We start from the raw sequence: 72,089 nt of genomic DNA, 5'->3' as shown, positions 1-72,089 counted from the left end.
GAAAAACTAATTTATATTCTTATACTCCTGTGTGACCCAAAGGATGTGTTTGTGTCACGAGGCAAAGAAAGCAATGCTTCAAATATATGTTTTCCCCTTTGGTTCAAACACCATCTGGAGCAACTTTTGCATCTGACTTCAGCCATGTCCAGTTCCCAGTCTGGACTGTAGCTGAGTTACCAGCAGATTGTATAGTGGTTTTTAAAATGGTAGCATAAGGATTGATTCAAGGCCTACTGTAGTTACTTAGACCTAGAAAAACAAGGCCCAAAGTTGTGGGCAACAAAACCACATTAATGTGAGGGCTTCTATCTGGCAAAATTGAACCACTTAGTAGTCAATTTCCCTAATTACTGTACACCAGCACAACAATTCAACTATTTCACCCTAATATCCATTGCTTACAAACAAAAAATCAAAAAAATGCTTTAACATCTGGCTTAAATAACAACAGAAAGATAAATCAACACCCAGATAAGCTGAAGCATCAGAATAATTAGTTAAAAGCAGGAGCAGTTGAAACTATGACTCCTTCTATCGCCTTCATTACCAAAGACATCTGCTCTGTGACTCCCTGCATGGTTCTGATTATCAAAGATAACTGCTCCTTTGAAATTCCCTGAAAAAGGTTTCTTGCTGGGCTTCCCTGTGAAATTCCCTCAAAGGGATTTCTTGCTGGGGTCCCATTCACCCTCGCACCTTTTTTGTGTATTCCTGCCTGCTTTTTACGACAGTGTCTGGCCTGATGACCAAACTTATGGCAGTAGTGACATTCAGATAACTTATCCTTCTTGTTGGAAGTAAAGTTCTGCCTGGAGCTTGGGTTAGAGCTACCCTCTGTGAGTACATGTATAGATGCAGGGACACTGCAGAAATCCAAATCACAGTCTAGGCGATCAAGCTCATCTTTAAGGTCCCCCCATTTAGTTTTACGCCAGTTTGGAACAGCAGTCACTAGTGCTTGACCATCAGTTGTAGAATCAATGTTATCACTACTGTATTCATCAATACCAGAGTGACGCAGGAAGACTCTTTCAAAACGCTCACAGAAATCTGTAGCTGACTCTCCTTTTTTCTGTCTGCATTTGGTTATTTGCCCCCAATCAGTAGTTTTGCGACATTTACAGCTGATCCAGTCATTGAAAGCTTTCCAACCCCTTTCAATGTCAACGTCCCGGCCTTTGTCACCCAACGCATCCAATACCTTATTAGCAAGCTGTCTACTATCTGTTATGTTAAGTAGTTGGCTTGCTATGGCAACAGCATCATTGGGGTGCAATAAGTAGAGGTTCCTTTTCTTTTGCATGAGATCTATGAAGTCAAGCCCCATTTCCCTAGGAGGTTTAAATTCCTTGGACAGCTTGTCCAAGGTGGCTGCATCTAAAGGAACATGACCAACTTCTACTCTGGTTCCCCTAACGTCACCTCGCTTATTATGGACCTCAGAATATCTAATAGTGATTGGTCTCATCTGAACTGCCTTATCACTAGTAGGTTCAGAATCCTCATCAGAGGAGGAGGTTTCTGATTCATCAGAGTGGATCACATCCAATTCTGGATACAGCCTAGCCAACAGTGGAGGATCTTCATCCTCTGTGTAGCATGGCTGACCCAGAGGAGGGCCTACAGGTAGAGATTGGAATTGACACTTTGACTTAGATTTACAATTGGCCTGTTGCTGTTCAACCTTGGTCAGTGATTGCTTAGGCTTTTTACGTGTTCTCTGGGCATTCATGGCAGCTATTTTATGCTTTTTACATTCGCTGGTTAGCTCTAGGATCTTTCCCTCAGCTTCCTCTAGCTTACCCTCCATGTATCTAAGCTTATACTTCCAGTACTGCTTTATTACAAAAAGACATTCCTTAATGGAATCATGCTTGATACCATAACCCAAAGCTGTTTTACATTCCTCAAGAGTCCATTCTCTATCAGCAGAAAAACCTTTGGATAAAAAGTACTGAGCTGTCTTTTGCTCATGAATGTGTTTCCCTATTATGTCATCCATTACCTTTTCAAATGCAAATTCAGTCCATTCAGGCATTTCAGTTCCTCCCTTAACTAGTGTACTCTTTCTGAAGTTAAGAGGTTTCTGTAGTTTTTGCCCTGTACTAGTCATGGTGAGGTAACAAGATAAAAAAGCTGAGGCAAAAACACAACCAGTCTTCCCTCACTAGCTGAGTGGATAAGTTACAAGTTACAGTGACAAAAAACAGACACAAAAAGAAAAAACACTAGGCTTTTACCAGTGACAAAAAGTAAACTCCACCAGTGACAAAAAGTAAACTTCCCTCAGAACAGAGGGGATAACAGCCACAAAAAACACTAGGTTTCTTTATCAGTGACAACAAGTAAACTTCTCTTGTTTCATAGAGGCTAACCTTTACTGACTCATCTATCTTATAAAGCCAGAATTTCTCTTCAGTTCGAAAATGGCGTTTTACTCACCAAGTAGGTTTCAGTAAGCCATCCGGGTCACGGCACCAAGTTGTTAGAAATTCGGCAAGAAGAGTCAGGAGACTGGAGCTTCAGTGTTGACTGGAGTTTATTTCCACATACAGAGTATGGGTACAGCATGGTCGATTAGCAGTCAATCAGCAGGATCAGGAGTCTAGTCTTATTCACGTGCAGACAAACCTCAGGGGGAACAATACAGATAAAACACCAAAAGGCACACAACTGTAAGACAAATACAGCTGACACAACAAAAAGACAACATGGTTTAGAGCATAGAAGAAAGCAAATGTCAAAAGACCTATACTTTCTCTCAATATACAGTGGATAAAGTTGCACATTGTAATTATAGGGAACAAAGTGTATATACAGAGGATGTTTTGTTATATACAGTGGTATATACAGATGAATAGAGTGGTATGTACAGTGGATGCAGTGGCATATACAGTGGATGCAGTGGTGTAAACAGTATGCTTTTTAAAATCTCTGTTGGGTTATTTGTCATGAAAAGGGCTGAAAAGAAAACCAATAATAATAATAATAATAATAATGTTACATGGTTTTCTTATGCCGGAGATAATACACTAATATATGATTAAACGTGCAAGAGGGGAATTTTATGTGACAACTTGTATAAAAAGAAAAACAAATGGACAGAGAGGGAGCTGATAAATGCTTCTAGGATGATGAAAAATACTTCCATATATGCTGGTAACACATAGAGTATTTTAAATGAATAATATTGGGAAGAGGAAGGCAGTTTTCATGGAACGTGCTTTGGGGAAGCTTCTGATGTTGATTAACAGAAGAGTCCCCCTCGCTTCACTTTCTGACAGGAAGGTAACAAATGGAAGCCAAATACTATGTTGTTCTTCAGTGTAGCTGTAAGTTTTTCCTTGTTTGAGTGGTCAGTTAAGGGTAGAGGCATCGCTAGGCCAGTTTCAGGACAGCTTTAGCTCCACCATAATATTATTTAGCCTCCCAAATTAAAGTTATTAGTTCAATTAATCAACAGTATTTTGCATTCATCATTTAATTTTGCCATTATGTCTCCAAATTCAGAGTATACTGGCATAGGAGGGTGTGAACTGAGGGAGGCGCTACTGCTCTAATGCACAACTGCCTCAGCAGTACAACCAGAGATTTACTAACATTAAAACAGCATAATATCAGACCGTGTAAGTTGTAAGCCAATCATATCAGAGCTGGGGGAGGGAGCTCTGGTGATGCTTACTCTGCAAAGTGACGTCAGCTGAAGTTGTTGACAAGATTTTAGGTAAAAGAAAATAAAAGTTAGTCTTATTCAAAATATATAACGTACAGTCTGAATCAGTACATAGTTACAGAGTAAAGAGATCTACCTACATGATGGATTTCTGCAAACTGTGGTCAGTGTAGCTGGCTAACAAGTTTTTAGCTGGTCGCTTGTTAGCAAGCTTACTTTCTTAGCTATATATTGTTTTTTTATTATATATAGCTAACAATAGTGTTGTGTGGATCATAATGAAGTTCCATGTCCCAGAATTCCTCAATCTGTAGATGGTCATAGGTGGCAGCTCTCTAGAAGGTGAGTCGGGCCATTTGTCAAGTCGTGATATTATATTAATAAGTTATATTATTCTGGTCACTGCTCAAAGGTCATAAAGTGGCTCCCTTTAAACACTTGACAAATGCTTAATAGTTTGTTGTTTTCACAGTGATTTAAACACTGGAGGATCAGAAAGTAAGGAAGAAAAGTCTACCAAAGCCACCATGTTAGCAAAGCCACCATGCTATAAGAGTTTTGATTTGTAGACACTATACTAAGAGTCTTGATTTATAACTACCATGCTAGAGTCCTGATTTATAGCCACCATGCTATAAGAGTCTTGATTTGTAGCCACCATGCTAAGTCTTAATTTATAGCTACCATGCTATAGTCCTGATTTATAGCTACAATGGTAGAGTCTTGATTTATAGCCACCATGCTATAGTCTTAATTTATAGCTACCATGCTATAGTCCTGATTTATAGCTACAATGGTAGAGTCTTGATTTATAGCCACCATGCTATAGTCTTGATTTATAGCTACAATGGTAGAGTCTTGATTTATAGCCACCATGCTATAGTCTTAATTTATAGCTACCATGCTATAGTCTTGATTTATAGCTACAATGGTAGAGTCTTGATTTATAACCTCCATGTTATAAGAGTCTTGATTTATAGCTACCATGCTATAAGAATTGTGATTTATATCCTCCTTGCTATAAGAGTCTTCATTTATAGCCACCATGCTGGAGTCCTGACACATTTCTACCATAGAGTCCTCCAAATTCCCAAGTCTTACAAAAATAGCAGCTTTAAGTGTATCAAACTGAACAGTCTAAACAGTGTCTCCCTTTAATGATGTCTATTTGATAAGAATTAATCAGTGTATAACCGTTTCACCTCAGCATGAAAAACTCACTTAAGAGTTTAAGGTCTATACTGATTAGGGAAGCAGGTCTATTGTTAGAACAATGTGCTGAAATGTTAAAAGAACTTTACTTTTACTCTTGTTTCCAAGGTGGAATGACCTTTTATTGCTTATGCGAACTGCTCCAGTAGCACTCATGAGTAGAGTTTCCCTCGTCCTATATGTACAATCATCATATCAACACATTGAGTGAGACCCTCATTTACAATGTAGCTGAGCCAAATACAGAAAACAGGGATCAGAAAATTAAAATGTTAAAACATTTCAAATGCCAAGAGCAGTGATAATGGTCATAATAGTAAAGTTAATAGTAAAAAAAATAAATATCTATAAACCATTAAAATTGCGGTAGTATAGTAACTTAAATAACAGATCAAATAAGGATAAAATAAATAAAAACAATTAATGAAATAAATAAAGGAATAGAAGATGTAAAATAGTAACTTGGCAATAATAAAATAAATAAAAAGAATAATTAAAGTGAAACAATAGCTAAAACAGTCTAGCTAAAACAGCTCCACAGTCACAGTTTAATTACTCCAAAAAGTGTTTCTGGAAACAGAACTATGCCATGTTTAGTTTGGGTGAAAAAGCTACAGTTTAGCTGAGGTGTCACATGTAGGAAACATTACATCTGGCTAGTTTTCATAAGGCTCTGACTGTTCATCAGACCCCAAAGGGGTTAACATGCCGTGCGTGCAAAACGGCCCAAACTAGACATGTTCTGTGAGGAAGAGTGGGTGAAGATAAAACAAGAATAGAATAACTCCTAGTTGGCTACAAAAGGCGTTTGCAAGCTGTGATATCTGCCAAACAGGGTGTAGGCACTGTAATATGTCATGCATGATGAAACGTTTGCATACAGCAGTGTCAAAAACCCACTGTACATATTCAATGATCGCTGCTCAAATGTGCTATTGACATTTTATAAAGACTGGGGTATCATTTTGCAGCTTTTACATGTTGTCGCAGTCCAAAGAAAAACATGTAAATATGTTCAAAACAAAAGTATCCTTTAGTTCATTAATAAACTGTTGAATTAAGCGAATGACCCCATTCATAACAACTATGTGTCCCACTTACACAGTTTTCGCAAAGATTCTGAGATTCACCGATGTTTTCTTATTTGAGATTTGTTCTTCGGTAAGAACAGAATCTACACACACTCAAGAGCACAAAGGTGTGAAGAGTTCTGTGGTTTAAGAACACGTCATGAATCTGATGTACACTTTTTGTTAGGAACTTTCTCAAGAACACATTTAAGAACAAACATACGAAAATATTGGTGAATGAGACCCAATGGTTCTAAATAGAAGCATGATCACTTAAAGAACCATTTGCATGCTAAAATAGTTCTTTGCATGGTGAAATCGTTCCTCAGATGCACGAAGAATGTGTTGTATATGGTTCTTGATAGAATATTTTTTAAAATGTTTTTTTCATAGCACCCAAAAGAGTCTTGCTATTATTACGAGGTCAAGCTTGTGACGATAGAAGAACCCTTTTAGAGCTATATAGAACCATATACAACACATTCTCCATCAATCTCCATCAATTCTCCATCAAGCGTGCAAATAGAGCTTGGAGTGTTCAGGGTTCTATATAAAAACACTGTCTTTACCAAAGAACCCTTGAAGAACCACCTTTTTTAAGAGTGCAGTGAAGCAGCTAAGCCAGTGTTAATCCCACTACACATAGAGTGACTCAGAATTATGAGTGACTGTTAATTTAATACAACGTTTAATACATGTCTGCAAAAGCTTTGGCGCCCCTGCTCAAATTCCATGTTGTTAACATGTTCTCTGACACACTTATGAGAACACATCTCTACACACTCAAACGCACAATTACTGTTTTTTTGCTGTATTTAAATAAATAAATGTATAATAAATAAATAAATAAATAAATGTGGCCTGTGCAAAAGTTATGGCACGTTCTATTTTATGTATACTTTCACCAGTATGGTAAACTACATACATAGAAAATTAGGAGAACTTAAAAAAGTAGAATACATATAACTGAAATATCTAAAATAAATAGGAAATGTGTAGAACATGTTAAAAAATGAACAAAGCATGTCAGTTAACTGGAGGTGTTCAAACTTTTACATTCAACTGTATGTCTGCAGCATCAACACTGTCTTGAAGTACAGTACAGTGCACTGTACAGTAAATGACACTTCTTCTTTTTTTTTTTTTTTATACAAAGCGCAAACAAGAGACGGACCCCCCCCCATGAGCAGAGGGGCAGTAGGGGGGAGTGACCAGAGGGCTTTTCCCTCTCTTATCATTGGTCATCCTCAGACCTGTGGCCAACTTAAAACCACACCTCATCCTCTGTCCCGGTCACAGCAGGCAGAGTGCAGACAGTGAGGAGAGTGTCAGAGCAGCTCAGTGTCCAAACATGCCAGCGTACTCCACCAGCATGAGGCTGAAGTTGCCCATCTTGGCCTTGATCCTGGAACTTGTCACCATTCTCCTGTACGCGCTTTTCGTGGTGTACGATGACGGCAAAACTGCAAGTCACCACGATGGTGGCCATGGCAAAGACAACAGCACTGACCCTCATAATGAATCAAACCCTGTGGCCCTCTACCCCAGTAAGTACCCACTGTTACAATGCTGCATTCAGAGCACTGCGTTTCAGCTTTGATGTTGTGGTGTTATTGCTGTAACGACTGAGATCGAAAGGACATTTTTTGCACATTTATGTACTTTGATATGCATTTTTTTCCACTTGTCTATCATGTGGCCACATAATGACCCCATTCATAAATCTACAGAACATGTCTTGTCACATGAAATGTCTTGTGATATACTTGGTGATGCTTATACAACTGAATATTTACCATCCAGTCAAATATTAGATATGTATGGGATTATTAACCCCTTAAATGTTCAGGTCTTACTGAACTTACTGTTAAAACAGTGGTTATATGCTCAATGTAACTTTAATGAGACGTAATATAGAACATGTATGTTCCCTAAGTGAAGGTACTGAAGATGTTTCACCATGCTGACAGTGTTTGCACCCAGAACTTTTTTTCTTCTGAGAGTGTGGGATATGATGAGCCTTGTAGTTTCCAGAGCAGCTTTTCTATCCTGCTTTAATTCTTTGTGTTTTTGTGAGGCACGTCAAGTTTATTGGGCTGCTTTAGTGCTGTAAAGTTGCGCTTATCTCTGTGCGGCCCCCGCAGACGCGCTAAGTCACTCAGTTACAGTTCAGCTGCCATCAGACGCACTGAAGGGAGTTGACAGTGCAGTTTATATCATACCTTCTTAAAAAGAAGGAGCCCAAAGGGATCTTTGAGAAGAACCACTTTTCATTCCCTAAATAAAGATCTGTGATTGTGAAGCACCTCTTAAAGGTTTAAAGATCCCTCACATAATGTAAAGGTTCTATGCTAATGTAAGTGTTCTTCCTAGAAACCTTTACATTATGTGGAGGCTCTTTAAACTCACATCTTGTGCAAAAGTGGTTGTCTACCATTAAATAACGGGGTGTAAAAAAAGAGAGAGAAGAGAAGAGAGAAGAAAGAGTGAGAGGAGGAGAGAGAGTAAAAAAGAGAGAAAAGGATATATATATAGAGAGAGAGGGAAAGAGAGAGAGAAGAGAGAGGAGGAGAGAGAGAGAGTAAAAAAGAGAGAAAAGGATAGAGAGAGAGAGAGAGAGAGACAGAGAGAGAGACAGAGAGAGAGAAGGAGAGACAGTGAAGGAGAGACAGAGAGAGAGAAGGAGAGACAGAGAGAGAAAAAAGAAAAAAGAGGGACAAAAGAGAGAGAGCTCTCAACAAATCCACCATAACAGTGTATTTATCTCTATTTTGGGAAACTTTGCCTTCTTTACTCACTGTTACTTTTACAAATGGCAATAAAAAAGACCTATAAAGTTTTAATTGGTCATAAAGTAGCTGTGCTGATCATTTGGGCGTATTTAGCTTCATGTTCACCAGAGTGTCTTCCCTGGTTTGTAGAGCAGGTTAATAAATAATGATATCACAGTTGTCTTTTCCAAACTACTGTTAAAAGCTCATATTGAAGCTCTTCTGGTCCACAGTTGGTTTAAACAGCTGAAAGGTTTGAGTGCTGACATCACAATGAGGGGAGAAACTGCGTGGCTTTCCAGACGTTCTTTAAGAAAAATTAAGAAACATCTAAACAGCTTTCTGTTAAATATACTTATTGCTGGCCAATATACAGAAATGGGAAGGACTGGGCTCAATTATTAGAAACTTTCTAAATAGCTGGGTGTCCCCAAACTTTTGGTGCACTGTTTTATATCCAGTTGTTGATGCTACAGTTAATTTTTATCTTCGTCCTGCACTGATGACGGCTGGTCTGAAAGGCAGCCTGTAGCAGGGCGGGGAGGGTGTGAGCACGCAAGATTAGCTTTCACGTTAGACACGAGGTCAGAACTTTGGTGGAACAGGACTTTCTTCATGAACAACAAAAACTCCAGCAGCACTGCTGGGTCTGATCCACTCACACCAGCACAACACACACTAACACACCACCACCACGTCAGTGTTACTGCAGTGCTGAGAATGATCCACCACCCAAATAGTACTTGAAATGCGAATCTCGTTGAGGATGTTGGCCTCTGAATGACCCTGCTGACCTGTCTGCATAAACTTTTTCCTAAAAAGGGAAAAAAAGATGATAAGCAGAAATTAAAGAAAATGCCAGGGTGGGGAGGGGGTCCCAGATGTTGGAGCATGGTGGGAAAATTGTAGGGGTCCTCTGGTCTCTCTGAGTCGGGGTCGTACACAGCTCTCCAGACTTTTATGTTTAGGGCTTCAAAGAAATAAAAACGGGGGAGGAATGCAGTTCTGAAAAAATCACACATGGATAAGCTCTGTCATCAAGCGCCAAATTACAGCTGATATAATGTAATTGAGTCACTCTGTAGATCCAGGAGGGAAAAAAGGCAACAAATGAAGCATTTGAGATGTTTATCACGAGCTGTGTTATGCATGAAGGGGAGCTAAAAAACAAGTTCCTTTTACAGTTCAAAGAGGGCTTGTTTGTTTGTGATAAGTGAAAGAAGACTGCAGGGATAAGAGACGGTCTGAAAGAAGCACACCTTTATTGAAAATCTGATTTATTTGGGGGGTTATTAGACGAAGAACACTCCTAAATTGCGCTACTCCAGTACGTTCAAACTCTTACAGGCTGTTTTTCCTGGCTTTTCATGTCCATTCTGTACTGATGCACTCCAAATTATGAAATATAGGATCAATGGATCAATGAAAAGATCAGAGGGAAGAACCAGGGTGAGCAAACTGGAGCTGATAACCTCTAACCTCAACCAGCTCAGAAGTGAACATTTGTTCATTGGATTAAGTTGTGAAACTGCATTTTAACCAGAGGGTAACAGGTCAATCTTTTTCCTGGTCAGAGGTTAGCAGATCAGCGAAACCTCAAACTCTAAAAGAGCTCTTAGATCAATGAACAGAGGTAGAAAATACTTAAGTAGTTGTACTTTGTTACTATACCTAAGTATCAATTAGGAAGATTTGTATGTGTGTGCAAGAAATTTACATGCATGTGTATATATACTTTTTTTTTAATTTATATGATGCTCAAAACTGGCAATACATGCACAACACCAAGTTTGTTGAAAAGGGTTAACCAAACCAAATCCTCTTATTAGAGTAACATAAAACAGTGTTAAAATTACTTTAATGTAAACAACAACAACAACAACAATAATACTAACAGTACTACTACTACCACTACTACTACTACTACTACTACTAATAATAATAATAATAATAATAATAATAATAATAATAATCATAATAAAAATAATTAGAATGATACTAAGCATGCACTGACTCTGTTTGCATACTTGAGTATGTTTTAGTCTTGATACGTTTGACGTTCCCTCCATATTTGCACTTTTTGACTGAGACATTTTTCACACAGCCCCCACACCTTCACAGATGTTCACCTCTGATCATGAACCAGCCTTTCAGAGGAGCAATACAGGACAGGATATTACAGAGAAACTCTATCCATATAGTCACCAGGAGTCAGAACACTATGTAAACAAATCCGAGGTCCATAAACCCCTGCAGTGCTGAGATACACTCTGTAGATCTGCAGTGGAACTTCTTAGCACACCCAGCAATACCAGCATACTGAAGTTTGTTCATTCTTCTCTTTTTGGATATTTTTGATCTAAAATAAAATGCTAAAGCTCCAGAGCGAGAGAAGTGATCAACAGTGAGACAGAACAGGAGCTGAACCAGCACAACAGAATAAATTTAAACCCAACAAAATTAGGTTGAATCAATAACTGGCTCTAAGTGTAGGTATTGTGATATAAACTGAGTCTGTTCTACAGTTTCTCATTAGGTTGAATTGTTTTTTACCTATATTTTGTAAAGCTTGTTCAACCTCACAACAATTTCTGATTATTAATGCATTTGTGGGCAGAGCCTGGTTAGGAAATAAGCATAGTTGCATTAGCATTACTAATAAACAACATACTGCTAGTGCAAATCTATGAATGTTTTATGTAAGTGCATGTTCTTGAGTAAACGTCATTAGTTACAGCTCACTTCTCTTCCTGTTAGATCTACACTGGTTAAAATGACATGAAATTATTATATATATCTTCACTTCAAATCATAATATAATGCCTTGCTCTCCATCTGAAAACCAGAAACCTCTAGATTCTTCACATGGTGCATTTGTCTTGTGGTCTCAGCATCAGTATCAGTAGTTGAAGAAGTAGTAAAAGCATCAAAAGCTCCTAATACTTTTCTGTACTGTCCACTCAGTGCCCCATACTGACCAGTTATCAATGCTTGGAAGGTTCTTCAGGGCGGCGCAGCTCTAAAATGATATTTCTACTCACATGGCATGTATTTATGATAAGAACGGAATTTCGGCATTTTTAATCTTGGGTGCATTTTGTTTTTCCTGTTTAGTCTGAGCCTCTATCTCAGTTTAATTGTTCCTAAGCAGTTAGTGTGGAGATGCTGTTCCAGACAAAGGCTGTGAAAGAGTACAGTAAGACTGGAAACAGAGGACATTTAACAATGCTGATGTTTTGGCCAGTACCCTCAGGCTTTATGTGTTGGTTATAAAGCTGTTTTTCTAGGATAAAAATTTCTCTTTCTTGGTTTTATCAAGGACAATGAGTGCAGCAGCATCTAAAATGAGCATGTTTTTTGTAATAGAGAAGCACAAATAATCTGTGAACAGCAGACGCCCCATAATTCAATAACTTTAGTTTTCGTTTTCTTAACTTTTACATTCAACCTCTTGGCCTCAGACGCATCTGGCATCTGTACTAAGCTGGTCACAGTTATTAGGATTTTGTGAGTTGCATTCTGATTGGCTATCTGCACGTCTGTATCATTGCACTTCAAGATCAAGGTTGTTGTACATGAGTCTATCAAGGCCCCGCCCCCTCCAACAAGCGTGCATTCAATTCAATTCCATTCAAATTTATTTGTACAGCACTTTTTGCAGCAGATGTTTACAGAAATTCAGGGGTATACATTACTGCTAACGTTAAAAGCTAAAAGAGTCAAACAGACAGGATATTCTGCAGCAGTTTTATTGATATGGTCAGCAGAAGTTGGACTTGATGGCACTTGATTATATTATGATGATAATATTAACAATGGTATGATAGTGTAGAGCGGGAGAAATAATGCGGAGCAACAAAAATGAGCAAGCTTAAACAAAAAGCTAATATTAGTCATAATTATTAGTCATTATTAGTGGGACTTCAGCGCAACCTATTAACCTATTATTTGGTTATAGAATTGTGTAATAATGCTTTAGGTCTTCCGGTGGATCCAAAGGGGTTAAAAATCAACTGCAGCCTCAGCTGAATCTAGAATAAAAGCAGTGAGGAGCCAAAATCAGACTGTGCAGAAATTAAATCTAGAAGGTATGGATGGGCATTTTAATTATTTCTGTTTTTTACATACCTCAACAAGACCATATTTTATATGGCTATGAAAGGTGCACAGCATCTCACATAAAGCAAGACTAGGCAAGCCCACTTTTTCCAGACCACCAGGCCGCCCACTCTCTGCTCTGCATCTTTATGTAAAAATAAAGTAAAAAATGCCATTTTAAAAGCGAGGTGGACACAGTTGTCAGTTGTCAAACCCAACAGCCCACACTTGTAGGCTCAGTATTACTATTATAAAGCTTATAGCAGTGTGTGCATTTTTACAGTCAAGCCAATCTGAGAGCAGTAATATACAAACACACCCCACAGGGAAGTTTAACAGCTCACATATGGTCCAAAATTAGCCTTTCAAAGTTTTTAGCTAGACATGCAATCTGCTCCAAGAACACAAAACTGTGGTTATGCTCCAGAATAAGAATCTGACCCATCACTGCCCAGTAGTGAAAAAGTTACTAGGCTGATGAAATATTCAAGGAACGTGTTGGCAGTAATTGCACTCATTCCTAGCCTTTTGAGCGCTGGACCTCAAAAGGATGTGGACACAATTGTTCTGAGCTGTTGTACCTTAATAGGTTTAGCAAATGTGGAGTCTGGAGCAGAAATGCTGCTGTCTGGCTTCCTCCAGTAGAGAGATATATCTTTTTTCACTAATAAATTCAACGGTCGTGAAGGCTTTCTGAGGAAGCTGGGAGCACGTCCTTTACCTCCAACAGACACACCACACCTCACACACCTCCTACTGTATTGTTTAAAGTCTCCGGCCAAGTGGAAATGGGGCCCTCAGTAAGCACTTGGCAAACAGTCCTGATTATTATCAGCTCCTTGATGGAGTTTATATCCTGTGATCCAAAGAGAGAACTTCAGTGAAGAGATGGATCCTCTACTAACCCCCCACCAGACTGCAGAGAAGAGGGAAGAAAGCTTTCCTCAGAAAGCCTTCACGACCGTTGAATTTATTAGTGAAAAAAGATATATATTCTTTATGTCTCTCATCACTCTCTAGCAAATCTCAATGACCTCGTTTTTTTAAGTTCTGTTATATAAAATCAGAGACTACTCTTCATTTATTTAATCTCTAGTTACTCTAGTCTCTTTAAGTAGAAGTTATAAATTTCCAGCAATGTTCTTGAGGAGATTATATATAAGATAATCCACTTTCATAATGAAGGAGAAAGTCAAACTTCCAAAACTAGAGATCAAAAAGTGTTAAAAGCTACAAAGAAAATATGACTCCTAACAACCACCTGGAAGACCTGGTAGACACCAAAACTGCCCCCATCAGATAAACAGCACTTAAATCTTTCATCTTTGAAAGAGAGGAGAAAATCAAGCTGCTTCAGATCTGAAAACATCCACAGGTGTTTCTATCCATCCATCCACTGTGAGAAGACGACTCAGCACTAGGGGCTGTCAAGAAGCCTCACTGAAAAAAGGAGACGGACACAAAGGAAGAATATTTGTGTCAAAACTGGAAATATGAGATGTGGAGTTGGATGGTGAAAAGCAGAAAATGTTAGACCAACTTCTAAGACTGAACTGTGGAGGTGTGTCTTCAGATTTCTTTGAGAAACTAAAAGTGAGTCTCCTGAGAAGAATAAAAGCTGGAATAAAGTGAAAGAGTGACACACTGAACCCTCAAACATCTTAGATTATATTTGGTCTTATATGTATTCTATGTTTCCTTTTTTGAATGCTGAAAAATTAATAAAATGTACTTGTTGGCCATTTTGACCAAAAAATAAATAAATAATAAGTATCTATATTAGGTTTAGAGGAAATTTATGATAAATGTGATATATATTTATTTCAGTTAAAGCCAAGGTGAACATCTGTGAAGCATCTACAGTGGACCGTTATAATTGTGTTACCACCACAGAAAACACAATGATGTTGATGTGGTTCAGTTCTGTTTGGAAGGTCTGTATAATTGTAGTCCTGAACTGTGCCTGAAGTAGTGGACTGGCCACTAAGGCTAAAGGTCATTAACCATGACTGATCACAAACAAGGTGCTCTTTCAGCATTATTAGGGTCATGTGGAGTGAATAAGACAGTGATCTGGAGCAGACATATCATGCAGGTTAACCTGGGGTGTTTTTCACGCGTCACATTCACAAACTAATTGAATAACTTCCTTCTGTAATAGGTCTAAACGAGTAAATATCGATTCTTCACTTAGCAAGAGCAGAAGTCTGACGAAAGCCCTCTAATCTTCTCTCTGTCTGTGCTTTAAGTGTTTCAGGATGTCCATGTGATGATCTTCATTGGCTTCGGTTTCCTCATGACCTTCTTGAAAAGATACGGGTTCAGCAGTGTGGGCATCAACCTGCTGTTGGCTGCCTTCGGCCTGCAGTGGGGTTTATTACTGCAGAACATCTGGCACCTGGAGGGTGGGAAGATCAAGATTTCCGTTGAAAAGTAAATGGATGTCTATATCTAGCTATCTATGGATCTATGGATCTATCTATCTATCTATCTATCTATCTATCTATCTATCTATCTATCTGAAACCTCTCCTCCTTCCAATCTAATACCCTATAAATTCTAATTCTTAACTTCTGTTTTCCATAACAAAGTTTTCATAGTCCCCACTGCCACCCCATCTCCTGCTGCGTCAGTCCTACCACAGTTGAAAGGGGGTGTCCAGCCTTCTATCTCCAAGCAGAACCACCCAGAACTCCAGCTCATGTTCTCAGAGTTCTCTCCCCTCCATCGTTCAATCTCCCCTCATACTACCACTATATGTTGAAGGCATGTCTGAACACTCAAATAGTTAGATATAGTATAATATTACCCCCTGGAGGACATCTACCAGAAACTAAGAGGAGTTTCTGACCAGAATCAGAATCAGGCTTTATTAGCCAAATGTATTTGCACATGCAATGAAATCTTTACACAGTAGCGCACAGTGCACTGTAGCTGAAATCTAAAGTACAAAGTACAGCAACCAAGTGAGAGCAAAGCTGAATAAAACAGAAAAAAGTATAAAAGAGAATGAAAAAAAAGGCTGAGCACTGAAACAGCCTGAAGTTGTACAGAAATAGTAATAATATGGACACAGAGACAGTATAGGACCATTAATGTTACTGGAGTCATTCAGACCAGTGACATTATAATGTTACTACCTGGAGAGATGCAGGCATAAGAGCTGATCTTCAAACTGAAATGGCTCGGATGTTGTTTTCTCTCTTTACAGAATGATTAACGCAGACTTCAGCACAGCCACGGTGCTGATCTCGTTTGGCGCTGTGTTAGGCAAGACCAGTCCAGTGCAGCTGCTCATCATGACCCTGCTGGAGATCACCACCTTCTGCATCAACGAGCACGTGGCTGTCGGTATTCTGGAAGTGCGTTAGTGTGACTAATTCATTCATTCATTCATTCATTCAGTCCCCACCAAATCTCCTAAAGACAAATGCCAACAATACGTTTAAAAAAAATCTAGAATTAGTCATATTTCAAAAGTTGAGATGCCACCTCAAAGCAGATAACTTGAAAGTATGGTTAATGTGAACAACTAATCAAAGCATACTTTTCTAATTTTATTTGCAAGAATTCTTGTAATATTGAATAAAACATCAAACAAAATATCCTTTGGTTAAACATGATTTTTAAATTCAAGTTTATATTGTATAGAAACTAACACAAACTGTTAATGTGACAAGCAATTCCAAACTTGCTCAGTAGTGGCAGTGAAGTAGATCTCAATGCAAATCTCAAAGCTCTTGGCCAATGAAACATTTAATAATATAAATAATTGCATATACACTATGAGTTTTTCATAAAAATAAGTAACGTTTCTAGGTCACTGTACTGGTACCACCACCATTCTTCATTCTTCTGTTGAAGCGTTCATTTCTGGTTCTGGTTCTGGTTATACATCATTTTTAGGCTTCAAATTACCCAGCAATACAGTGATGTAATATACTGCTAGAAAACTTGAAATCTCAGGATTCACAACTGCAGATCATTTTATGATATGTTATTCTTGGCAGTTACAATCAGAGGTGGGTAGAGCGGCCTAAATCAATACTCAAGTAAAAGTACTGATACCCGGGTAAAATAAGGGCATGAGTAAAAGTAAATGTATTTTCAAATAAAACAACTTGAGTAAAAGTACAAAAATATCAAGTCAAAAAACTACTTAAGTGCTGTGTAACTTATAGAGCGGCAGGGGAACTTCTTAGTCCATCCAGCATTTACCAGCATCACATTGTGTGTTTGATACATTGAGGTTTATCAATGACAATAATACAGGAATATTCTTTTGTATTCAGGCCTCTGATGTTGGGGCTTCCATGACCATCCATGCGTTCGGAGCGTACTTTGGGCTCGCCGTGGCTCGTGTTCTTTATCGCCCTGGCCTCCGGAACGGCCACGACAATGAAGGCTCCGTCTACCACTCCGATCTGTTTGCAATGATTGGTATGTCCACCACCTCCACATTATATCATATGGTTATGTAATGACAACTAAAGGTAAAGAAAGTTATGTCACAAAAGAAAATGCGAATGAATGTTATTTCCATCAACTATGGGTTGTAATGTACAAGAGTCTCAGGAGTCTCACTGTGTGTGGCAAATATGGTGGAGGGATTTGAACTATTTTTCAGTAAAGCAGTTTTGACGGTCCTCTGTAAACTATGCATGGATGAAGTCCTAAGAGTTCAGAAACGCTGAACAGAGTGCCATTTAATGAGGGCGGAAGTCAATGGAAACTACCCTGTCCAAAAACGATGGATGAAAAACTCCAAGTTCTTGCAGTGTTTTTGTGTGCTTGTTAGAAGAATTCTGCTCAGTGCAGTCACAACATGGTTTTGTTCAATTCCTCTAGCAGCACACTAGATTTACCTTAAAGAAGAATGGATTAAACCAAGTTAACTAAATGAAGCGTTGATTATACTGATTTAAATTAATGAAGCATTGATTAAACTGAATTTACTTAATGGAGGATTGATTAAACTGGTTTAACTTAATGAAGAATTGATTAAATTTATTTAACTTAATGAAGGTTTGATTAAACTCATTTAAGTTAATGAAGAATTGATTAAACTAATTAATGCTAATAAAGAATTAATTAAACTGAGTTAACAAAATGAAGGATTGATTAAACTGATTTAAATAAATGAAAAGTTGATTAAACTGACTTAACTTAAGAATTGAGTCATTTAACTTTATTAAGAGTTGATTAAACTGATACAAATTAATTAAGGATCGATTAAACTGATTTAACTTAATAAACTTAAATAAGCTTCATCAGAACATCTTTATTATCTTCGGTAATCCAACTTGAACCAGATTATATAATCGTGCGTGTGTAGTGAACATGAAAATATGTTTCTAGCTTTCATCATTGAGATCCAGAGAGAGCGGCAGTGGATGGATCTGATGAAGTGTGAAGTGTCAATCTGACGTTGTACACTGTAAAAGAGAAATGGGCCAGAAGTTGATTTGAAATGTTTTAAAGGTTTGAGGAGATGCAAGATATTTATTACAAGCCTCCACCTGGGTTCCTGAGTGACATAACTGTCTGAGCGTTGACTCTACTGTCAGGAGACTTTCTTAGCTGATGTAACAGCATAAACAGTTAGTTTTCTCCTCCAAGCCTGTTGAGCTGTCCACTGACGCTGCGTTAGCGCCAGCCTGGAGCTTCACGTGTCTTGGAGGAAGCTCGTGCTGGTCTTCACTCACCGGGCTTAGCATCATCGAGTGATAGAGGGAGACCCTGCTAGCAGGTGGATCCTCCATCTGACTGTGTTTTCTATGTACCTGTAGGTACTGTGTACCTGTGGATGTTTTGGCCCAGCTTTAACTCCGCTATTGCTAAGCCTGGAACTCCACAGCTCATGGCTATCACCAACACCTACTTCTCTCTGGCTGCGTGTGCACTGGCAGCCTATGCAACCTCTAGCCTGGTGGAACATAAGGGCAAACTGGACATGGTGAGAGAAAAGAGACTGAATGAACTTATATTCCAGACTGACAGATAATCACATATCGTGAACTGTAATGCAAAAAGGAAACATAAAAAATGGCATGCAATAAATACTGCATTAAAATTGAGACCGTTTCTTATTTTTCTGTAGAAGTTGGGAAAATTACATCTAATTGTATGTCTAAAATATATCAGACATCTCCAGTCTATCTACATGGGTTGCCGTGGCAACGACATAGGTGTCCGTAGCTATGCTGGTGACATGGATTTTAAACACAGATGCATGAGAGATGGATGGGCATCAGAGAACTGGTAGAGAGGAGAATTACCACTCTGTAATGTCTTCCGGGTTTCTTAGACTTACTCCCACTTACTCCCAAGTGAGTCCAAAATGGAGAGGTTAAGATGGAGCATTTAAGCAAAATCATAGTTTATAAATGCTTAAACATTTTTAAGATAAAAGAATACATTAATTTCCTGAACACTGAATAGCATAAAACATTTGAACATCGCTGTTATATTTTTAAGAACTTTTAAACTAAAGTTATAGGAGTTTAAAACGAGGCCCCATGTACGTCCATGACGTCAGTGAGCACGAACAGCCAATGAGCTGCCAACCAATCAGCACTCAGTAGCACTAATGTTAGAAATACATTCTTCTACTTTCTAAAATTAAGGAAAGTTCTGAGTGAATGATTAGAAACTATTTTAACCTTTCGTTTTTTGCCGTTTAGCTCCATTCACCCCCATTCATTGAGGACTCGCTCGCGGGCGCCCTCTGGCGTTTAGCGGCCCTGTTTTTGATATAACGGGTGAAATAGGAAGCGGGGCTCCTCATAAACCGACTCTGGGTGTATCATCTCTCCTTCAAACTCTTCAAAATTCTCTTTTCCGTCATGCTGGATTTGACATCTGTGCTGTTTGTCATGTTGTGAGTGACGCAAAAGACACTTTAAATATGATTTGAGCGGCTACATTTCAAACCACCTCCAAATGTGGTTTGGATCCAATTTGCAAAAGTTTCATGTGTATTTTTTTGCTGTCCATATTATCAAGAAGCAATCTGGATACAATCTGGATGTGCCAAAAATCAGATTTGGGCTGGCAGCCTGAACATAACCGTTTTATAAAAAGGATAGTTCTCGTTCTAAAATCTGGTCCAATTTATATTTGGCCATTATGTTGTTAAACAACGTTCAACAAACAAGCCTACATTGCTCGATATAAGATTTGTTTAGTGTGATTATTATTAATACACTGATTTATTTTAGCATCTTTTATAGAGCATGTATTATAGCAATGCATGGACAGTTTTACGGCTTTATTATTGAAAATTACCCATTGTATTGCAGGTGCACATTCAGAATGCTACGCTGGCCGGTGGAGTTGCTGTTGGAACATGCGCTGATATGAACATTGGCCCTTTCGGTGCCATGGTGATCGGAGTCACCGCCGGAGTCATCTCCACTCTTGGCTTCAAATTCCTTTCCGTACGCACATCTACACTACACAAACACACGCACTGTACTGTATAAAGGTCTTAGAGCAAGAAAGGCTAAGAAAACTGTTTTAAACTTTTTTCATATGTTTTAAATTTATCTAGCTGTATGTTTTTTTTTATGTTTGTGAAATTGAACTTTAGAACAGGTATTAATAATATTAATACAGTCAAAACAAAATACAAATAAAAGATACAGTCAGTAAAGTTCTTGTTGTGTTGTGAGCTGCACAGGTTTGGTTCTTCATCTATCCTCTATGCAGCTCCAGCTACTACATGAATTTGTTCAATTCCTCGAGCAGTACACATGATTTAACTCAATGAAGGGTTGATTAAACTCATTCAGTGTGCTGAAGGACTGATTTAACTGATTTAGCTTACTGAAGACTTGATTAATCTGAATTAGCTTTCTGAAGGATTGATTAAATCAATTTAGCTTAATGAAGCAGTGATTAAATTGATTTAGCTTATTCAAGGATTGATTTAACTGATTTAGCTTAATGAAAGATCAATTCAACTGATGTAGCCTACTGAGGGATTGATTAAACCGATTTAGCTTACCTAAAAGATTGATGGAACTAATTTAGCTTTCTGGAGGATTAATTAAACTGTTTAGCTTAATGAAGGATTCATTAAACTGATTTAGTTTAATGAAGGATTGATTAAATTGATTTAGCTTAACAAAGGATTGATTAAACTGATTTAGCTTAATGAAGGATTGATTAAACTGATTTAGCTTAATGAAGGATTCATTAAACTTATTTAGCTTAATGAAGGATTCATTAAACTTATTTCACTTATTGAGGGCTTGATCATATTGATTTAGCTTAATAATTTTTTTTACTGCTCATGGGTTCTTGTTATAGTGGAGGCTCTCGAGGGGAACTGGAGCTCCACCAAGCTGCTTTTGTTAGTTTGCTGCTGGTTGATTTGTCCCCAGTTCTCCCACGAGCACTGTCCAGTGTAGTCTGCTGAAGACACCTTCCAGTGCAAACAACACTGGTATTACTGATATTGCTGCATCAGTGGAACCATTGCCCATGGTGCACTGTGGCAAAACCAGGTTAATTAATCAGACAGCATATTCATCTATATCTACCTTCTTCTTTCCCTGTGTTCTCTGTAGCCCATTCTTGCATCCAACCTGGGCATTCAGGACACCTGCGGAGTTCATAACCTGCACGGCATGCCTGGCATTCTGGGCGGTTTGGCTGGCATTTTGGCTGCACTACTGGGGAGGAAAGAAGGGTAAGACCAGAACAGCAGCACATAAAGGGAAATTGATCAGTGCTGGAAAGAAGGTTGAACTGAAATAAACACACTTGTAGAGGGATCCGGGATATGAACATCTCACCTCGGGGTTAATTATTACAGTTACATCTTGATACACTTTAAGGTCAGACACAGCAGGTGATTTTTTTTAAAACAATAAAAATCACAAAGAATCTTCACCCACTGATTACTGACATTCTTGCCAAAAATAAAAACACTGAGGGGAAACAGTTTTAAGAATGAGTCTCAGAACTGCATTGTGTAGTGCGGTCTCAGGAAACATGCATTATTTCTGTCATAAAATAAAAGGAAATAGACATATATGGATATAACATAACTCGGTTGTGAGCAAGGCTAAGCTTCATTATAGTTGTCAAATTTTGAAAATACAGTTAGACACAAGTGGACATGAATTGACTAAAGTTTTTTACAGTTTAAGAGAAGACTCTTGCAAAAATCATTTCTGCCTGTAGTGTTTTAATTTTTGACTCAAATTTGAGCAAAAAGAAAATCCATATTATACATAATCCTGTATTGTTTACAGCTGCAAAGCACAGTTTAAATAATTTTTATATAAAAATATAGCATACTTAATGTGTAATAAGCTCAGTGAAGCAGGTGCATTGCTCAGATACACTCCTTCACTCATTTGTGATCGTGCGTTAACTGTTAAAAGTCTAAAACTTGTAGCTTAAAAACTAAGACAGCTGTGCAAGCTGTTTCCTTCCCTCTGTCGGCTGTAATGTGGACGAGGGACCCGCGGACCACATTTATCTGCAGCTAATCAGCTGCCTAAAACACACATTGATCTAAAACATATGACTGCATGTTACTGATTCTGGCCAAATCAGATTATTTTAAACAACATTAAAAAAGCATTTGATGCAAATGTATCCAAAATTAAGGCAATTGCAACACTTAGCATGTATGCTTGGATCCAAACAGCTGTATGGTTCAAGTTGGTGCCAAGTGTGTAATAAAACTTTGGGCCCTGGCCATTATGGGGTTAAGACATCTCTCTGCACAATGCTAGCCACTTTTATCATGATATATGTTTGTAAATATATGTAAATAAACAGTTTATGAAGGCTTCCCTGCTGAAAAAACAGCACAGACCAAAAAGCATTTCATGATTCTGATATATGCTGGTGTATTGCTGGTCTGGTTCTGGTTTAGCTGGTCACACCAGCATGGTCATGCTGGTTGACCAGCATACCAGCATCCAAAAACAACATATGTTGGTTTTGGTGGTGATCAGCGTATTACCTTCCTTTGTTGTTGAATAGCACACCAGCATCCAAAATACAACATATGCTGGCTTTTCTAGCAGGGCTACCAAGTGTTAGTCACAAGATTCACAACAACCATTACTCCATCACTTTCATCACCATTAGATGATGATGAAAACACAGTGACGTGGGATACTACTGTGGGATACAGGGTAGTTTCAAATATGACACACTTCATCACAGAATCTGATTATCAGAAGAAGAAAACAAGAAACATATCTTGCTTTAGCATCTTAAGCATGCTGGCCTAACACCAAAACAAATATAGACTACTTGTATAATTCTATATTTAAGTCTATAATCTATAATTATCTCTTACAAAGACTACTGGAGTAGACTTAGTCCAGCATTTTTTTTATCTAATCTATTTACACCTGATAAAGAGTGATTATTTTAACAGGATGTAAATGTAATATAATAGTGTGAAAAACCTTTAAAAGTTTAAATAACCTCTTTAACACAAATGAACTTTGCACATAATTTGCGCCAGTAAAAGTGTTTTGCCAGAATTGCACATTTCTCTCTGAGATTATTTCTTGTGTCTGTATGGTATAAGTCTGTATGATATTTCATTGTATGTTGATATTTTATTTTCCTTTTAGAGCGACTCCTGGTATTCAGGCTGCAGCTTTGGCCTCATCTCTTGGTTTTGCCCTGGTTGGGGGAGCAATCACAGGTAAGTGATTTATATAAATATATATTTATACATTGTACTTCCACTCATTGGTCACTTTATTAGAAACACCTACCTTGTTCTTCCACTCACTGGCTACTTTATTAGAAACACCTACCGCGCACTTCCACTCACTGTCCACTTTATTAGAAACACCTACCTTTTACTTCCACTAACTGTCCACTTTATTAGAAACGCCTACCTTATAGCTGCACAATTCATCAGCCCTCTCTACCCCATTCATCACTGGTCAGTTTCTGACCACAGGGTCGATGTCGTCCAGATGTTATGTGGGTGGTGATCCATTCTCAGTACAGCAGTGACACTGACATGGTAGTTACAAGCAGCAGTTTGTGTGTTTTGTCTCTGAATAATCAGAGTGCTTTGATGTTTTATCAGGTCTCATAATGAAGCTTCCAATCTGGGGGCAGCCACCAGACCAGAAATGCTTTGACGACTCCATCTACTGGGAGGTGAGCTGGATTGCAGCCAGAACACTTGATTTTTTTTTTTGTTGATATCATGGACTGTAGAATTTCTGAATGGTAGGGTCAGGCATCAGCAGCTGTAGCCTACTCTGATAACAAGACCAGGCACACTGTGTTCATTTTGCTCCTGGTGGAGTTTGCTATTCACTGCTTGCAGTCAGTGTTCTGACTGGTTCAGTTAAAATTGTGAAATGCTCCATTCTAGGAAAACACACCAACTCAGACTTCTTTACAGTGTTATTGATAGGAACCAGACGGCTGAAGCAGTAAATGCCTCTAAAGGCTCCCTCACAGAAAGTTATTACATGAAATGGCTATGAATACACCGCCTGATGTCTGAGACATTGCTTTACAGTAGTTTTGAGATAAGACTCTGGCATAAACTGTATTTTTTAAAATCTGTTCATGGTAGAGAGTTACATGCAGGGAGTTGTTAGGCAAAATAGTCCCCAGAGAAAAAATATTACTTCAGATTTTCAGATTTTATCTCTCTAGTCTCTATCATTTTAGTCAAACCACTCTGATGTTAAATAGGTGATGTTTCACATTCATACCAATTCATAACAATAATATACATGTGAGACAATTTGGATTTTACCGTGATAGATGAGTGAAAGTTCTTTGGGCCATTTTAACTCAAAAAGGGTTTAGACCAGGACTGGAAAAAAAACAGTTCACTTGAATTGGAAAGGATGCAGGAATTTGCTTCTTATAGAGGTTACTTTCACTCCGCGCTGAATATTCACGGTCCCCAGAAAACTGAGCCAGCAGAAAACCAGAGGGTGAGCTGTGGTGTCTTCATTCTGAAAAAAATGGAGGAACAGCTTCTCAGGCAACATAATGTCACAGTTGCAGAAACAAAAACACAAACTAGTTAACTAGCTAATGTGAAACTATAACAATAGACTATACGTTCACTCCAAAACAACATAAAATCAGGATGGACTTTTACTCCACTCTGCCGAGGAAAACAGAGCGGCAACGGTCTGGCTTAAACAGTGTTGCCAGATTGGGTGGGTTCCCACCAAATTGGGCTGATTTTAGATTGGATTTGGCGGGAGAAAAAGTGAAAAATTGTGCTGGTTTGTCATTATTTTGGCAGGTTTTTAAACTGCATTACTTAGTAATATAGCTGCAATTAGAATAGACCTAACTTCTCCCCACATCCAATCAGATTGACATACAGCTTAGTCACTCCTGTTGAGAGGAGGCTGCTGCTCCGCCCACCTGTATCGCCCACAATCCACATCAGTGGTTAACGTACCCAGTTTCACTCTGCATTACTGACTGTGCAAAGTTCTGCAATGGCAGAAAACTGGAGTGGCCTCTGATCTGTTCAGCAGAGCCTTTAAAGGTGAACAAATATTAAAATGTGCATGAGGAATAGTGATGCTTGCAATATTATTGCTATTCATTTGTCTTTCTGATTGTATGGGATAATGAGTCCTAGCATAACAAAATTTAAAAAATGTTAATGCTCTGAAAACAATAAGTTTGTACAAAATCTGCAAGTTATGAAAAGAAGATGCACATATGAATAAAATAATGTAATTATTTAATTGAAATTATTTATAGTTAGGGTAAAGTATAGTTATTATTTACAGAGGGTATACAGCCCTCTGGTCACAGCGTAAATACTTGTCTGCAAACCTTTGAAAGCGAGACGTCAGCAAATAACGTACTCTGAAGCTGTTTCGTTAAATGATGCATTAATTCCTATATTGGTTAAAATGACCTTAGGCTGTTTCGGTTGTGTAATTTTTGGGTGGTTTTTAATGCATTTCTGCAGGTTTTGAACATTGCTTTCTGGCAACCCGGGGCTGAACAAAAGTGAATGAACTCTATGGTGAATGTTCATCTTGGTTTCTGCATTTGTTCTGCAGGTTCCTGAGGAGGAAGAGGAGGCCGGGGAGAGTCTGGCTCAGGCTGATCATTCAAATAACAAAGCAGAGGCCTAAAGCTCTTTACAGCTTACTCACAGCAACAAAACCACAACCCATAACCGACTCAGGGTACTCAACCACCAGAACATCACTTCAGGAGCAGCTCCAGCCAATCATGCCCACCCCATTATTTCACTGCTTACTTTGCTAAAAGCCTTTTTTATTGTCCACTTGCTTTAGTTTGTGGATGCTTTTAATTATTTTTCAGCTGGGAATGTAAAAAACTAGCGTGTAGCTGGCTAAACCTATAGCTAAATACTAGCTAAACACATGTAGCTCAACCAAACTAGCCAAGTCCAATAAGCTAAAATGTACTAGCTTAATCCAACTAGCTAAATTTAGCTAACTACTAGCTAAACCATGTGGCTTAACCAAACTAGCCAAGTCCAATAAGCTAAAATGTACTACCTTAATCCAACTAACTAAACTTAGCTAACTACTAGCTTAACCATGTAACTAGCTAAGTCCAACAAGCTAAAACTTACTAGCTTAAGCCAACTAGCTAAACTTGGCTAACTACTAGCTAAGCCCAACCACATTAGCAAACTATTAACCCAACCATTTGCTGTTTCATTTGGAACAGACTTTAGATCGGCTTCCGAGCCAGAGGAAAAAAAGACTGTGTCAAAGAAAAGCAGATCTCTAACCCCCCAGGGGAAAAGAGGAGGTGTAAAGAGAAGGTGATGAATGAGAAAAGTGAGATTTCTTTCTACACTGATAGACTGCTGAAAGAGTTCTGAGACATAGAATAAAGCTAAATGAGAAAACAAGGAGATCTTACACTCTTCTTATTGAGATATTATTCAGCTCGGACTGGACTGAGATGAGTCGGACACTAAAAAGAAAAAGGTATTAACCACGTCTAGGAGAAGTACATGAGATTAAGAGGAGATCTCATTTAGAATATTTCTTCCTCTGGGAAATAATCCTGTTGAAAAAGGCTAAGCTGGTTTTAAATGTTTTCATTTGGTCTTTGATAGTCAAAGTGGTTGCCCTGCTGGTCAAACTGGTCATGCTGGTAGACTAGCTAACGAGCTTGAGCTAGCCAGGCTGTTTTTGTCAGCTGGGTGTTCAGTCTATTCCATATTACAGATGAGGATAAAGTCAAAATCCAAAATTTAAAATCCAAAAGATATGTAGAAAAAAAATCTACATCATTACCTTTGTATAAGGAAAGGTAAATGATTTAGCAACACTAAAATTGCCCACTCTGGGTCCAGTCTGAGAGGCCTATAGCTGACTGTCTCAGACCGGTTGAGCTGTTTGTTTTAGAAATGTAGCTACCAATTTATTCAAACCAATAAAATGCAATTCCTCAGTGGATAACTGTAGACTATGACAGTTGGTCACTAATTCTTGCTGAGGTTCTGAGCCGTAGCCTGAGGATTAGGGTGGTCACCCATTTTCCTCAGTTGTGCTTTGCAGTTTCCACTTTGGCTTTGCATTATATTGTAAGACCAAATAATCGAAAATAAAAAAGAAAGATGAAAATGAGATTCCTCGCTGTTACAGTTGATGTGCAGATAGTACTTATAATTGTGGCTGACCACAATATTCAAACATGTAATGTATTACATTAAAATATATTCTAAGTAGCTCACAATTTTATTTCCATGTTGATATTTCAAACAATCTCCCTACTAATCCACATTGCAGTCTGGTTCACATGTTGCTGGACAAGAAACTGGCTCCTTAAGTCCAACTGCAAGTTTTAATCTTCCTTTATTCTTAATTCCCTTAAGCTCTTGTATAGTTAAAATGAAAGTTTGGCAGAAAAAAAACAAATATACAGTTTCTCCTGTACCTCAAATGTAGTTAATTAGCCAAGACATGATTGGAAATGATTGGTCTAAAGTTTTTTTTAGCTTTGCACTGGAGCTACGAGGCTAAAGTAGCTAACAACATAACGGACGTTTATTCACCTGTTATCATTGTGTGTGTCTAAATAATCACAGACTTGCCTCTAACCATGTTGAGTTGTTAGGTAACCTTAAAAAACACATAAGAAAGTCTATTAGAGATTACTTAACAGCTCAACACGATTTGAGGCAAGCGTGTGATGATTTAGACATCCAGTTAGCATGATGCTAATGCTAAAGTGCACTGTAAGCTTCCACGAGAAGAGATGGGAACACATAAATAATGAGCCTTTCATTACAGAACCCCCTTCAGGCTAAAAGACAGAACTGAAGCGCTACACGCAGTAAATGTGGTGTTTAAAGGGATAATCTACAGACCAACAAGTTATTCTGGCATTTTCCTTTAAACATCATAATTACTACATGTAACACTCCATTTTTGTGCTTCAGACTGTTTTTTTCTATAATAAAAGTCCCCTTGCTTAAAGCCATATTGAACCTGACAGGTTTTTGGAGTTTACTTTTGCTTAATGTGAAAAATAAACTTCATGCCTGTAGCTATGTATAATAAATTTGCTACTACAGACTTATGTATGTCTCTGCTTCTTAGCTACATTAGCCTTTAGCTCCAGTGCTAAAACTAAAGCAAACTTCAGACCCCCAATACGTCTAGGCTGATCGACTGAAGTTGGTGTAAAGGGAGAAACTGTGTATACATATTTAATTTTACTATTTTTTTATTTTTTTCAAAACTATCTCTGACACAGTCAGTCCCTCTTTTTCTTGCTGCTGTTCAGATGTGAGGAGATTTAGAGGATTTTAAAAGGAAAATCAAATGAAGAACAGCACAGTCTGGTGAGAAAGAGAGAAACGACTGATTCAGTATGATGCATATGTTAGAATGAATGTACGTTTGTATGTTTGAGTGTTTTTGTATCACATGCTTCAGCCACCAGTGTAGTTAGGAAGATGTAGACCGCTTAGCAGAACCACGAGTATTACAAAAATGATAAAAATGTAATGAATATACATACTGTCATAAATAAATATGTTTTTATACAATATTTTCTTTTCTGGATTACTGAGGGAATCTTTTTGCTGTTTTCATTACTCTGAGCGGCCTCGTATGGCCGAAGCTCTATACACAACACATTCTCCATCAATGTAAAGAACCATTTCACCATTTAACCATGCAAATGGGTCTTTGAGTGTTCATAGTTCTACATAGAACCATTAGTTTTACTACCCTTGAAGAACCATCTTTTTAAGAGTGTAGGGGTGGTGAAACATGAAATTACTGGTTAATGTTATTTTGCTCTGCCCAGTGGTGCACTGCAATTCCACTTTTCTGCCACCAGGTGCCACTATTTAGCAGCAGCGAGCTCATCGCTCCCTCCCTGTTTACAGCATGCAGTTATAACTGGATTTTTACACATTTGATTTATCTGATATATCTGACATATCAAACAAAACTGCGAATTGTTCTCCAGGGGAAGACGACAACACAACTTTAACACAGTTTAATACAACTACTAAGTAAACTTTAACTGAAAAATAGTAAAAGACAGGATCTTTTGGCATTATTGTAATCTCACAGGCAAAGTAAATACATTTAAATATTTGTTTCACATGTCAGGTTTGTAATATATATTGATATATATATGTAAATATTTACAATTTGACATTTGTATATATTTCATCTATGTGTGCAATTTGATATTTCGACAGGTGCATTTGTTGGCATATATTTAAATATTTAAAAACGGCTCATTTAAATACATTTAGCACATATATTTGAAAACATCAGTTACATTGCACTCTGCTGAAAAAACCTCAGAAGCCATTAAGTGTTTCTGTTGGTTCCTGATAGTTTTGTAATGTGTTTGGCTTTTATAATGGGTTATCAGAAGCACCACAGAGCAGGTATTATTTGGGTGGTGGATCATTCTCAGCACTGTAGTCATGGAAAAAATGGCTCCTAATTCAAAAATAAAACATCACCTAATACAAAACAGAAAACAAACACCAAGAATGGCAGAGAAAGTGTACAATTATTATATATTTTATTAAAGATCAAGGCTTCACAAATGAAAGCGTTAACCTGAGTTGCCCAAGGCTGCATCTAAAAAAGAATATAGGAAAAATCAAGCCTTTTTTATACTGCTCTGGAGGGGGTCTCCACCCCCACTACCTCATCTCACCTGATCTGTCTTACAGTCACAACCAGCTCTGAAACACTTCACTGAGCTCTATTATAACTGTAACAATTTTGTACCTTTTACATACACATTGTTTCTTCAGTCAGTCTCGGCCTTCTGCGACAAACACTTCTGTTTTTCTTCTAAAACTGCCACGTCATCCTTCATCAGCCATTTCAGTTCCATTTATTCATATACCATTACATAAAGTTATAATCATCATTACTTTTGATTACTATTATCGATAAGTTAAAACACACCTGGCTATGCTCTCGATTACATTATAACACATCAATTAACATCCCTCTTTTCTATTGTTCATTGATCAAGAGGTTACAAAATAAGTTAGAACCTATTGATTATCCTTTAATTGTGACTAAACAGGTTATTACTAATTGTGACTGAATAAGGAAGTATTAAAAATATATATTTTATGTTTTGTACATGAAATAGTTTGGACCATAAATTTATTTTTTACTTATGTCTGTGTGTGTGTGTGTGTGTGTGTGTGTGTGTGTGTGTGTGTCCATTAATGTGGTTACAATTGATGTGTTTCTCCTCCTAAAGACATTCTTAATAGTATGTAGTACAAACAGGATCTCCTTGTGCGTGTGTCTCTCCAGGTCCCAGTCGTTGACACAATCAGGCCTGCTTGGTACACACCACAAAGTCAGGGTCACCCAAACACACACACACACACACACACACACACACATATACACACACACACACGCACACAGGGAGAGCTATTCAGAGTGAGCCATATAGCACAATATGATTAGTTATGATTAAAATTATTACAATTGTTGCTTGAAAAATCTTTCACTTAAAAATCTTTCACATTATCAAAAAATCTCCCTCAGTGTTGTGTTGGTGTATGACTGGATCAGACACAGCAGAGCTGCTGGCGTTTTTAAACAGCGTCTTGTGACCACTGATGAAGGACTAGAGGATGACCAACACAAACTGTGCAGCAGCAGATGACCTATCTTCTCTGACTTCACATCTACAAGGTGGACCAACAGGGTAGGAGTGTCTAATGGAGTGGACAGTGAGTGGACACTGATTAAAAACTCCAGCAGCACTGCTGTGTCTCATCCACTCACACCAGCACAGCACACACTAACACACCACCACCACGTCAGTGTCACTGCAGTGCTGAGAATGACCCGCCACCCAAATATTGGAGTTGATAAAACAGACAATGAGTGTAGATACAAGGAGGTGGTTTTAATGTTATGGTTGGTGTGTAAAGTTTTTATATGAGCAAAAATATACATATATTACAACCAACAACCATTTACCAGCGTTTTAGACACTTTTGTTGTGTATTTGTACACTTTAGTTGTTATTTATTTTTGCTGTTTACTGAAAAACAACCAAGCAATTTATTTACAATGCGGCCTGTAACAACGGTTGCTAAAGTAGGCTTGGTGAGTAACGTTTTAGGGGCGGGGCTTCAGATCCGCTCCAGCCGGCAGGGGGCGCTGAGAGCGTCAGCAGGAGGAGAACAGTCAGAGCGTAGAGGAGCGCGATGGAGCGGTTCTATGTGTTTCTGTTGAGTTGAAGTTCGTCAAACTACGTGTTTATATAAAATAATACGAGTTTTATCAGAAATTACAGCAATAATGGAGACAGCAGCAGCTTTATAGAGAAGTTTACAGCCTGCAGTGTTTGATCCAGAGCGCCTCTTCACTATGGTAAAGTAGAAACGATGATCTTCAGCGAACGACGGTGCAGCTTCTTATTACAGTTTAAAGGGGAACTCCACCGCCTTTTATCAGAATCTCTGCATGATTCAGTGATTGAGACGTAAACAGAGTGATTCAGAGTGGTTTGGTGTGAAATGGTTGATTGTAGAGACTTATATTTTTTTTACAGAGGTGGTTGATAGGAACCAGGGGTCGCCATGTCTACAACACAAATATAGCCACTTTATTTACTATACAAAACCACCAGCGAACCTACACGAGTTTTATATGGAATGTTGATGATTGTGAAATAGTGAAAAATCATAAATAATAAGATTACTTTGGGGACTATTTTGCCTCACAACGTATTTCTTCACCATGATTGGATTAAAATGCATCAGGCAGTGATTTTCATAACCATTTCATGTAGTAACTTTCTGTGAGGGAGCTTTTAGAGGTGGCTGTCTGGTTCCTATCACCACCACTGTGAACAATTCTGACTCTGTTTCTCTAGAACAGAGCATTTCACACCAAACCACTCTGAATGACTTTGTTTACATCTTAACCGTTTAATTATGCAGAAATTGCAGAAAAATTGGTAAAGATCCCCTTTGTCATTGGCGTTATCACAGAGCTATCAAACAAAACCCAGCACAACTTTATTTTTACAATTTAATTCTGAATCTGAATCCCAAACTGCTCTCCATTTAGTGCACTGCATTCTGTAGGTCATGAAAATAACTGTTTATGCACTTTCATAACTAAAAGCAATTGAAAGCCAAATCATGACTCCCTATATTACACATCATTTAGAACACTATTTGGGTGCAGAAGCCATAAGATGTGAAGTGCAATATATAGGGAGCAGGGAGCAATTTGAGATTCAGCCAACGTTTAACTGCACATGTAAAAACATGGTTCTTCAAGGGTCTTTAAATAGGCAATGGTTAAAGTTTAGAACCATGAGTTCTATATAGAACCATTTGCCTTCAATAGAAAATCAGTCAAACTTCAAAGAACCATCAGTCTGAAAAACCCTTTCATAATAAAAGAACCCTTTCAGCATGTAAATGGTTTTTTTTAGTGTTCATGGTTCTATATAGAGCCTTTTTCTTTACTGAAGAACCTTTTTAAGAGTGTATATGGTGCTGTATAGCACCAAAAAGGGTTCTGCTGTTGTTACAGGCTTGACATTGTAACAGTAGAAGGATCCTTTTATGAACCCTATATAGAACCATTTTCACAAAGGCTGTATACGTAACCATATATCATGAGTATAAGTTCATGTAATTTATGGAGTTGTTTTACTTTTTCCATTATTACTAATGGAAAGGTTCCTTTTTACACACATGCTGATTTTTAGAAGTATCTATATTGACATTGGTATCAGCTTTGGGATCTCTTGATATCTGAGCACCCATCTCTTCTGTTTATATGAATAGCTGACTGTTCTGTTTCTACATCTTCATGATTTGTGTTAAACAGTCAGCAATAGTGAATTCCAAGGAGAGAAGTGAGTCAAGCACGCACACAAAAGAGAGAAGACGGTCGAGCAGTCGAGGTTAGTTTCTCTCAGCACCTTGTACGTCAGTTCTTCTCATATTTTTCTCTTAGTCCTTTTTGTCTGAACTGTTGTAATCATGGTGGAAAGTCAACATCTCCAGCCTCTTTCAATTAAAACACGTCAGGTTCAGTATCATCCCTGTGTTGCATTTATAGGACGGGATGAGAGGAAACGAAAGCGTAGCAGAAGCAGATCCTCATCTGTGAGTTCTTCCTCATCGTCCTCTTCCTCCTCCTCATCATCGTCTTCGCGGTCCTCTAGCAGTGACTCAAGCAGCAGTAGGAGTAGCTCCAGTAGCAACGGTGAGATTCCAAATACTGTTCGGTTTTAAGTGACACTCGCACAAAATGCAGGGCAGCAGGAGCTAAAAGATGAAGAGGGCCCTTGGACGGTTCTTTGATTGATGCAATAGAGAAACTACTTTTGCTTCCCTAAGGATCACGTTTGAAAAAGGGTTTGTTAGTGAGATGGATCTGTTAAAGGTCTAACCTTCACGTAATATAAAGTTCTATACCAATTTAAGGCTTCTTTTTAGAACATTTACGTTCACTCTGAATCACTCTGAATGGTTTCCATCTCAACATTTGAATTATGTGGAAATGTTGAAACTTGGGTGGAATTCCCCTTTAACTCATTTGAACTGAAAATCACACACTGTGCACCTTTAGCTGTTTGTTACTTTCTTGTTGTTTTGCTTGATTAAGATGTGCTATTGAACCATAATTTGACCAAAAGAGAGAAATACCACTTTTTTACTGTATTAGGAGGAAATAATTTATTTTACCATGAGGCATCATGCACTTATTTGAGTACCACTAATGTTTTTTTTCCCTTAATAGATTCTTACCAAAAGAAGAGAAAGGCTTCAAAGAAAGGAAAAAAGGAGAGAGCTGGCAAAAAGGTAGCTTTTCACTATTAGACACATAATTGACACAACTGACACAACTGATAGTTTGAATAGTTCATTCATTCACCAGGCAGTGTACTCCTCTGGGCCTGTAGATGCGTCAGAGGGCCCCTATCATGGAAATCTAAAATTAATTTTTTTATTTAATAAATAGTTTGAAATAATATGTAAACAAAGATTCGGAGCATACAGTTCACTCCCAGATACACAGACTGAAACTAAGCTCTGAGCGCCTCGTTTACAATTCAGTGTTCCTGTGATCATCAAACAACACATTTACATAAATTCACCTATTCAGCCTACAGTAGTTTAGCACCAGCCCATTCACATTGAAGTTCTAAGGAGTGTTTTATTACTCATATTTATTATTATTAATATAAGTATTAAACAGTTTAATAACAAGACTATTTTGAACAACAGAAACGAAAAAAAGAAAAAGCACGCAAGAAAAAGAAGGACAAGAAGCACAAAGGAGAGGAGGATTCCTCTGGTCCTGTTCAGATATCAAAGGTAATTGATTTTTCTACTTATAAACTATAAACAGCTGTTAACAGTGGCATACTGATGAATGTGGATCTGTCCCACAGTATCTGAAAGAGAAAAAGAGAAGTGGCAAGTACAGCATGATCTCAGGGAAGAAGATCAAAATGAAAGTGAAGAAATCAAAGAAAGACAAGCAGGTGAGTCAGAGAAGAGATTCTCACCATGAACTGTTGTCTTTCACTGTGAGGTAAACATGCCAGGCTGTAAAAATGTGTCTGAAAGTGACTATTCAAAGGAATCTGTTCAATTTTGGAATTTTATAAAAATTTGACAGTGTTTAGCCACAATAAAAGTCTAGGGATTTATTCAAACATGAAAATAACTGTCATGAAAAAACAACAAAACACATACACATTTTTTTGTATTTTGTTGAACAAATTTAGACGTATTTGAGCAAGATAATTTTTTGCAAGCAACCTGTGCACACTGTATCTAGCACTGGGTGTTTTATTTAAATAAAGGTTAAATAAAATGAAATAAAACACTTTGTCCTAGATACAGCTTTTTTATTCTGATTTTCTCAGGCACCTAAAAGTTTCGCACAGTACATGAGAGCAAATTGGATCATACACTTTACAAATGATGATACATACATGAGGTAATCTTGTGCCAGTGCTTGTTTTCACGCACAGAAGCTCATTTGTCTATTGTGCTCATGTCACAACTTGCTTCACCGTCATACAACAGTCTCCTGAATGAGACGCAGAGTAGTTCAGGACAGTCAAATCTGAGTTTGTTTTTTACGCAACTTTAAGTGCCAATACTTGCAATTATCACATATTAAGTAGTAAGTATTTTACCATATTGTAAAATAAAGTTCTGCCAGATTGTATTCAGGTTGAGTCACAGATTTACACCCTTACTGTAAATTGAGCAGTGCACAGCTGCAGGAGCTGTTTCAAGTAATATTACTAACTTTTTTTGCTCTTTTTTATCCTTTCAGAGAGATAAAAATCGCGCTGAGCTGTTGGAGTTTCTGAACTCTACATTTTGATGCATTCAGAGCTTTCCAGCTCCCTTCAGTCTTTCCTTTATCCAGGCCACGCCGCTCTCAGGGAAAGGCCAGCTTCTGTAACGGACAGCACTGTGTGGCCTCATACGGCTGTCAGAGAGAAATGTTTTATTTTGTTAATATCCAATTTCCAAACTAATTGTAATGTTATCAGTATCTGAGCTTGAATTTAAGTATCTCCAAACTGTACCTTGAATATTCAGACACAGTAATGCTTTTATTTTGTTGTTAATCTGTTTCTAAGTAATTACGTTGTCATCCCTCACACCTGACCTGCACATAGACCACCATTAAGAAGCTGTGGTGGACATGTAGAAAACAGCACCCTGACTTTAATGCTGTTTGAACACCTGTTGTATTTTTTCCCATAGTTTTACCCTGATTATATGTTAAATTTAATTTGAAATTTTGCATTTTTTAAACATGCAAACATAAGAAAAACCCTTCAGAGGGAGGAAATTGTCACACAGTTATCATCGTGCAGTAAAATGTCATGATGTTTTGCATAAACATGAAAAACTAGAACAACTGAGAAGAATAGCTTGTCTTTGTATGCAAATATGTAGATATCATATCTATCAAGGCAGTGTAGAACTAATGTCAGTTACATAATCGATCTGAATATTGTCTGACCACTGTCGTTTTCTTGTTGTGATAAGTGAAAATATAACTGTGACTCCTGCAGTAAACCTGTGATTCTATTATTTCTCCACTGATCAAAAACTTTTACTTTAGCAGTCATACTAGAATGTGTGTAGCAATAGAGATGATTACAGTATTTTGTAATGTTTTGTAACAGTTATTATGGTCAGACTGTAAAAGCTACACACGCTGCAGGTTCATACTGGATTTACTGAATGTAAAATGATTTGGTTTAGCAAACGCACTGAGTCATGGTCCACAGAACATACACTTACTGCCCACTGTAACACAAACCTTGTGCTTCTACTCACTGGCTGCTTTATTAGAAACACCTACCTTGTACTTCCACTAACTGGCCATTTTTTTTTAGAAACACCTGCTTTGTACCTCCACTAACTAACCATTTTATTAGAAACGCCTACCTTGTGCTTCCACTCACCGGCCACTTTATTAGAAACACCTCCTTATAGCTGAACTATGTAGATGTACAGTTACAGGCTGATGTCCATCTGTTGCTGTACAGTTTAACAGCCTCCTCTACCTCATTCTTCATTGGAAACTGACCACTGATGAAGGACTAGAGGATGGACAACACAAACAGATGAGCTACAGTCTCTAACTGAACACCAGCACTTCAGATCCAAACTCATCAGAAATTCTATGTATAATCGAGATTTGTTCAAAAACAAAATACTGCACTTGGCAGTTTAAAAACACTTACTCAGCCCCCTTTGCCTGAAAGACATAACTCTCATTACTATTGTTTGCTTGGCCTCAGCTGTGACGAATTCTTACTTTTTTCTCATTTTTTTAAATGTCTGATCTGAAGTACAAGGCTGTGCAAAGGTCTTAGTCATCTGACTCTTTCTTAGTCAAAGTTAGAATAAATACAAATAAACAATCAATTGTGGTTGTTAACAATTCTCAGCACTCTTCTCAAGGAACTCCAGAACAGTTCCCATCCAGCATCTAGTTTATTTAACAGTCCTTTATTAAATTAAATCAGGTGCTGCTGATGGAATTGAAAAAAAAAAATCCATGTGATGGATGGAGAGCAGCGGGAAGTCGGGAACCAAACCTGTTTTCTTCAAACTTATAATTTATAACTTAACTGAAAACTTAAAACTATAGACTACAGTATTTATGTTTGTATTGAAATTCAATGTTATATGGTGTTTTTATGGGCAAAAACAAACTTACTGCCAGATAAATAACTTTAAACAGTTTTTCTTCGCTGTCCAAGACTTCTGCACCATGTTATATAATCTTTAATAAATGCGGAATGACAACATTAACTTTTTAAAAGTTAATTATTGGTGTAGCTGTAATAATGTATACATTACTGTGTCAAAGTATTTATTTAATTTTCTGTCCTGAAAACTTATTCATTTTCCAGGAGATATTTTTGAGGAGATTATATGTAAGAGAATCCACTTCTATAAGGAAGCAGAATGTCAAAGTGAAAAAACAAGAATTTCCAAAACTGGAGTTTAAAAACTGATTGAAAGCTACAGAGAAAATGGGGCTCCTAACAACCACCTGGAAGACCTGTTGGACACCAAAACTGCCCCAATCAGATAAACAGCACATAAAGCTTTCATCTTTGAGAGAGAGGAGAAAATCAAGCTGCTTCAGATCTGAAAACATCCACAGGTGTTTCTGTCCATCCTTCCACTGTGAGAAGACGACTCAGCGCTGTGGGTCTAAAGGATGTGTAGCTGTCAAGAAGAACCTCACTGAGAAAAGGAGACATATCAAACAAAGAAGCTGAACAATGGACTGACCACCCCAGAGTCCAGACCTCAACAATACCGAATGTGTTTGATTACTTCAGAAAATGATCAACCAACTTCTAAGACTGAACTTCGTGTCTGCAGATTTCTTTGAGAAACTGAAATGAATAACATGTACTTAATACCTGTTTTGGCTGGGAATTAATTCAATTAAGGGTGGTCTCTGACTTTTGCACTGGGCTGTAGGTCTTATAATTCTTACATTTCATGTAAATGGGGGTAATTAAAGTGGCCATCAGTTGCTGATTATATCATTTAATATAAATTCATACTTACTGCAGTTACAGAGTTTAAAATTTAGTTGTCTTGAATATGACAATATACAAACTCTCATACACTCTTACACTCATACTCCATTGTAATATTTATACAGTTTAAAGGAAAAAGACATTGCTTCAACTCAAGTTTAATGTATTGCACAAAGTTTTCTGTTGGTTCACCACAGAGGTGCTGTTGTATATGTATTCAGAAACACTGCTGTTAAAGGATATGCTGGATATCTCCCATATTTACCACTGAAGTTAAAGCAGTAGTTTGGCCAAAATTACATTTACACATTTCCTTTTACCCCAAATGTCAGTCAAGACATGTTTGGTGTTTGAAGTTTGCTTCTTTAGTTTTACACTGGAGCTACAAGGCTAATGTAGCTAACAAGTGATAGAAGCTTATAATTAGCATAGAGCCTATAAACTTAAGTGCAGGCCTAAAACATCACACAGTTGTCTCAAACCGTGTTTAGTTTTTCAGTAATCTCTAGCAGACCTGCTTATGTGGTTTCTAACATTCTTTAACATACTTTATAAATATGGTACATTAGCATAGCTAAAAACAGCAGCAGCAGCCAGATTGAAGCCACAATTCCTTTTTTTCTCAGGCATTGTGAGATCTATTCTGCTGTTTTATGAAATTATTGATGTAGAAACGTTGTTCCTTTGCCAAATTATGCAAGAATACAGTTCGCACAATGCTAATTGGTGGGATACAAGCCTGTTTGTTAGCTACATTAGCTCCAGTGCAAAAGTAAATAAGCTAACTTCAGACATCAAATAAGTCTTGGCTGATCGACAAAATCTGGGGTAAGAGGAGACTTTTTAAATTTGATATTTGGCCAAGCTGTTGCTTCAATCCATACACTTTACATTCATTTATTAAAGTCAGATCTGCTTTAGTGAGGTTTCAGAGTCTCCCAGTCTAATGATCTTCTACACGTTCCCATTGATGCCTTTGTGTCTGAAGTCAGGCATGCTCCAGACCCGCTGTGCCCTGTCAGCTGAGTGCTGGAGGCCCTTCTCCACATCCTGGGACACAGTCTGCAGCTCTCCGACGCCCTCATCTGAGCTGTAACTGCTGGCGGTCAGGCCCACTGAGCTGCCAAAAGGGTTAATGCGCACTCGCGACTTAAAGCTGAGCAGGGACAGGCTGATAGAGCGCTTGTTGTTCCACTGACGGGACAAACGCTGTGCCTCCTGCTCCGCCTGCATCCGGTCCAGAGCCTCTAGCAGCACTGAGCGGAACAGTCCAGAGACCTCCTGCACCTCTGGCTCGTTCTCCATCAGCACCTGGCGAAACCTGCAGAGGAAACATGGGAAAATTAATAACAGATCATATTTCTGCTCCTTCTTTGGCTTTGTGCTTGGGATCATTGCTTTCCTGAAAAGTTGAACTCTGTTTTGTTTGTTTTTTTTTAGCAGACTGAAGCAGGTCATCTTTCAGTACCTCTCTGTATTTTGCACCAATCCTCCAATTTTAACAAGATGCCCAGATTTCCCTGCAACACGATGCTGCTGCCACCATACTTCACTGTTGGTATGTTTGCTGAGGAATGAGCAGTATTAGCTTTGCGTCACACAATCTCAGCTGAACTCTGTAGCTCCTTCAGCGTGATTGTTGGCCTCTCTCCCTCACAGAGTCCTCTTCTTGCTCTGATGCTGAGTTTTGAGGGATGGATAGGCAGTTCCTGGGTGGTATGATGCAGCTTTCATTTCCAGACATTTGATCCAACAGTGCTCACTGGGATATCCAAACACTCAGTTATTTTGTAGCCTCTTCCTATCTTGTGAATGTCTATTACTTTATCTCTTATTCCCTTAGGATGCTCTTTGGTCCTATTTTCACAGCTTTTCTTCAGATTCCCACTCTGACAAATAGTAATTGAACTGAAAATGTGAGGCCAATTGTAAGACAGTTTTCTTTAGGCCAATATCTTTCATCTGTGAAAACTTGGAGCCTCCACAGCTCAGGGGTTGAGTAATTATGCAAACAATATTTTTCAGTTAGTATTTTTTGTCACTCAATATTTTCTTACATAAAACCAGTGGGGAACCCTCAGGGGCCTTCTAGGCCTTCAAAGAATGCCTAATGATTTCTGGGAGCTAAAAAATGGGTGTCTGCAATTTTTAGTTAATTTGTATTTTATAGAATCATGTTTTTATTTAAACTGTGCAAGTAAACAGGCTCTCAGAGTTTGAAGGTGGAATATTACTGGATAAGTATTACATTACTACTCTTGTTTCACTGTTAAGTTTAGGTTGGAAACAAAATTGTTAAATACTTGAAAAGCTGAGTGGAAAATTGGCCAATCAGAAATTGCTTTTCTCCTTGGTATCTAGGTAGATATAACTAAACAAACTCTCCTATTGGTCTAAACTTCAGGAGTTGAAGAGAAGTCTTAGTGTTAGAAGCCCTAATGTATTAGATGAAGTATAAGCATAATTATGAATTGAGGAATAAACCAAACACTTTGATTTCACATTTTGTAAAAAGATTTTATTCTAAGCAATTTTGGAGCATTTCTACTGGTCTATCCATCATGAAGCTGCTGAACTTAAAAGACAGAGAAAAATAAAAATTGAAAAACTGAGATATTTGGACAGCAAAGATATAGTAACATGTCACAAGCTTCAAGCTTCAACATGCTTCAACAGAAGCTTCAAATGTCTGTGTTTAATCTAGAACAACCAAACAATGTTCACATGAATCACTGTTAGCTTAGCACTAACAAATTACTAGATGGTGGAGGTGTTCTTTTAGCACTCATGTTCTGACTAAGAGTTTACATTTATAGCCTGGATTAAATGTGTAGCTCTGATAGTTGCGGTTTACCACTGCATTAAACCAATATCACCTTAAATTAATAAATTTTGAGGTTCATTCTTTAAAAATAAAATACAAGACAGCACAAAATATCAAAGTGTCATTTGTAATCCAAATGAATCTGATGAATTTTAAGGGGCTTGAAGACTTTTGGGGGGCTTTTATTTTAAAGCTACATGTGATTATTCATGGTTGAGATTCACTTTTGTCCCTTTTTCATTCAGCAGTTTCAGTCTGAATGTTCTGTCTGGGACATGTTAGCAGTTCTGCCGCTAATTGCCCTTTGTGTTTGTGATCAGCACTCAAGCTCGAGGCTCATCAGGGCCTAAGGATAATGGCTCCCCCATGTGCCGAGACTTCAGCCTGCCAAAGCCACTTATTTCACTCTCCAGAGGCCAAGGAGTTCTTAGGAAGCCTTAAAATAGGTCACCATACTGGGTTTTATCTCCATCGTTTGAATCAGCCGGTGTGCGTTTCCTTTGCGAACATGGAAAGCTCTTTCTGAAGAACTTATTTATAAAGTGTCTGGAGGCTATTAGCTTGTCAATTCCTTACATTTCTTATCAACTTCTTTGATTATGTAGCAGTTCATTTATTAAAATGAAGCAGTTACCAGGTTTCTCAATGTGTAATGCCTTTACTTTGCGAATACTTTGATTTTAAGCAGATCATTGTCAGGATAAGTTTCATACTCACTGTAGACACAGAGATCAGACTTAAATATGCCATCTTCAATGCAAATTTTAACACATATTCTAATCAGTTGCTGATTTTAACATATTGGAAAAATCTAATAAAATCTAACCTTTGCATAGGCCACATTTTATGTTTTATTTTTTGCCCAATATGTTACATTTTTTGTCAACATATTAATGTTGTGATATTATTATTAAATAATAAACAGTAATTGTGTTAAAAGTGTGTTCACTGAAGTTAGCTTCCAATTCAGATTTTTCATTCCACCTTAAATGGTGCAGCAGTTACAATGAGGTGCCTCAACTGCTGCACCATTTAAGGTGGAATGGAAAATTCCAATAACAAGCTGGTGAATAGGAAGCTTCATGGTCTTAGCTTCATAACAGTAAGTGAGCACAATGAAGACAAAGAGAAAGTAAACAACCTCCCAGAGTTTGAAGGCAGAGTAGTACTGGAAAGCAGTGGATAATAATGTTCCAGTTTTAGCCTACATGTGTAAATAAACTGTCCATGCCCGTTTTCCAGATTCTTCTTTCTTCTTTTTTTCCGAACTACTTTACAAAGCACATCAACGCAATTCAAATCAAAAAAAGAAAAGATTTTGCTATGAAATGCTTTTGGTGACTATTTACTTCCAGTGTTTATTAGCACCATTAGCCTAGCACTGCCAGATCCAACCTAAAGAAGCAAAATGTTTTGGCCAATTGGCTGCATTTGGGTTGAAAATTACGTAAATTTGATTTCTTGCTGAACTATTTCTTGGTAGGAATTTTGTGCCTCCTGAAAACTTTATGCATGGGCTGCATGCGTCACCTCATTTCACTTAAGCAAAAATAAAAAATAAAAATAGTGTGCTACGATAACTAGAATGACACATGAAACAAATCCTAACCTCACCTAACCTAACCTCACTTGCCTACTCAAACAAAAAGTACTTAGCTAACCTAAAAAAATTCCCTGGCCAGTAATCAAAAGTGCATGTGGCGGTGCCCTCTGACCTCAGGAACTAGAAAAAATAGACGTGGTATAATGTATAAGAACCCCTTTTACCTGTTTGAGAAAATGTGGGGTCGTCCCTCGAACCTGTCAATACTTTAAAATGTGGCAAAATTTTATGACCCTCCTCTTTTTGTTACAGCCCAATATTTAAACTCTTACATAACTTGCAGTGAACTCTGAATATGAACATAAGCAGCAGGACTTAATGATTAATAATCAATTAAACCGTTTTTTAATTCAGCTCTGTTTTAAGAAGAATCCTAAACCCATTCCATCTTTAGTGGGATCTTACTATTGACTTTGGCTATTGTCTATTTTTGTAAATATACAGTGAGGTCTAAAAGTCTGAGACCCCTAGTGAAAATAATGAGTCATTTTCTAATTTAATACAAACTATTTCATTAAAATTATGTTATCAGCACAACAATCTGAGTGAACAGTAGAATCTTTGTTTGTTTGTTTGTTGTTTGTCGCCATTTTGCTATAATGACTGCGTACACTCAAGCTGGCACTATGCTGACCACTACTAGTAAAAAAGCCTCTGATTAGCACATTTCTTCCCATCTGTTTAAGCAGAAAAATCATCTATATGTTAGTTAATTCAGTTGGGAAAGTACTTTTACCTTTTGGGCTTTTTGCACTTCTTCTGCACTGTTTTGTTTGTTTTATTTTTTGTATCTTAATCCTCACTATGCTTAGTCTGTTGTGCACAATAAAAATAAATCAATAAATAAATAAACAACAACAATCTGGCCTTTTTGCGCAAAGGCCATAACGTGGTTATAATTTGAATTTAAATAATGACCTAGAAATAGAGCAGAATCATGAACATTCTTCATTTTACTTGTTGTAACTTTTCTTTGTCTTAGTTTTCAAAATTCTAAAATGTTCTGTTGTTTATTTGCAGCATTAAATGAAAACAATCCTAGTGGGTTTAACATGGTCTCAGACTTTTGGATGCAATTGTATGTTTGATTATTGTCCTAAAAGCTCAAGTCAAGTTTTATTTATAGCACTTTTGATAATAGGTGTCATAAAGCCACTTTGCCCTGCTGATCGAGTTTTATTTAGGCCTCAGAGGATCTAAAATTTAGGCTCCTGTTTTTTTCATCAGAAAGTTACTTACTATCATAAGCATAAGATGAGGCTTTTTCATTGCTCTGGCAGAATAAGACATCTGGATCATATACTCCACATAAACCCTGCATAATGGCTTCTGACAGGTAAAAACTCCTCTGGGGCCTAAATGGACTTCTAATATGATCAGCAGGGCAGACGCTGGCCAGCACATCACTGTCCATCCTGCTGATCCTAAAGCAGCTTCTTGGTGGTCAGTCCTCTAGCCAGTCTCTTGTGAAACTTGCACCAAAAGCAGAACAGATCATGAAATATCATTTGTTTTCCTGTGAAGACTGAAGTCTATTGACGTCCATTCTATGAAAGCCTGTAGTTGTGAACACACACACTGACTGTCCATTTTGGGGACAGAAGCATAGATGCTGCATCCAACACAGTCCCATAATGACACTGCATCTCTTCAGAAAGAAAGGCCACACTGTAAAATTACCCACTGATATTTACTCCAGCTGTCACATGACTGCCCTTTCTAAATAATGAGCCATTATGGAGCAACGTTGATGCCCACCCTCCATAAGACAGCTGTAATTAACAGATTGTAGAAATGGCTTGGCTCCAGTTAGCTCAGGTCTAAAGGTGCATAATTACCCATAAGGGACATTACCTAATACATATTTGAAGATGCTCATCAACACGGAGCTCAACAAGTTAGTAGAGCATATCTGCAGAAAAAACTTTCTACATACTTAAAACAATGAGATCAAAGTCATTCTACAACACAAATATAGGCATTTTGTTTACTATCCAAAACCACCAGTGAAGCATCATGCATCTTCTGAGCTTTTATATGGAATATTGGTAAGGTAAAATAGTGAGAAATCTAATAAAATACATTTAAAACTATTGTAAAACAACGTCTCAGGCATCAGGCAGTGTATTCCTAACCATTTCGTGTAATAACTTTCTGTGAAGGAGCTTTTAGAGGTGGATCTCCGGTGCCTGTCACCACCACTGTGAACAATTTTGACTGAATGTTTGTCTAGAATGGAACATTTCACACCAAACCACTCTGAATTTTGTCCCATAGGGAAATTCCCTAAGGGAATTTTGATCACTATTGAGGTTAAAGATAGGGTCACTGATTTTTATATCAAAATGCTTTTTGGAATATTTGGTAAAATTATTCCAATTATTAAAAAAAGAATATTGAGAAGCCCTGGCCTAAAGCATTACATAGCAAGCTAGCAGAGTTGTACAGAGCCTGAGTTGTGATAAAACCCAGTGTGACAACTGATTATTTCTTGTAAGATATAACAGCAGGGAAAATAACTCTAAAATTGTCAGTTCCTATGCTTCCTACAGCAACAAAAACTGACAAACAAACCAAGAAGAACAAGACAGAGGAACAGAAAATGAAAAGGAAAGAATGAGACCCGACTGCAAAGATCAGAGTGAACATCAGAGTGGCTTTCCCATGTGGAAGAGAATAAAAAGTGATGCCAGCCTCACTCTATATCTGCTAGATCAGTATTAGGCCTTATTATTTTGCATAGCATATTCCAGGCTAACCTTGCAGCTGACATAGCAAAGTAGCTAATGTTTTGTTGCTAAAATTACCCATGAACTAAATCAGCTTATATATGCTGTGTGCTAAGAAAATCAGCAGCCAAAGAGGATCTCTGTCCGACAAGGATAACGTTTAATTAACTACACTAAAAATGAAAAATTAAAAAACTAAGAATTATAGAAACCATTCAAACTCTGGCAGATGCTTTAAACATTAAGTCTCAATAAAGTAATGTGATGCTATTTACATAACTTAATACATAATACATTTACATAAGTCAATTTACATAATTATTTGCTATTTATACAATTTCTTTTCATTTCTAATGAAATGAATCATGCTAAGGGACAACAACAACTCTCAACAACTCTCTCTCTCTTCCTTTCTCCCGTTAGGGGGTGTCTGTCCTCATTTGATTTGTTTTAAGTTGTTATTGCTATTGTTCACATTTGCACTTGCTTATATCTCGATGTCCTTTTATAAAAAATCAAATATGTCCTTATATCTATTAAAAGTACATTATAATTTTAATTTGCAACAATGTAAGTTGCTCTAATTTATTTAAGACAATAATAATGAACGGATGTAATCATGTAGAAACATGAAGGTACACAAACGTGCTGTCTTGACTTAAACTCACTCACTATAGCTGCTTATCCTCCTGGGTCGTGGGGGTTGCTGAAGCCTACCCCAATACTCATTGGCCAGAAGGCAGGAAACACCCTGAACAGGCCACCAGTTCATCTCAAGGCACATACATTCACACACACATTCACAGCCAGGGGCAATTCAGTATCTCCAACCAGCCTGACTGCACATCTCCAACAAGTAAGGACTCTGGTCGCCCGGCCAGGGAATCGAACCATTCTTGCTGTGAGGCAACAGCGCTACCTACTGCGCCACTGTACCGCCATGACTTAAACTGACTTGAATTAATAATTTCAGCAGCCAACGTGCCAGAACTTGTGTTGCCAGAACAAACAAAATTCCCCCTTTTCCCAGATGATCCACTACACTATAGAAACAAGCAACACTGATGTTTTAAATATAATATTTATTGAGTAGTGAATGGAAAAGTGACCATTTATTTTCTAGTTAATACTAAAAAACCTTACTATTCACTTCTCCCTCAAAAGCAGCAAATGCTACCTCATTTTTGAGGTAACAAAAATAAGTGGCAACAAAAATAAGTGTTTTGATGTGTTTTAATTACATGATTGTGCAATAGCCAGACTGTGTGGGTAATGTTATTTTCGCTTAGTGTAAATAGACACTGCCTAATGCTGTCCAATAGTCACTATGGTATTTTGTGTTTTGGACCCTAATGGTTTAACTGGTTTTCTGGGACTGATTCCAGATGATGGTTTTCTAATGGGATCTGAAGGTGTCCTACAGGAAACTAGGGGTCTTTTTTGGTACCCATTAAGCCAATTCCCACTAGAAAGTAAAACCATCAGGTTTTTGTCCTATTGGTCAGGGTTTCAGAGTAGATAGCTAGTGTCTGTGTTAGCTAGCTTTAGTGTTTTAATTATTTGTGTCAGTGTTCACTTATTTATGATAATCCACTGCTGACCTGCTAAAAAACAGCACAGATGTAGGAAGCTGGGGAGCTGAGGGGGCTGTAGTACTCCCAATTTTTTAGACAGCAACTGCTAATGATAATAATAATACTAATAATAATAGTAATATAATAAAAATAATAACAGAGAGCTCTGAAGACCCTTTTTTTTGTTTTAGAGAGTTTATTCTTTCCTATTTTTTTGATATGTATATATTCTAAATCTACAGTAGCTGTGCACTGTTTACGCGATGTATTTTCATTAAAGTGAGCCAAATCACTTCCCTCAGCAACTGCTGGTTGCTTTGTGGATGCATCGCTAAACACACACTGGTTGATGTAAATTATCCCAAAGAAATGTACGTGTTGTTTACATCACTTATATGCTGCTTAAAACTTTAGCATTCTCAACTTAAAATGGCTCCCAGTATCCCTGACATGGGTAGATATGTATGTGCCGACTTTTGTGAACTTTGTGAACTAATATATTCGTAAACAAACACAACAAAGCTAGCACACAACTGAATTAGCCATATCTTAATCTAATGTGGAATCTGGGTTTATATGCCGTTCATATGTTTGTGCATGAAGCTAGGAAGTAATTCCCAACACTGATGTGTTTGCTGATGTGTCACTGTTCCTAACAAAACACATGCTAAATTCCCAGACTGAATTAGTTTTCTGCTGCTGCTCCAGACAGGTGGCTAACCATCACTAACAAAACATCAGAAATCTGTGTAAAGTAGTGTTCGTTAATTGTAACTTTAGCACTCCAAACCATACATGTATCAAATGTATCATACAAATCGTCTAAAGAAAGAAATCTGCTTGGCACTTTGTGGTCATTTCTACAGACTCAGATTGAGCTCAACAATTACACTCGATGTTTACATCCTGTATGGATCTGCTCTAAAAACATATTTTTATGACAGTTTAACATTAATGTTAGGATGTATGTGATCTGCTGTCACTTTGCTCAGAGGGATCCCATCACTACCTGTAAGCATTTACATAAATGTAAATTGTCGCTGTCCAAAGAAAATATACCATGACAAAATACCATGTATCTCCCTTTTTGACAATTTTTATTTTTCTACATAATTTCAACACACCAGCTGTCCTTGATGTCATGATGAATGGACCAATAGAAATGCTCTAAAATCAGTTGGAATAAAAGCTCTTTACATAACATACATGGAAAGGTAAGAGTGTTTTTGCCCTCTCCTGTAAAGTTGCTATTTTGGAGATACTTTTTTTCTTTGGACAGCAACGAAAATATTATTTCACTCAGACACTTCTTATGGCTGTTTTCCGCTGCTTCATTTCAATTTTGACTGTTTATGTCCAACTGTTGGTAGTCTGTGTGCTTTTGCAAATATAACAGCATGTAAACTGAACAATTAAACAATCAGCAGCATGCAGAAATGCCTGTCAATTATAACAAAAATTGCAAAAAAAATTGGTTGGGTAATAAGGTTATGTCCAGCATATGTCTCATCATATCTCAGTACACCAGTATTTGTTTACAAGCAGATCAGATGTATCGCCTCAGACTGAGAACAACAGCATCTATGTATTTATATCTATTATCTCTCTCTGAGGTCAGTCTAGCCAAGTTCAAGTGCATTTCTGTTGAAATATTGGCTCATTTATGCTAATCATGACCGTAAGAACCCTTTAATAGGTTTTCTTAATGAATCACGTTGAGATATATTGTATCATATAAGGATCACAGGGAACGTAGGGCCTTGGGAATGCAGGTACACTCCTGTGTAAATGTGTGTTAGTTACCTTAGTATAACTGCCCCGCAGTAAGAAGGCTGCACTTTGCTGCACAGCTCCTCGAGGGCCAGTCTCTCTGCCTGGCTGATGTCAAAGGTACTGCGGGGGGCGCTCATGAGCCAGCTGTAGTCGACACCTGTTTGTAACCTGCGGTACTGGTTGTCCCGCTCACGCTGCAGCCGCTGAGCCTCCTTCAGTTGCCAGCTGAGCTCCAGCATCAGCGTGTCTGTCACAACCTCGGAGGGGTCACGCCGGGGCCGCCGGTACTGAGGCTCGCTCCAGATAAACCACGACATGGCCCAGAGTCAATGCACTTTTATCCTGCAGGGCTGGATCAGGCATGAAAAAATAGAAGCAGCAGATATCCAGCTGTGTTATACAGATTTTGTATATAAACAGCCTTGGCAAAAGTTGTAAGTGACCGAATACTAATGAGAACAACACTGTATACTGAATACACTGTCCTAAATGTATTCAGTAATGCGTTTCATTACAATACATAACAAACTGGTTGTCTTTATGTAATGATTTGCCTGCTTCAGTTCACTGTTGCTCCCATGATTCCCTCAAGCTGGATTCCGGTACAGCACAGATGCTAAACTTATCACTCATAAACATGCCCACTACTGAGGAGATTATTAGTAGTTTGTTGTTAATAGTTTGATTATCTCTCAAGTAAGCTCAGTAACATGAAGATTAATAACTGATCATATTGATTTATCAGTCTACTCAGGCTTTAGCAGAGCTCAGTAACATGAAGATTAATAACTGATCATATTGATTTATCAGTCTACTCAGGCTTTAGCAGAGCTCAGTAACATGAAGATTAATAACTGATCATATTGATTTATCAGTCTACTCAGGCTTTAGCAGGAACTTCAGTGTTTGTAAAGAAGCTGTTGAGTTCCTCTTTAGAATTCATCTAACAAGCATGTTTGCTACATGCCATGCACTGACTCTAAAATAGTTAATAAACAAGAATTGATGGTGTTTCTAATGAAGATTGTGTTATTTTATTGAGTGCGTACATTTTTAAGCATTCTCCTAAAAATGGGAAAAGTAGCTGTATTCTAAATACTGCCTTAACAAAATGTAACCTGGTCTGAATACAGATACTTAACTTCTGTATTCTGAATATGTATTCCTGATACTTGTATTCCATTACATCCCAACCCAGTTAATGTCCTTTTGGACCTTACGGCTGTGTTTGACGCTGTTTTTTTACATTATTCTGTTTTGGATCAGTTCTTGATCTGTCTAAACTGTCTGAAGTGGTTTACTTATATTTTACTGAAGGACAGTTTTTTTGTTACTCTTGGCAATTGTTATCTAGAAAGCATGACATTGGCTGTGGTGTACCTGTCCTTGGGCCACTCTTATTTTCTTTATATTACCCTACTTTCTTGTTCAAATGTTTAGTGCTTCTTAAATAGTTATTCTGCAATCTGGTTTACTACTACTAAATCAAAAGTAGAGGTCAACTGATCAGCTCAACCAATAATCAGGTCCTATATTTATCATTTTCCAATATTTGGCAAGAAAACCTCTGCAAAAATAGTGAGAAATGAAATTTATTTCTGTGCCTCGTTTTGAGTTACCATTACATATTTTTAGTATCATTTTAAAGACCTATTAGAAAGGGTTTTTGTTAACTATTAGAGTTTATTTTGAAACGTATCATTACACTTTCTGATCATAATTTTCACATTTATATTGTCTGGAAACTCCATGTACTATTTTATGATGTTCAAATGTTTAGTGTTAGTATTTCATTAAACACTTACATTCACTTAATGTTCATTTTTTGTAGGAATTGTGTTCCTATAAATTTTCACACTATTTAAATTTAAAATTTATGGTCAATGGAATCGGCCCAATATATCAGTTATCAGTTTTCTTGTCTACCGATAATCGGTATTGATAATGGCAAAGAAAAACACATATTGGTCGATCCCTAAGCTAAATATGTGAAAAAAAGCCTGCTGTATGTGAAAACAGAAGCAGCAGATATCCAAAGCTGGGTTACAGAGAGGCCAATGAGGCCAAATGCCAATGTGCAGGACTGGCTTGGGATCTGTATGATTTTTGTGTTTTGTAATTATAAGTATCGATTGTTGTTTTTAATACTACTACTACTACTAATAATAATAATAATAATTAGTAGTTGTCTTCTTTAGTTGTCTTCTTTCTGTACTAGTGTAACCCAAGTTGATTGGATCTAAGCTGCCTGTCTGAGTTTGATTTAACTAGCAAATGAAAATGAATTCATTTTTCCAAGCCTTTCAATTTGCAAAATCCCTTTTGAGGTTTCGCCCTGTACGTCTCTGTTATGTGTCTGAGGGTTTGGCTCCCCCAGGATACAACACCTCTAACTACTAGCCTTAGTCAGCTAAAATTTTGCTGACACATCTCATCTCATTTAGTAAATAAAACATTTCATGGTTCTAACAACATGATGTGTTTGAATCAGACCCCTAAACTTATTATTAGACTGTATTTAGAAAGATCTTAACCATTCGCTCTGTGGAAACAGCCCTTTTTCCATTTTCCCACCACACACTAAACTTTACTCTGGAATTCCCTTGGCTAGATGACGAAATGATTTGCATTCATGATTTCATGTCCTTAAATCAAATAAGGGAGCAGATTTAAATCAGTAATTTGAGAAAAGTCTACACTTTAATAGTATTTGAACCCAGCGAGAGACCCACAGAGCAGAGGAAGTTCCCTTCAGACGCAACAAGTACATTGTATTGTGACAACAAAGAGGGAATTAAGAGATTTATAAAATTCTAAGTGTATATAGTAATTACGTGTATCAGCAACAGGCATTTATACGTTATCCCTTTAAAACCCAGTCATCCTGAGACCCCTCATCATCGCCTTTGTTCTGCTGAACATGCATTCATTATTATTACCAAATACAAATCAGTAAAGTACAGGACAGACACAGCAGCTCCTCATAAAAGTAGCAGCAGCTTAAGTATGTATAAACCCAAAACCTACCTTTAACTCTTTTCCCTTCGCAGTGGGCCGCTTACTCCTAAATAACAAATCCCAGGATTGCAAATATCTCGCTTTGCTCCTTTGTTTTCAGCTTCTATCCTTGTTTACATTGCGTACTCCTCTCTGCTCTTCTGTCCTTCTGTTCTTTCCTCCCTCTCTGTCTCTCTCTGGGCTCCCTCCCCCTCCCTCTGGTGGCCCAGAGGCTTTAGAGCCTGTAGCGCGTATCTTAAGGGAGAACAGCTAATTCACATTCACTCCCTCACTCCCTCCCTCACTCACTCTGCTGAAGTGGTTGCTGGCTCGTGGTTGCTATAGCGATGCTCTGTAAGCCTATTCGTCCAGAGCCAGCCTCCGAGAAAAGCTGTGACGCATGAGGGCCTGAGCGAGGAGGTCATGTACAGCGAAAAAGAGATTAATAAGCATGTGTGGGCTTACAGGTCATGTGGCAGAGGGGCATTAACTGCTGAGAGGTTAACTACTCTTTACTGGTCACTGTTTGTTTCCCCTCTCCATCAACTCATACACTTACAAGTGAAGGCTTCACACCCCTTAAACTGCAGGCTTATTGATGTTTAAGGGGGAGTTCCACAGATTTTTCAGATGTAAGAAAGAAACCGCTCTGAATGATGTTCTGGTCAGAATTGTTGGAACAATGGTGGTGATAGGAACCAGACGTCTGTGGAGTTGAATGCCTCTAAACGGTCCCTCGCAATGTTATTTTTCCAACAGCATTCCATATAAAACTAAGAAGACACATGTAAGTTAAAGACCTTTAGCTTCCATCACTTGTTCGCTGCATTAGCATCGTTGTTCCTGTGCAAAGCTAAATAAACTTCAGGGATGTTTTGGATGAAGATTTGTACAATGAATTTGTACATTTGCAGTTTTATAGATTGAAGGTGGCGACTTTATTCAGTGGTCAAAATGTGTATAATGAGTTAGGCCTTCAGTTTGAGTCACGGGTGTCAGAACAAAAGAAAATACACCTTTCTGATAATGCCAACCTGCTAACATGGTTAGCCTAGCGCTAACGTACTACTTTAGCCATGACCTACATAAACATTTTTTGGCCATTCTAGATTAAATCTAGACATTTGAAGCTAGTAAAAGACATTCCATATGTTTTATTTGAAGCTTGTAACAGACATTAATATATATTTGAGCTTGTATATAACAGTTTTACTGTGATTCCTTCAGTAAAAAAGGCATAGAGCTGCCATCTGTGTTTTCCATTTGTAACAGCTAACCCAAACCTGATTAGATTACAGCTTGTATTTACAATCAGTGATGTATCGAGAACTTCCAGAAGGCTTACAGTGACATTTTTATCTTACGAAAGTGATCCCACCCTGCCCATAAATCAAAACTGGTTGATTCATCTGTCACTTCCTAATTATGTTGTTAGTTAACCTAATGTGTAAGACCTTCAGTTCAGCTTCTGAAGTCCTAACCAACGGCCGAGCTTGCATGCTTGTATCTACCTACAGAGAAAACAATCCTGATTGGATCATTTTCTTTTGGCTGTTTCAAAAGTTTAACCCTATTCTTTCCAACCAAAACTTAACAATGAAATGAAAGTATTACCGCAACACTTGCAGAGTTTAAACAAGTGTGATGATTATATTAGAGGAAAAATAACTAACAATTACAGACATGTTTGTATTTTTTATTTCATAGACATCTGTGAAATCTCTTAAGGCCTAGAAGGCCCTGAAGGTTCCCCACTGACTTGATCAAAAGAAAAGCCTTTTGCCTAGCATGGTTAAATACTGTGAGACATTGTGTAAAGCATCTCATGCTTCAAGATGTATAAACAAAGCCATCAATTCTGTGTTATTTTACAGCACCATGTAAAACTGTAATCATTTGTGTACTGCTATTTTCAAAGCAAACCCCAGTGACGCGTATCTATTTATCGGAAAGTAATATCGGCTAAAGCGCGATTACAGCAGAGCAAAGCTATGTGAGCTTGCAGGAGCCTGGAGGCTGGCAGATGGAGAAGAAAACCCCCATCTAAATCTCAGCAGATGTCTCAGCTAATCTGGCTTACTAATACCACAACACGGGTGAGGTCAGCCCTGCGCTAACTAAGCCACATCAGCTGTGTACTCAGGCTGTAGAGAAATAGGACCTAAAATTAAATTCCATTTAACAAGAAACCACACCAAACAGGTTCAAGCTAATGTCAATGCTTATTTTCAAAGAACATTCCAGAAAACGTCTTATAGATGGTTCAGACGAGCTCTTACCCTCTCATGGTCCTACATATGATGGTAATTGAGCTCACCAGGGTGCAGACTGCTGGTTCAGATGTCATTCTTAGTTCTTGTTATAGATTTAGAGGAAAGATTCAGAGTCTTTAGAGGCTGAAGTGACATCACTGTCCTGAAATCACAGTGTGTGCTGTTTAATCAGTCTTCTGTTTATCTGTTCAGAGAAACCGTTTATGAAGTGTTTTTATTAAATAATACAATTAGGTTGCTTTGATGACCTTCCCAAAACATTTCTAGAAGACATAGCAAAATTATAAACCAGGTTGTCCCTCACTCTTTTTTATATTCGTCAATAATTGACCTGCAGATGATAAAAGATGAATAAATGAAAAGGCATCATTTCATCCCACAGGATTTGACTGTGATTTGGAAGAGCCAAGGGAGTTACCTCATCTCAAAGTTTTTTACACTACCTCTACCTGACTGAATGTGCTTTTCATAAACATAAAAGGGCTCATATCCTGTATTTTTCTTTTCTATTCTATTTGTTTGTGGCTGTTTTTGTTACTGTGTGTTTAAAGGAGAATTCCACCAAATCTTCAAAATTTTATGAATTGTGCACAGCAGAGATCACCAGTCTTACTCACAAAGGGCCGATGTGGCTGCCTGTTTCATTACAACCAAGTTAGGAGCACCAGAGCCGCTTTAAAGGGGAACTGAATTATCAAAAATTATAACTAACAATTACTAATTACTAACTAATAATAACTAATTAAACAATAAAAGGTTGAAGTGTAAACAGAGTCATTCAGAGTGGTTTGGTGTGAAATGCTCTGTTCTAAAGAAACTTACCGAGTCAGAATTGTTCACAGTGGTGGTGATAGGAACCAGACATCCGCCTCTAAAAGCTCCCTCACAGAAAGTTACTACATGAAATGGTTATGAATTCACTGCCTGATGTCTGAAACATTGTCTCAGAAAACACGAGTAGGTTAACTGGTGGTTTTGAATAGTAAATAAAATGTCTATATTTGTGTTGTAGTCATGGTGACCCCTGGTTCCTATCACCACCACTGTAAAGAAATCTGAACCATTTCACACCAAACCACTCTGAATCACTCTGTTTACATCTCACTCACTGAATTATGCAAAAAAGACTGACATATGTAAATGAACCCTTTCTGATTGGCTGTGCCTCTTTAAAAACAGTTTGAAAGAGTCTAAAATACTCCTTATAAATTCAGCATGAATGGATGGGGCTAAATTAAAACATTTACTTAATTGCAGAAAATGTGTTTCGTTAATCACAATATTGTGTTCACATACTACAGCTGTGTTTGCAAGTTGAATACTGGCTAGTGTTTCTGAGTTCTGTCACTACTGCAACATTTGGTAAAGTTTCATTATGGTTGTTTTGATAGTGACAAAACGGAATGTTCAATCATTTCTTTTAATAAAATAGACCTAATTAAGGCATAGCGTCACTCAAAGCAAAAGAATTTTAGTCTGAAGTCAAAGTCAATTTAAAGTCTGAAACTTATCCATATCTGGAAACCAGTGCTTATAAATGCAAATCAGTCCATTCGTCTCCAAATTATCGATGTTCGTCTGAAATCTTTGTCTTTGCCTTTTCGTTAGCTACTAGCTGGGTGAGACAGAGACTCCAACATTTAAGAAATTTTAATGTTGAAACTGTTAGAACGATCAGGAGAGCTTTATTTTACTTTAAAGGAGGATTATTTTATTTTTACCTAAATATCTGCTGAGGAGCCGCAACAGGGCAGTAAAAGAGCCGGATCCACATGTTGCCAACCACTGATATAGTATGTGAGGTTTATCCCACAGCTAGCAGTGCTCTCTGTTTCCCTGCGGGACACCTCCTCTTCACACGGAAGGGTGTGATCATTAGCGGAGTTGAGTCAGGTGCAGTAAACCAGGATAAACACTGCAGAGCTGCAGGGGGAAGATTTGGTGTCAGGTTTCTGTTTTAACTGCTTGCAGGACTGTCAGAACCATGTTATTGAAAAGGGAACAGGTGTTGATACAGCTCAGTGCTGTTAACCTTACCTGCTTATTTAGCAACTCTGTTCTCTTTGGTGTCTTCCCCTCCGTCTGTTTCATGCTACTTGTGCACATTTTGTTTTTATGAAGCTTATTTCTCTTTTCTTTTTCACAGAAAGACCCATATTTTGCACTATATTTTGTACTGTGTTATTTCTCTTCTCACAGCCACTCCCAGCTTTCACATTCTGTGATATTTTCATTTCTGTTTCTGTTCATCTCATGCGCTTACTCACTTTTTCCTTTCTAAACCTTTTCTTTCAGTTTGAAAGCTAAGAGCTCCACATGTACTCCACAACTGTGTGTAGTGTCAACTGATAGTAATTAGTTCCATTCCCTCATGTTCTCCAGTAAGATTTGGTGGATTTGTATTTTCAGATGGAAGCAATTTTACCTCTGCTTAAAGGATCTGTTTACACCCCACATCAACATGTGTTTTCAGTGATCGGATCATGTTCAGATTTCACTTGATCTTTAAAAGCCAGGTGTAAACACACCCAGGATGCACTGTGTTCAGATTACGATCAGATCACTCAAAGCACATTTCAAGACAGATCTTGATCACAATTAAAGCAGGTATAAATGAAATGTGTTTTCATTAAAAATGTACAGTTACATATGTGGAAGTGCATCTGCTGAGTGCTGACTAGCAGGTGAGAGAATAAACAATGAAGCGAAAGATGGAGAACACACAAGAGTCCAAATCAAGAACCTTCATGCACTCCAGGCCAGTGAAAGCGTCCAGGCCAAGCTTGTTCACTCCTATTTTAAAAAAAAGGAAGACAGAAAAGATCTATGTGTTGTTGTGCAGGAAAGATAAAACTGGATGTCATCTTGTCACACTGAGGATGCATTTTAGTGAAAAGTGTAAATGGAACCCCGCCAAAGTTTATCCACATAAAACACATGTTAATGCAAGGTGTAAACAGGTTCTTAGTGAGTAAAGTAATCTAGTAATGATCTTAGTCATTAATGTTTAGGTTCTTATTCCATTTTTTTTACTTTAATTCCATTCTGTTGTGTTGGTTCAGCTCCTATTTTGCTTTACTGTTGATCACTTCTATCACTTTGGGGCTTTAGCATTTTATTTTAGACCAGAAAGATCCAAAAAGTGAAGAATTGGGCATAACACACAGTTCCTGTGCTGACAGCTGCTGCATGTATGAATTAATTCCACTACAGTTCTGAAAGTTGCTCAGTACTTTTGTAGTTGTTTGAGCTGCTACATTTGTACTTCTACTCCAGTTGCATGGCCAAAAGTATATGGACAACTGACCATCACACTGCTCCAGAGTGCAATGACACCACACTTTACACCCCCCCCCCACTCTGTGAGTTTGCGTGGTGTACCGCTTCGTGACTGAACTGTTGTTGCTCCTAAATGCTTCCATTTCACAATAATATCACTTACAGTTGACTGGGGCAGATCTAGCAGGACAGAAATGTTACAAACTGAAAGAATTTCCCAGTAGATTTCTTTGAAAAATTGAAAGTGATTCTACTAAAAAGAATGGCAGGTAAAGAGTAGTAATATATTTAGTTGTTGAGGGTGTAAAAGGTTTTGGAAAATTAAATGAATAGAGTGGTCTCAGATTTTTGCACAGTACTGTAGGCTCAAAGTCCAACAATAAGTATAATACAATACATTTAATATGTGAAATAAGCAAGACAGGAGTGTAGGAGTGAAAAATGTAACTTAATGACAGTCTGCTAAATACCCAAACTCAACAAGAGTGCATCAGCGTGTGCACTATGCGCAAAATGTAACTAAATTAGATAAAACATGTTAAACACATCATTACTCTGCATCATTAATGATGCATTCAGGCCGGATGTCCTGGCTGTGGGGCTGCAGTGTCAGTGATGAGCCCACAGGCCTTTTCTTCTGTTCCTGCATTGCTGTTATAGCTCTTTCTGCACACAGATCCTGAGACATGTGCTGGTTTTCTCTCAGGGCATTTAGTGGGGGTGGATCTGAGCTCTACAGCAAGACCAGAGTAAATGTAGATCAGTACTGATGCTTTTACATAATGCCATGATCATTATGTAAAAATAAATCCTCATTAGGTTTTGGGTTTTTTTTAACAGTAATGGTGAAGATTCTTCTCTTTCTCTTCTCTTACTCTCTCTCTCTGTAATAACGCACCCTCTAAACACTCAGGCCTCACTGTGTTCTTTTCAGTATCACTGTACTGACCTGCGTTTGTCTGCAGTACGACAGCACAAGAGACCAATTTACACTCAATTACCTGAATAAAAGCTTTTACAATTGCTTTAAATGAGTTAACTGAATATGTGTAGTAGTATATGTACGCAGTTCACTTTCTGACCACTAGGTGAAGATCTTTTCCTACTTTACCAATTACGCACACTGTGTGGTCATTCAGGAAACACAGGCCTCTACGTTCCATGTTTTATGGTATGACTAAAGCACTCCAATGGCTTCTTATTTTCATACTACAGGGTCATAATAGCAAACAGGGCATGAATGTTGGTGCATAATTCAAGTATAAAACAGTCTGTTGTATTGAGTTTTTCTAAAACATAGTTCACTGACATATTTGTTTCTCATATTCAAACATTGCACTCATGTTGTTATTTTAACTTTACCAAATTGATCAGAAATATAAAAAGAGTTGATAGGAACTAAGGCTTTGACACTAATTTAGCCATTTCCTTTACTATTCAAAACCACCAGTGAACCTACATGTGTCTTTTATATGTAGTTTTTATATGTAATGTTAATGAAAAAAACACATTCAACTTTCACAAAACTATCATAAAACTATGTCTCAGAAATCAGGCAGCGTATTCATAACCATGTCATTTAATAACTTTCGGTTAGGGAGCTTTTATAGGTGGACGTCTGGTTCTTAACACCACAACTGTGAACAATTCTGACTCGGTAAGTTTCTCTAGAACGGAGCATTTCACACCAAACCACTCTGAATGACTCTGCTTGCATCTTAACCATTTATTTAGCTTACATTTTTCAAAATAAGTGGAAATCCCATTTACAACAACCATTTTTAAATCACAGAGATCAAAAGGAGCATATAACTAAATAAAAAATGTGCAGAAAATGTCAAATTTGTGTTCCTTGTAGAGGATGTGTTAACTTACAAAATCAACAAAACATTTTATTTGACCAGGGGTACCCAAACTTTGCATACAATGGTATGTTAAGTACCCGTAGCTCCACTGTGCTCCCTCCTGCCGGTGTGTGGATTATGTGATGTATAGTTCTCTGTGCTGAAGGCATGTGGTATTGTTGTACAGTCCGCTGGTGTTCAGGACAGAATGTTCTGGATGTGCTGAAGCACGTCTGGCCTGGACATTTCAGGTTAATGAGCGTTGATGTACAGAGTTCATAATGAGGCGCCTCCTGCTGTGGACACTCCAGAATGAAGCACTGGCCTACTGTAAGAGCTCACAGACGGGAAGGGCTTAACCCCTAAGTTTACACTTATTACTGCTCTGTACATACATTCCTATACAAAAGAAAAATGTGTGATTACTTGTAAACACATAGGTTTTGCACATTTCACATGTGAAAAATATTTGACTTTTCTATAAGGGACAGATTGAAAGTTAAGAGAAATAAATAAAGGGCCTTTATCGTACATTTTAATTCTGTTTTATTCAATTTTATACTTTTTGTATTAAATAATGTTACTTATTTTTTATTTAATTAGATAGATCTCTCAATCCCATAGATTTAAACAGGCTGTTTTTGTCACTGTGCCTTTAAGACTGATACATGTAAATGAACTCTGTTCTGAATAGTTGCTCTGTACTGTGGCTCAAAATGCAATTCATGCTGAAACACTCCTTATAACTTCAAAGTGAATGGGTGGGCCAAAACTGCTGCAGGCTGAATAGGCTGATATGTCTAAATGTGTTTTCATGGAATTACAAAAATAATGAATTCAAAACATAAAGTTTACATATCTGGACTGTACAGACTGGGGAGTGAACAGTATAGTCTGAAACATTAACAATGTTTATCGAACTCGTCAAGCTCTTATTTCAACAAAGTGAGGAAATTTGGCTTTCCAGGATGTGGGCCCTTTAAACAAAATATAAGAGGAAGTTTCTAACTCCAGAGCAGGATTAACAGGACTTTACAGATTTTCATAAAAACAAATTTAGCTGAACTTAATTAACAGCAAAGGCATGTACAGACCTCAATTCCAAAAAAACTGGGACAGAATGTGAAGGGCACAAAACAAATAGGCACAAAAGTGCACTAAATATATGCTCATTCCAAAATTGATGCCCTGCAACACACTACAAAAGTTGGGACAAGAGCACGTTTACCACTGTGTTAGATTAGCAGCACTAAATAATCGTTTTGGGACTGAAGACAAAAACTGATCCAGGTTTGAAAGTGTAATTTTTTTATTCTTTAGTGCAAGGCCTTCGTTGTCATATTTTGCATTTTGCCACACATTTTCAGTGGGAGACAGTTTTGAGGCTGATGTGCAACCTTATGCCATAATTAAGTCGTGGCCACGACTTAGTAAGGCGTTCAAACAAGATCATCCTTTACTAATTTGCAGTCAAAACTTAATTATCTCGTTTCCATGCCTTACTAAGTTGTGGCCACGCATTAGGATCTTGTTCCCATGGTTTACTAAATGGTGGCCACATTATTTTTATTTATACAGGATGTCATTAGTGGGACACCGTAGTCTTCATTTAGATGCAGGTCAAACTAGATTTACAAATGTCTCAACCCCTTTGTAACTGAAGTTTGTAAGACTTTGGATAAAGGTGAAATCTGTTAAAGCTGGATTTCACTCTGGCCTGAACCACTTTCCCTCAGTTTAATGACAGTATTCCTGGAGAAAGTTGGGCAAAGTGCATTTGGTCCTTCACAATGGAAAAGTAGATAAAGACTAGTAATGTAAAGCCGGATTCACCCCTAAACCAGTAAATAATTAAACCCGACCACCAGAGAGAGGAAAAGAAGAGATACAGGACCTGCCACATGACACCCTGCCTGCATAAAATGAAAAATACAGAAGCATCAGAATGTTTTACTGTGTGTTAAACATTTATGAACACAGAAATTAGAATAACTTCAAGGTCCTGAGTGACGCAACCATTTAAACATTCACACGGACATCAGGAGTTTGAACCGCAGCGATGCCAGAGCCATCCATATGTAGGAGAAAATGCCTGGTGGGACTTTGTGATGGAAAGAGTCCCAGCTTGTGGAGAAATTGAGTAAAAAACAGATTCTACATTGTTAACATAGCTGAGATTCAGAGTTTAACAATGTAAATAAGGAGACGTAAGAAGTTAGTTAGAGGTGTGGTGAACTGTAGTGTCCTTCAGTTGAGTTAACTCAAAAACGTTCTTGATTCCAGGCATTCGGGAAGTAAGAGTTGACTCATAATCTTCATTGCGCACAGAGATGTGAGAGAACACGGAGAAGTTCCACAACTGAACATTAAAACCACTGTTGTACCTTTGAGGAAACATTAACATTGTTTGTACCTTGATTAATGAAAAATGTACCTGCAATGAACCTTTATTTCTAACAGTGTTGCTGACTCGAGTCTCCATCTCTGAAGCTGACTTTTCATTTTTTCCAGTGAAGCACACGGCCATTGTTGCAGCAGATTCAAGTGTTTTTCTAGGCCTGTATGCTATCAGTTTTATCTTATCTTCTGTGAAGGTGCAGCTTTAGGTGAGGATCTCTAAGTGTACGTGAGTCCGGCACCAGCAGAAATATTCCAGGAATGAAATTCCACTCTGTTCTGCTAAAATCAGACAGCAGTGCTCTATTGATAAAGCACAGCTAATCACACAGCCCTGACAGCACTGCAGACACCGCACACACAACTGTGACCGTGTTTCCACATGAAGGATAGGCTCATCTCTCAGTTAGTTTAGCTTAGACTTCAGCTGGAATCCCATTCACATCTGTTTAGATTTAAAATTGTTTTGAAAGTAGATGCTTCCTGTTTGGAGGTCTGTTCTCATCTTATTAGTCAACTTTTAAAGGGGAATTCCACATTTTTCAAATGTTCTGCATAATTCAGTCATTCATTCAATGTGGTTTGATGTGAAATAGTTCATTGTACAGAAACTGACTTATGAAAGCACAGTGGTGGTGATAGGAACTAGGGGTCACCATGACTACAACACAAATATAGCCATTTTATTTACTATCCAAAATCACCAGTGAATCTACACAAGTCTTCCGAGTTTTATATGGAATATTGATGATGGTAAAATAGTGATACGACACTTTACCTCAAAACTATTATAAAACAGGGTCTCAGACATCAGGCAGTATATTCATTACCATTTTATGCAATAACTTTCTGTGAGGGAGGTTTTAGAGGCTGTCTGGTTCCTATCACCACCACTGTGAACAATTCTGACTCTGAATAGAGCATTTCACATCAGATCACATTGAATGACATTGTTATTGACTATTTCAGTATGCAAAGACAAAAAATAAACATTTTGGAATTCTTCTTTAATAAACACTTTTTGTTATCTTTAATTAACTTATTTATGCAATATGGAGAGAATGAACCAAAGTATGTTTCAGTGAATTAAAAAATATGAAAAATAATGAATGAAAGCCAAATAAATGACACTTTATTACTTTAAGTAAGTCACAAATTTGATATTAATGTGGTCTTTACAGAATTTGACTGTAAAAATGATCATCGGCATAAAGTTTAAATAACCATTTAAATTAAGCGTCACATTCGGGCAAAAACCTTTGCAAAGGCCAGCTATTTCCAAACTACTTCATAGTTTCTTTAGATGTAGATTTATGGACGTTCTGCTGTTGGGAACCGGAGCCAGAATGTTGTTTTTGAGTTTGTTTACTCATTTTAATGCTCATATGAGTCACCAAAGTTTACATTAATTAGCGTTTTTAACAGAGTGGTCTATGTACGCATGTACAGACACATGTACGCATAAACCCATTCGCCCTCAGTGTCCTCCTGGTCAGCATTTATAATAATTGTGTTTTACATGGCCTTTCTTTAAGATCCATTTCAGTGAGGATCTCACAAAGACATCTACGAGCTTTATTGCTCTTGATCGCCTCCTCTGGTGTGGTACTGCCCACCAGTAGCGATTTCACCTCCATAATGAGACCTGACCACCAAAGCATCGGAAATCCTGCCAATACGACACTGATAATTTCTTTCAGAAGGTGTCATATCACATAATGTGGTTATATTGAACAATAACCAAACTAAACGTCACAAATAACTTGCTAAAATTTTTATTGTTCTAAAAAACAGAGATTTAGGCTCTCAGGAGCTTTAAAATAGAGATATAATGCACTGGGTCATTAAATAGGTGGCATAGTGGGTAACAGTGTAGCTTTACAGGAGATAATGTTTCAAATCCCTGGTCTGGTGGTAAAGGCAGTATTTTTGTCTGCCTTGGGAAAACTATTGTAAGCTATGATTGCTTTCCACTGAAATATGATTACACTGTCTCACCTGATGATAGTGCTTGTAATATGTTGCAAATTAATTTAAGTACATGTTGCTTTTGAGCAAGGTGCAACATACAGGGGGTCCTGCGGGGTCTGGGACCCTCTAATTAACCTCTTGGACCCTCTGAACATCTCAAAATAAAAATTCTTTGGGGTCCATGAAAATAAACTTGGTTTAACGTTATGCTGACAGTTAGGTAAAAAATAGATGCTCAAACAGAAATTTAGGATATGTCTGAAAAATTTTACAATGGGCTGCAGCATATCTGAAAACTTTCCCAAGAGTTTTGTGGGTGGAGAGAATTTTTACCCATTTCTTAAACTGAAGGCACAAAAATGTATAAAAGCTCAGTTAATGTCTGGGAGACCGCATTACAAAACTAGAAATTTGAGGAATTGTTAAACCAAACATTTTGCTGCCATTGAAGCTAGCATCAATGAAGCTAAGGAAAGTAAGTTAACAGCCAGCCGATGCTGGAGTAGCTAGCCAGCATGGGCCCCGCAAATACCAGGGGGTATTTTACATACTGCCCTTGAGCGCCTGCCCCCCAAAATGCACATGCCGATTAATCTGTCTGGGTATTTGAGTTGGACTGGCTAAAGAAAAATTATACCTTAGTCACCGATGATACTCAATGGATCCATTTCTTCTTCTTCTGTGGCTTTTTGTTGTGTTCTGAGCATTAAAAAGAAGAAGCACATTGGACTTGATGTGAAGGCTTCAGTGTGTTAAATCTGTTCAAATTGACTGAATAGACTCTGTTCCAGCACACAATCATGACAATCACTCATTCTGTGGCACAGATGGTAACTCACTGTTATGTGCATAAATTAAGTTAAATTAAGACTAGAGTTAATAATAGATAATGGAGCAGAGTGTGGAACATTCATTCACACAAAACGAAGAGAGAAAAAATAATGAATTGTACTTTTTTGATTTAATGGCATAATTATTACTACCGATAAGTGGTATCAGGCCTATTTGCTAGGGATATAACGAAGCACAAGTTCAAAATTTGATTCGAAATAATATATTAGTGCCTCGATACGGTACATTTTTTAATACAGCGAGAACAAGGAGTGCCTGAATAACGTGCCTTGTGCTCATACTGAAGGTTAGCGTTGCTATATTAAAGTTTGCACCATGTGCACGGCTTACATTCATGCACACTAGGGGTGTAATGATGCATATATTTTTAAGTTCAATGCAATATTCAATTCTGGCGTCAAGATTCAATTTGTAGACAATTAAAATGTTTATAAAGAGCTCTAATTATACTGGTTTGGCTTAGATAAATTAAAGTTCTCCAATAGAACCAACCCTAGAATTTATAATAATTTTAAATCTGAGTCATTTAAACACGAGGTGTGTCTATAGCATTCGCACTGCCCCATCCCAACCTATTTTACTCTGACAGGCTGCAACCAGAGGTCTGAGATCACGAAAGATGATACATAAGGGGCATTTAAGTGATACAGCTTTTAATATTCTGTTTCAGCTTCACTTTTCTACACATATTGAAATCACTGCACCCTCACTAATTACCATATGGTTTTGAATCTGTTTATTTGCATTGCAGACTGTTCACCATTTTCACTATGAGTGCATATGTTTATGCGTACACAGGATTCCCTTCAAGTCCAGTCAGATCTCACATTAACGTCACTGCTGGACTAAATCAAGCCTCTTTTATTTCTGGATCATCCTTTAATTGCGCTGCCTATGATGGATTTCCGTGATATATTTGGACAGTCTGATTTGTTCCTGGCTGTAATACTGAGCTGTGTGGCCTGCAGAAGGCGCTAGAGGAGCTTTGGTGTTACAGAGTGAGTGGCAGATGGACATTTGTTGCTCTTCTCAACTCTTTTTAGCCCAGAATATGACACCATTAAAATGTTTAAAGTGTTATTTGCATCGTGAAAGGCTTCTTCAGGTTCACAGAGAATGTGCTGTATATGGTTCTATATACAATCTTTTTGGAAAGGGTTCTATATAGCACCACAAAGGGTTCTTCTGTCTTTACTATGTCAAGCTTGTAACAATGGAGAAACCCTTTTTGGTGCTATATAGAACCATATATAACACATTTTCCAATAATCTGAAGAACTCTCTCACATTGATCATGCAAAGGGTTCTTTGAGTGTCTATGGTTCTATATAGAACCATTTTCTTTACTAAAGAACCTTGGAAGAACCATTTTGATGGGGTGGTTTCTTTGTTCACAGGGCATGATGGGTCACTGAATTGTTTGATGATCATGAAAATGATGTAAATAGTATGCTATGGCCTTCAAAGTCACCAGTTTGAACACCTATGGAAGATTTTGGACCTACGTGTTAGACAGTGTTCTTCACCACCATCATCAAAACCCTGACTGAGGGAATATCTTTCAGAGGAATGGTGTTCCGTCCCTCGGGTAGGGTGCCAGAGACTCAAAGAAGCTACGCCATTAGCCACTGAAGCTGTTCTGGTGCTTGTGGTGGCCCAACACCTTACTAAGACTTTTCATGTTGGTGCTGTGCTGGTTTTCCCTTTCCTTTGTCACTCATCTGTATCTGACAGCATTCGCCTCATGATGAAGAATGAAAAGACCCACAGCTGAAGGAAGCTACCATTTATCCTGCCTATTGATTTCATGCTGCTCTCATTCTTGAAAACGTTTTTGCTTTTCCGTCCAGCCCAGCACGGATCAGCACCTGATCTGGACTACAAATATAATCGGCTGTGTGTGTGTGTGTGTGTGTATGGCACACGTGAAGCTTATCTTATCACTGTTTGGTTTCTCCATGGTGATCTTCAGGAGAACTTGTGTAAAGGTGGGTTTGACCTGCAGTTCAGCAGATAATATGGAAGGCTGGGTGGCTCATAACTCTGCAGTGCTATCTCACTCATCATCAGTCTAACTGCAGCGTGCGGCTGAGGGTGTTTTAATGGAACACTGTAGATCAGCAGTTCTCAGTCAGACTCCAGGATTATTCACTGCTTCTCCTGCGAGTCTGGTGCAGAAAAAAAGAAGACGGTGCTGAACAAAGGGTTAAAATGATTATTCAGCTGAAAATGGTATAATAGACAACAGTATGTTGCACAGATAAAAGCAATAGTAGCAGCGGCCCCGGTGCCTGAATTCTTTTATGAACTTTTGTTCATGTTTAAAGAAACTTTTCAAATTGGTTATTTTTATTATTATGTTTATTTTCCTAAGCTTTGAACACAATCGGGCACATCAAGTGAATATAAGTGAATGCATTCTCTAGAGGTAACACACTTAAGGCATTTTTCTGCGAGTTTTAGTGCCCAGTTTCTATTTATTTGCTGAGTTTAACATACACTCTTAAAAACGATGGTACTTCAAAGGTCAGGAAAAAAACAATGGTTCTATGTAGAACCATGAACACTCAAAGAACCATTTGCATGCTTAAATGATTCTCTGTGTGGTAAGATGATCCTTCAGATTGATAGGGAATGTGTTGTATATGGCTCTATATAGCACTATAATGGGGTTCTTCTATTGTTATAAGCTTGTAGCCCCTTATAGAACCCCTTTTGGTGCTATATAGAACCATTTTCAAAAAGGTTCTATATAGACCCATCTACAGCACATTCTCCATCTGTCTAAAGAACCATTTTACCATACAAAGAACCCTTGATTGATGCAAATGGTTCTTTGAGTGTTCATGGTTCACATGCTAAAGAACCCTTGAAGAATCATCATTTTAAGAGTGTATTGTAAAAATATAACTAACTAAAATGTGAATAAGAAAAAAACTAAAAAATAAACTATAAATTCACCAGATCTTTTGCACTTGTTCTTCAAGTTTCCTTAGTAAAGACAGTGGGTCTATATAGAACCATGAACATTCAAGAAATATTTGCATGATTAAATTCTTTTTTCATTTTCTGAGTGTATTGTTAAAAAAATAACAAATGAAATATAAATAAGTAAAAAAATGTAAAATGTAGCAGATCTTTTCGCACTCTGAAAATCAACAAGACATGGACAAACTTTTGCATATGACTAAGTTTTCATAGTTTTACTCTTTAATCCCTGAAAATATCATTGTATTATCTGTACTGTCATGCTCAGGTACTTTACAAATAAGGGTCCCTCTTAGTGTGTCTCTGTGTCAAAACTAAAACTCAATGATTGGTTGATTGGTTGATTGATTGATTGACTGATTGATTGTTAACAGTAAGTCATACAGTGTCAAAAACCACATAATCAACGCTATTAGAGATACTGAACATCCCCACTCTGTTTGAGATGAGTGTGTGAAGGTTTAGGTATGCAGTTAGCACCATGCTAATCGGTGGAGTATAAGCTTTCATTACTTATTTGCTACATTAGCCACGTAGCTCCAGAGCTAAACCGAAAGAAACGAACTTCAGACACCAAACATGTCTCGGCTGATTGATTACATTTCATGGGAAAACTGTGTAAACTTGCCAAGCTATTGCTTTAATGTAGGAACAGGATTGGAAAGCACTTTTCTAGAACATGCTGAGATTGTTCTGTTCTGGTGTTCTGGGTGCTGAACGACATTTATTCATTCTCCTACACACACACACTGTCCTCTCACTCATTTGTCTCTGAATACATTACTCAGCTCATCTCTCAGCATGACTCACTGTAAAATATCTTACTGAGAAAACTCTTCAGCTTCCATACACATATATATATATATATATATATATATATATATATATATATATATATATCAGCCATAACATTAAACCCACCTTCAGTGGTCAGGACCCCCACAGGACCACCACAGAGCAGGTGTTATTTGGGTGGTGGATTATTCTCAGCACTGCAGTGACACTGACTTGGTGGGGATGTATTAGTGTGTGTGAAAATCAAAAAAAGTCATGTGAAAATGAATGATGACTGTTTTTGATACATAAAATCACACAAACCCTGTGGGCCCATTCAACATGTTTAAATGAGTTTGCCTTTAGTCTTGGCCAGTGAGGTTAGAAAGAGATGGTGGCATGTATTTTTTGTCTCTCTGTGTAAATATCCAGTAAGACTAAACCCAGCCTGAATCCCCACAAACAATAGTTGATGCAATAACTCAGCACAAGTGGATCAGACACAGCAGTGCTGTGCTCCTGTATGGTCAGTGGAGCTGAAAAAAGGACCATTCTACCAAATTAGTTCGAGCTGCAGTCCTTAAGAAAATAATAATAAAAAAATAAAAATAAAAAAACAAGTATTTAAACCTTATATATTAAAATCTTAAATATTTACAAGGATCATGTTCTAATCTATTTAAAATCAAGCTTTATTAGAGATAGTAATAAGCTAAATATATGCAAAATTATCATTTATAGGGTATTTTTATTGGGTGATGTCAAACCCTAACCACTAAATTTAAATGTATTATTATTATTATTGTGATGTCGGTGTATCCCATCATTATTATTATTATTATCATTATTATTATTATTATTTAATTATTATTATTCTTATTATTATTATTATTATTATCATTATTATTATTATTATTATTATTATTATTATTATTTTAGTTGTAGTAGCATTAGCATTAGTAGTTTGCTTATAATGACTGATTTAATAAATTTATAAGTTGCTGGTAATTTCTTTATCATCCAATGATCTGATTGGTTTATTTGAACTCTCTCTCTCTATCTCTCTCTCCCTGCGTACACTAAGCCGTTGTGTAAGGCATGAATGAGTTACACTGAAGAGCTGCACTTCAGCACTCACTTATTACTGTCCACTGTGAAAGGGTCAGTTTCTGAAGGAGCACTGTACAGAACAACTGGACAGAAGCATTATCAGAGGATGGGAGGATGATATGGAGAGAGCCTTGTGAAATGGAGAATTAATTAAATCTCATCCGGTCTATTTGCAGCTAATACGAGGAGGCGTCAGGTCTTACATAACGCAGCAGCTGAACTGATGTTCTAATATGTGCAGCGGTCTTTAGTGGTGCAGGTGATTTATCAGTGAGAGATCTGATATTGCCGGCTGAACTCAGTGAACCCAGCATGTGATCAAAGTCTACTGGATCAGTGACTCATGCACTTATAGCTCTGAGAACACTGTTAACTCTTACAGAGACTCTGACATGCCACTGTACTATACTGTACTGCACTGTACTGTACTGCACTGTACTGTACTGTACTGTACTGAACTACTGCACTGTACTGTACTGTATTGCATAGTACTATACTGCACTGCACTCTACTATACCACACTGTACTTTACTGTGCTGCACTGCACTGTACTGTACACGACTGTGCTACACTGTACTCTACTGCACTGCACACTATTGTGCTGCACTGTACTCTGCTGCACTTTGCTCGATGGTGCTGCACTGCACTGCATTGCACTCTACTGCACTACACTGTACTCTTTTGTACTGCAGTGGACTGTATTACTTTTATTATACATTTAAGTTTTGTTGGGAAATAAAAGGGTTAAAATCTTGAAACACCCAGTGGAAAATTATTATGTTTTTCTCTGTGGTGTCTAGGTAGATGCAGCCAAGCGAGCTCTCCCATCGGTTAGGACTTCAGGACCTGAACTGTAGGCCTTACATATTAGGAATCATCAGGAAGTGACAGAGGATTCAACCAATCAAGTCCACAGAGAAAATGTGAAGGGTTTTGTTCCAAAACACATTATACACCAATTTTAAGTTTTTTTTTATGACATATATTGTTGTAAGTGTGTTTTACACATACAAGAAATATCAGTGCTACACTATGATAAAACCTAAAACCTGAATTCATATTATTGTCAGCTGTTATTGTATATAAAAACATGTAGAGCATTTTGGAATGAAACTCTTTACTTAGATTTTCCACTATTTTACTATCATCAACATTCTGTATAAAACTCAGAAGACACGTGTAGGTTCACTGGTGGTTTTGGATGGTAAATAAAATATCTATATTTGTGTTGTGCCATATCAGATTTCTGTAACGAAAATAAGAACATTATAAAGCTTTAAAAGTTCCATAGCATGGAAAACCAAATTTTCCTACTTTCCTACTTTCACAATGTTTACTTGGCTGTAAACATTGTGAAAGTTTTAAAATGTAGTTTACTCCCCACTCCGTACAGTCCATATACGGAACTAAGCTACAAAAGTTGTGAAATAGTTAGTAACAACAACCGAAACATAAACATGTATCTGTTTTTTAGCCACAGCAGTTTAGCTCCGCCCAATCACACTGAAGTTATAAGCAGTGTTTCAGCCCAGAATGCTTTTGGAATGAGGTGTGATGCAGGGCAGAATATCAGAGGACAGCTTATTTACATGAAGGCAAAGTAAAAATACAGCATGTTGAATTCTAACCGATAAAGGGAGGTTGGAAAATCAAAAAAAGTCATGTGAAAATGAATGATGACTGTTTTTGATAAAATCACACAAACCCTGTGGGCCCATTCAACATGTTTAAATGAGTTTGCCTTTAGTCTTGGCCAGTGAGGTTAGAAAGAGATGGTGGCATGTGTTTTTTGTCTCTCTGTGTAATTTAATACTAATCCAGTAAGACTAAACCCAGCCTGAATCCCCACAAACAATAGTTGATGCAATAACTCACATTACCAGAAATCATATGACTTCACCGAGGCTGGCTGCCCACGTGAGTGCAGGAAGTGGCGATTTTGACAGAGTTAGGTTTGCCTTGACGCACATGATGAGTATGAACTTGCTGAGATTTACAAGGGAGATCCATCAACTTCCTGCAAGAGCCAGTCAACACTTCCTCTTTCTCTTCTCCAACACAGTCAGAGACTTTTTATTACTAAATGTCATCAGCAGAAATTTATTTTGGCAAAATGACAGCTGACATACAGGAACAATAAATTAACATTTATGGAAATGTATGTTTACGCATTATTATGTAAACAATTTAAGCCACCTGTGAAGATGCAATCGTATGCAAACGTTTGGGCAAAAAAACATGAAAATTACACATCCTCTATAGACGACACACTTAAATGACATTTTCCTGCAAATTTCAGTGCACAGTTTCTATTTATGAAGAGTTTCACATGCTGGAAAAACTTCGAGTTGGTGGCGCTGTCGCCTCACAGAAAGAGGGGCCTGGGTTCGATTCCCCGGCTGGGCAACCAGCATCCTTTCTGTGTGGAGTTTGTATCTTCTCCCAGTGTCTGTGTGGGTTTCCTCCCACAGTCCAAAGACATGCGGTCAAGCCAACTGAAGAGCCTAAATTGCCCCTGTGTATGTCTGTCTGTCTGCCCTGTGATGGACTGGCGACCTGTCCAGGGTGTTTTCTGCCCTCTGCCCCATGAGCACTGGGACAGGCTCCAGCATAGATGGATGGATGGATGGATGGATAGTGAGATGGGTGGATGGAGAGATGGACAGAATAGAAAACTTAATGAAATCAATGGATGGAATGAAGGA

The 72,089-nt window shown here is 37.8% G+C and overlaps 3 protein-coding genes across 3 annotated transcripts; 2 read left to right on the top strand and 1 right to left on the bottom strand.

Annotated features, from left to right (window-relative positions):
* Window positions 1–7,255: 7,255 nt before the first annotated feature.
* rhag (Rh associated glycoprotein) lies at window positions 7,256–28,862 on the top strand. The gene is made up of 10 exons (XM_036582223.1): window positions 7,256–7,505; window positions 15,077–15,260; window positions 16,039–16,189; window positions 17,120–17,267; window positions 18,617–18,783; window positions 20,129–20,266; window positions 21,401–21,522; window positions 23,438–23,511; window positions 23,908–23,981; window positions 25,880–28,862. Exons 1-10 carry the CDS (start codon window positions 7,310–7,312, stop codon window positions 25,952–25,954), a joined length of 1,329 nt encoding a protein of 442 aa, XP_036438116.1. The 5' UTR covers window positions 7,256–7,309; the 3' UTR covers window positions 25,955–28,862.
* Window positions 28,863–31,501: 2,639 nt separating this feature from the next.
* si:ch211-22i13.2 (uncharacterized protein LOC553945 homolog) lies at window positions 31,502–36,402 on the top strand. The gene is made up of 7 exons (XM_036582222.1): window positions 31,502–31,696; window positions 33,173–33,248; window positions 33,407–33,553; window positions 34,091–34,152; window positions 34,579–34,668; window positions 34,746–34,838; window positions 35,645–36,402. Exons 1-7 carry the CDS (start codon window positions 31,694–31,696, stop codon window positions 35,693–35,695), a joined length of 522 nt encoding a protein of 173 aa, XP_036438115.1. The 5' UTR covers window positions 31,502–31,693; the 3' UTR covers window positions 35,696–36,402.
* A 2,091-nt stretch (window positions 36,403–38,493) lies between these two features.
* rd3 (retinal degeneration 3, GUCY2D regulator) lies at window positions 38,494–52,097 on the bottom strand. The gene is made up of 3 exons (XM_036582221.1): window positions 51,927–52,097; window positions 48,930–49,249; window positions 38,494–39,717 (listed from the first exon to the last, which is right to left on the bottom strand). Exons 2-3 carry the CDS (start codon window positions 49,214–49,216, stop codon window positions 39,351–39,353), a joined length of 654 nt encoding a protein of 217 aa, XP_036438114.1. The 5' UTR covers window positions 49,217–49,249; window positions 51,927–52,097; the 3' UTR covers window positions 38,494–39,350.
* Between the last annotated feature and the right edge of the window lie 19,992 nt (window positions 52,098–72,089).

Source organism: Colossoma macropomum, unplaced genomic scaffold (assembly GCF_904425465.1).
Source record: "Colossoma macropomum unplaced genomic scaffold, Colossoma_macropomum, whole genome shotgun sequence".
NCBI lineage: Eukaryota > Metazoa > Chordata > Actinopteri > Characiformes > Serrasalmidae > Colossoma > Colossoma macropomum.
The sequence above is the reverse complement of the archived record's forward strand: the minus strand, read 5'-3'. Positions and strand labels throughout refer to the sequence as shown.

Coding starts and splice junctions, on each gene's coding strand:
- rhag (XM_036582223.1), top strand. CDS start 7,310: ATGCCAGCGTACTCCACCAGCATGAGGCTGAAGTTGCCCATCTTGGCC. Junction 16,190..17,119: donor TGGCTGTCGGTATTCTGGAA/GTGCGTTAGTGT, acceptor TTTTGTATTCAG/GCCTCTGATGTTGGGGCTTC. Junction 18,784..20,128: donor ATAAGGGCAAACTGGACATG/GTGAGAGAAAAG, acceptor ATTGTATTGCAG/GTGCACATTCAGAATGCTAC.
- si:ch211-22i13.2 (XM_036582222.1), top strand. Junction 34,153..34,578: donor AGGAGAGAGCTGGCAAAAAG/GTAGCTTTTCAC, acceptor TTTGAACAACAG/AAACGAAAAAAAGAAAAAGC. Junction 34,669..34,745: donor GTCCTGTTCAGATATCAAAG/GTAATTGATTTT, acceptor TCTGTCCCACAG/TATCTGAAAGAGAAAAAGAG.
- rd3 (XM_036582221.1), bottom strand. CDS start 49,216: ATGTCGTGGTTTATCTGGAGCGAGCCTCAGTACCGGCGGCCCCGGCGT. Junction 39,718..48,929: donor TGCGGGGCAGTTATACTAAG/GTAACTAACACA, acceptor TTTCCTCTGCAG/GTTTCGCCAGGTGCTGATGG.